The sequence below is a fragment of the Squalius cephalus genome (genome assembly GCF_949319135.1).
Source record: "Squalius cephalus genome assembly, chromosome: 16".
Classification (NCBI taxonomy): domain Eukaryota; kingdom Metazoa; phylum Chordata; class Actinopteri; order Cypriniformes; family Leuciscidae; genus Squalius; species Squalius cephalus.
Window position 1 is genome coordinate 15,233,041 of NC_137137.1, and position 72,089 is coordinate 15,305,129.

The window sequence follows — 72,089 nt, forward strand, 5'->3', positions numbered from 1 at the left end:
AAACAAACCTGACCTTCTGTCCCCCTCCTCTGTCTCTGTGTTGCCGTCTGGGTTTAGAGGAATGATAGCCTCTGCGTGAGGGATTTTTCACTGTCCTCACTGTGTGTGTGTGTTAGTGCTAAAGACTCTTTTCAGTCGTAACCAGAATTCCTCTGTGGAGATGAATCAGTCTGATTGGTTGTGACACAGCAATCGGCTGATATAGCAGTTATTCCCATCACATTTAAAGCCACGACCACATTTCATTCCACAAAAAGATCTTGTATAAGCTGTGTTTGATCCGCTAAGGCACAGAACACTCCATCTGGATAACTGGAGGTCTCCATGGACTCTTTGCCTTTGTTTTTGTGTCTCAAATGCATGAGCTGCCAGTCTTGGTTTGAGATGTTTAATAAAATAGAAGGTAAACCTTTCTGGCAAAGCAGAGGCCCTTGACAGCTTCTTGTTGGTGCAATCTGTGTTGGTGGGACCAGCTTTATGCCACCTCAATGTCTTTAAATTCAGAGAGAGAATGAGACAGAGAGAAGTACAGCGAGACAAAAAGATAGTTGGCTTCACATCAGCACTACTGCATAGGCTAAAAAAAGTCAAATAAATCATACAATGCAAAAATGCATGTGAGAGAGTATGAAATAAAAACACTTCGGGCAATGGAACAGTTTAAAATTGTATGCAGTTTTGTTTCTCAGGAAAATGTAGCCTTTTTAAGGATATTTGTGAATGCAATAAGAATCACAGGTAACATATTATTTTACAGTGTCCTTGTGTTACATGTACTTACTATAGTAATAACAGTAAATTATGCATAATTACATGCAACTAATCCTCAACCAAATCCTAATCCTACCCTAACCCTATAGTAAGTACATAGTTGCTTAATATTACTCAGTACTTAAATATATAATTACACTGTAACAATGACACCTTAAAATAAAGTGTAAACAAAACACATTATATTATATTATATTATATTATATTATATTATATTATATTATATTATATTATATTATATTATATTATATTATATTATATTATATTATATTATATTATGCTAGTTTTATTACATTTTTTATGTATGATTCAGTGTCTATATTTTTGTGTATTATTTCTGCCCAAGCTGTTAGTGCATTCTTTTGGCAATAATGTACTGGGGGGAAAAAGTTGGTCACACTAAGCACTACTTTCTCCCATCCAGATTTCTATGCAAGCCATTTACAGATTTCCCTGAAGAGTTTAAATACATCTTTGGCACTTGCAAGTTGTTTGTTTAAGCAGTCTGACATGGAACACAGTGGCTCAACCAATTGTGTGAGTTTGGGGCGGGGTTTGTCTGTTTTGACGACCAATTGAGTACAAGGGACACTGCCCTTGTACTTAATTGGTCGTCAAAACAGACAAAGGAAACCTGCTTGAAAATAGTCATAATTTTTTACCAATAATAATGGCACAGAAATCCACTGTGTCCTCTGCTGTGAAGTAACAAAAGCTTCTCAGTTACAGCACATGCGTGTGGTTTGGAAGAAGTCTCTGTGTTTGATTGGATCACAAAAGGGATAATACCTCCACATATCCCTCCACATCAAAGCGGGAGGCCTTAACAACTGTCACATCACATCAGTGGCTTTCCAAGTATGTGTGTGTGTGTGAGGCAGAATCTATCAGGGCAAAGCAGGATCAAAGGGAGGTAAGGTTACTACACGCACAGGTCGTGGGAACACACCTCACTTCCTCACCACACACGCACATACAAGGATTTTAACTGCAAAGTTCAGTGCAAGGGAGACGAACACAAGAAATATAAACCAATAGACACTAATGTTGGTTATGATCAAAGAGATGACACATTAGTGATGGATGACTTTCTCTCTCACTTCTCTCATCCCTCACTACCCCTATTTTGCTGTGTTGTGATGATAAGGCTTTAAAGAGTTCACATACACACACACACACACACACACACACACACACACACACACACACACACACACACACACACACACACACACACACACACTTGCATGAGTCTTTGTGAGGACGTTCATTGATATAATGCAATCCCTAGCCCCTTTCCCTAACCTTTGCCATCACAACGAAATGCCTAATCATAACCCTAACCTTAATCTAATTCTAATCTTAACCCCATAACGAAGAATTAACTCTCAAACAGCCATTTAAAGGGGTGTCAGATCATGAGGACCGGCCAAAAGTTGTCCTTACTCTGAAGGTCTAAAACTCAAACTGGTCCTCACAAAGATAACTGTACAAGTAACACACACACACACACACACACACACACACACACACACACACACACACACACACACACACACACACACACACACACACACACACACACACACACACACACACACACACACACACACACACACACACACACTTGTTAGAGTTACAGTTTTGCAGTCTTTAACTGTAATCTTTATGGGAATGCCCTCTCTATAAGAAAATATTCCTCTCTGTATCCTTTCACTCTTTTTTTCCTGTTAAGATGTCATACGTCAATGCCTGAAAGCTGTTTGAAAGGTTGTGGAAAGAATTTGTAAATCTGAACGATATGTTTGCCTTTACTTTGTTTAATTCTGCTCTGTTAAGAAACATATTTAATCTGTAAGGTTGAAATATTGAGGCCCTTCATAGTGCTATATGTAGCTTAGGTATGAGATAAACCTTTTTGCATCCAGCCTCTGGAAAATAAGGAGTTCACCAGAATCTGTGGTTTCAACAACAGGACATGACAGAGGAGATGGGAGAAGAGGAGCAGAGAGAGAAAGGGGAAAATAGGGGCGTAAAGGCTCTCTAGCAGCTCTCTCCAGGCAAGCGCATTAGTTCCAGGACGTTAAAATGAAGTCCGTTGGATCATCCTCTTTCTGAGATCGACTTTCATAATGCCCTGTTTACATGTTCATTGCATTTATGTTTTTGGCATACACTCTAAAACCGCTTACAAAAATGTGCATGTATTGTGCAGTTACTTCAGCAGGTGAAAAAGTTCATAGAAAAGTCCTCTTTCCCTATTTATCAGAACTTGAACTCTTTATCTCCTTTTGAATTAGTGAATTGTGAGGTAGGCCTACACTGTCAAATATCTTCTTGAGAATAAAACAGGCCCCAGATGTGCATGTTGTTGGCCTGCAGTGATTTCACCACTATGGGTTTTAGTTGTGAAGGCGCTTCCCACAGTATTGGCGCCATCTGCTGGTCAATAAAGTTTTTTTCCTTCTTTTTTTTCCATTGAACAGCAGTTCAAATGTTAGATAAACACTGCTGTCTGCAGGACAGCAGAAGAATTGAATCTGAACGTTCAATTTATTTTACTGTAATACTATTTTTTTATTAACATTACTGGATCATTATTATAATGTCTGTGTGTGTACCTGCTTAATCATGTATTTTTGTAACTTGTGTATTTGTATATGCTTTGACCAGTTTGTATGCAAATCGATACTTTAAAAAGGAAAATTGAATGGAAATTAAAATTGGATACCTGGGATATTATAAAGCTCAAGTAATTTACATTTCAGACAGATGCCATGCAATTATGGAGTATGGCATGCAGCTTTTTATTGTTATTATATAATAAAATGTATTTGTTTTTTACACACTTTTTCAATAAAGGATAATACAACATCTTTCAATCAATTTGGTGTTGTTTAAAGTAAGCATGAAATGGAAGTTCCAGCCTTTTCTTTCCTATTTTGATGTAGTGAAACGGCTTCTCAAAAAAGAAAGAATGTAGGGCACAACATGATTTTGTCCACTGGGAATTTATTGGATTGTTGTGATTTGCTATTGTTGCGATCTCATGTGTTGGATCAAACGTGTTGGTTTGTAGCATTGATCAGCGGTTTGCAGAAGCAGCAATGGCATCGAGCGATTTTTGCAGGATGCGCGATTTGTTTGACTAAAGTACTATTTGTTGCTAAACTAAAGAAGCCATTGAGCATTGTCGAGAGGTTAAAAGGATTGGATTGGATTAAACCCGCCAATAGCGTGCCAGGTGGATAATCCAGTTTGTGATTGGTCCCCTGAAAATTTGTAACGGAAGCAGGATAGAAGAATGTACAGGTTTAAAGGCTGAGCTGCAGGGCAAAATCAAATCGCTGGCAGATCGGGCTGGGTTTACCCAGTCTAGCAATATTCCATAAAAAAATAAAAAATAAAAATAAAAAAAAGTCAATTTTTCATGTGACTTTAAAGAATCGGTTGAGTGAATGATTCAGTGACAAAACATGCTCACTTGTCGCCACCTACTGGCTTAACATTGTAACATGCAGAAGGACCACTGGATGAATGAATGAATGTTTTTTTTTTATAAACTGATTCAAAAGATTCGAGTCATCGATATGAATGAATGAATCCCGGACCCCATTAATAAAGTGCAACTTTAAATCTTCCTTATATCCTCTCTTCGAGTCGACTGTCAGACCGGAGGCGGGAGGGGAGAGCAGGAGCTGCGCGAGGCGGTGGCTCGCACTTCGTTTTGCCCTATTATGGTCACGAGCGTGACAGCGCGCGCTACCCAGCATGCGTCGCGGCGTGAGGCTCCGCCACAGCCAAGATGACCGACTTTGAGGAGCCGCTTTCAGACGAGGAGAAGGTAAAAATAAACAATAAGTTACCTTTCACAAAACACTGAAATACATGCGCTCGTATGTCCTTATATTAAAGCCCTCCGCTTGCAGAGGGCTGAATGGCTGCTTCCCGGAAGAAGCGCGAGGTAGTCTAGCCGGTTAGCTATGTGCTAATTTGTGAGGAAGTGAAATCGCAGCTTTGCACTCCCGTAAAACACAGAGACCTGACTTAATAAAAGCGACACACCGAACAAACAAACAGAATTTTAACAACTCTCGGGCTGTACGTTAGAGTCAAAATGGCCGTGTTGTTTTCAGTGGAAGTGTTGTGAGCGTCAGCTGTTAGCCTGTTAGCTGTCAGAGTGAGTTCAGAAATAGATGTCAGCAGATCCACCCACTCCGAACCGAGCCGATGGGCTTTAACGGGCCGTGCTCCGGTAGAGTTACACATGTGTGGGACAGCAGATGCCAGATCCTCCTGACACGACAGCCATCTGAGCCGAAAACATCGGCCGGATGAAGTTACGACCGCAAGAACGGGTGTGTTTGTGGGTGGAAGTCTGCAATCTCTGCGGGTTTGAGTGGATAGTCGATTATTTATATCAATTCTTTCATCATTGATGCACTGTTGCTTCTGCAGTAAAACTCAAAATGAGATGTTAGGTGAATGCTAGTCTCGGTCACAGACAGTTCACTTTTAATCGCGTCTTTTTCCATTTATTAAAAGTGAACCGAGGTTGTTATTCATATGTCCTGTCACTTTGACAGTAGTTTTGAGTTTCATATGGTGCAGGCCAGTGGTGACTGATTTTATTCGTGCTCTTTTTTTCCCCGTTCTGTCTCTGTCATTTAACCGCCACATTTTCTTCCCCTTTAATACATGTGGTCATTTTCTGTATACTGTCAAAGCTTTGAGTTCCAGGCTCAGCTGACTTCCCCAGCCACACCACATGAGATGGTAATTAGAAAGATTACCAGGTGTTTCCCTTTATGTTAACCTCTTTCCCTTCTCTTCATTAAATGCAGTCAGAAAACTGCACTGTTAGTTATGGTTATGTGAATGAATATGGTTTCAAAACAATTTGTGGAAAAGAGACTGTTTACCCAAAAAATGAAAATGGTCATATTTTACTCTCAATATGTCTCTCCAAACCTGTTTGACTTTTCTTCTTTGGATCACAACAACAATTTTGAAAAATGTATTTTTTTTTTTTGTCAATACAATGAAAGTCAACGGTGTCTAATGATGTAAAATAGGGAAATATTACAATAGTAATGTTTATTTTGTTTGTTTTAATATAATAATAATAATAATAATAATAATTATATATATATATATATATATATATATATATATATATATATAGTCATATTGATAATCAAACAATTTTGGGCCAAATTGTGCAGCTTTTTTAAAAATCACATTTTAATTTGCTATTGCAATATTTATCAGAAAAGCACAATTGTTTTTTGTTTGCCTCCAAATCATCAGCCCAGTCATTGACTTTTATTATATGGACAAAAACAGTTTAAAGGGCATTCTTCAAAATATTGTATTTTAGTGAACTATCATTTTAATAGCACACAACAGATCTGATGTATAATTGTCCTGATCTGAAACACATAGACATTTAAGCTAAGTTTGAGATTATGTGAAGTTAGGTTTGAGTGAGATGTTTATGGACATTTATTACTGTGGGTGATGTGATTTTGAAGTATTAACAGTGTTTAAGTGGTAAGTTGTGCTTTTTTGGAATATGTGTGTTGTTGAGATCACAGCAGTGTGTGTTATTGAAGTGTTACAGGGTTTATGTATGTTGTAATTTGAGCTCTGGAGTCACCCGCTAGAAACTGGCTGTGATTCAGTATTGCTGAAGCCATAGTGTTTCAGTAAGGCAAATATGTGCCCGCTCGTAATTTATTATGTTTTATTTCTGCAGGTCCGCATCGCATCTAACTTTGTGACCCACGCTCCCCCTGGAGAATTCAATGAAGTCTTCAATGGTGAGTGTCAGTTTAAGCTGTTCTGTTCTAGGACCTTTTTCAGTTACAGTATTGGTCTAAAGTGGTAGTACATGAACACATGCTCTAGTTTTTCATTATGCTTTTACTACTTGCTGATGTGAACTGAAGTGGCCTGTTGCATACTACGACATGCATACTAAAATCAAACACGCACTAGTACTACATGCTATGCACATTTGCACTTATAAGTTTAGGGTCAGTAAGATTTTGAATGAAATTAATACTTTTGTTCAGCAAGGATGCATTTTATTGATCAAAAGCAACATTAAAATGTTACAAAAGATGTCTATTTCAAATAAATGCTGTTCTTTTGAACTTTCAAATAAATAATAGAATCCTGAACAAGTGTCATGGTTAACACAAAAATATTAAGCAGCATGTCTTTAACATAAGAAATTATTCTTAAGCACCAAATCAGCATATTAAAATGATTTCTGAAGGATCATGTGGCACTGAAGAAAGACTGGAGTAATGGCTGCTAAAAATTTAGCTTTTACATCACAGGAATAAATTACATTATAAAATATATTAAAATAGTACTGTATTTTGTCAAAATATTGTACTGTATTTTTGATCAAATAAATGCAGCCTTGGTAAGTATAAGAGACTACTTTCAAAAACAATTAAAAAAAAATATATTGACCCCAAACTTCTAAACAGTAGTGTACAGTTTCTATACTGTACTACAGCACACACTATACTACAAGCCTGACAGCAGACCATGTGCGTGAATTACAAGATTGTTATCACCAACTGAAGCTACAATCCCAACATATCACCCTCAAACTTGAGCTAGTAAGAAGTCTTAAGATAATTTTTACTGATTTGCACAGAATGTATAAAAAGAGTCAAGTCAAGTTTATTTATATAGCGCTTTTCACAATACAGATTGTATCAAAGCAGCTTCACAGTATTAAATTAAAATAATACATCAATGTTTGTTTCTAGTGGAAAACGTCCACGTTTGGTAATGCTGATCAATAGTATTGTTGATTGATGAATTAAATTAAATATCCCCAAATATCCCCAACTGAGCAAGCCAAAGGCAACAGTGGCAAGGAACCGAAAAACTCCCATCAGGTGACCTAATGGAGAAAAAAAAAACCTTGGGAGAACCCAGGCTCAGTTGGGGGCCAGTTCTCCTCTGGCGTTTAAGAGTCTAGAGTCTTGCAGTTTAGTTGGCTGTTCCTCATCTCGCTCATCGAGACGAAATTTCAAACCAGCTTTATATTACACTAGGTTTTTGCTTGATTTTTATCTTTTTGTTTTTGTAGATGTGCGACTTCTCCTCAACAATGACAACCTCCTTCGGGAAGGGGCAGCACAGTAAGTTATTTTGCAGATCCGTGTGTCTCATGTCATAGTGGCAAGAAGTATGCGGATCCCTTGGAATGAACTGGTTTTCTGCAGTAATTTGCCATAAATTGGTATCTGGTCCTGATCTAAGTCACAACAATAGACAAACACAATGTGCTTAAGATGATAAAACAAAAACATTGAAGCCACCCTGACATTATCCTGTAGGATATTTTGGCAAACGACTGATGGATGCATAAACACTTTGAGATTGCTTTGAGTGTCTTGTCAATCAAAGTAGCTCTACACCACACCTTCAAACTCATTTCATTAATTGGTCTCCAGGTGTGCAGCCTACTGACTCCAATTAGCTTTTGTTGAAGTAATAAGTCTATGGAATCACTTTTTCTTCCAGCACTGTGAATGTTTAATGGGTGTGTTCAATAAAGACGCGAGACATGATGAGGATCAGATCACATTTTATGGCAAATTACTGCAGAAAACCAGTTCATTTCAATGGGTTCACATACTTTCGCCATTGTATGTCCAGATGCATCTGTGTGTAGTTTAAAGTTTGTGATTATAAAGAGGATTCATGCTGCATTGTCTCTTTCTCTGTTTCACAGTGCCTTTGCTCAGTATAATATGGATCAGTTCACACCTGTCAAACTGGACGGTAGTGAGGAGTCGGTAGGTTCATGTTTTGATTGCAGTTCAAACTCTCAGGTTCAGTTTAGGTTTTGTAAATGTGCATGCCCTAAGACTCTGTGCTAGTTTTGAATTGAGAGCACACTGTTGACACATTATTTATTCAAGCTGGGTGTAAACTCTGCTCTCTGGAGATCTGTGTGTACTTTGTATGTGTGATTAGGGCAGGTATGGTCATTGTACTGTGAGTGTTTGCTGCTGCGTGAGAGTGGCTGTAGAGCTCTGTGTGTGATTAGTTCTGTCTGAAGAGCAAGGCACATCCTGTTCCTGCAGGTTCTGATCACCGAGCATGGAGATCTGGGTCAGGGACGGTTCTTCGACCCACGGAAGCGGGTTTCATTCCGTTTCGATCACCTCCGAAAGGAAGCGAGCGATCCTCAGTCTTACGAGGGAGAGACCGGCCTCCGGTCCTGGAGAGACGCCTGTGATGAAATGCTCAGTGCTTACGTGAAGGAGCACTATCCCAGTGGAGTCTGCACGGTACACATGTTTGCCATGGGAATCTCAACAAAATAATATGATTTCTGTAACATATACATTTATGCATTGCAGCCATTATTTGTGAAATCATGCTCCTTTGGATACATATGTTCTAATGTTTCTGCTGCAGGTGTATGGGAAAACTGTTGACGGTCAGCAAACAATCATTGCTTGTATTGAGGGTCATAAGTTTGAGCCCAAAAACTTTTGGTGAGTAATGTTCAGTGATTTATCTTCTTATAGGTGACTCTCTGGAATACTTAATTTATTGTTCTATCAAAGCATTTAAATATTGTCATATAATGTGGCAACTGATTTACTACATAACTACATTCATGTGATGGCAATTTTCAGCAGAAATGCTGAAAAGTGGTACTGCTTAAAATTATGTGGGAATGTGATACTTTCCTCCCAAGATTCTTTAATAAATAAAAAGTTCAAAAGAACAGCATTTATTTGAAATGGAATACTTTTTTAACGTAAGTGTCTTTACTGTACAGCCATCAGTCACTTTTGGTAAATAATAGATTCAAAAGCTAGAATGGTCTGATTGTACCTCGACTCTCTGATGATCTTATCATCTTGTTATTCTCTTGTCAGGAATGGCCGGTGCAGGTCAGAGTGGAAGTTCACCATTAGTAAGTCATCAGCTCAGGTGGTGGGAGTATTGAAGATCCAGGTGAGACCTGACAGACTAGAATAGTGGGGATGCGAAGAAAGTTTGACTGTGAAGAGTTTTTGATGAATAATTTGGTTTCCTACAGGTGCATTATTACGAGGATGGTAATGTTCAACTGGTGAGCCATAAGGAAGTGGAGGAGTCCATTGATGTGACTGTAAGTTAAAAAAAAAAGTTTATGTTTGGTTAATGTGTAAGATTTCAAAGTAGTTTTAAAGTAAATTCCTGCCTTTTTATCTCTAGGATGAAACCCAGACTGCCAAGAACTTTGTAAAAATCATTGAAAATGCTGAAAATGATTACCAGGTGAGAAATTGATCTGATCAACATGTGCACATGTAATTATTTTATATGACTTTACAACCCTAATAAATGCTTCCCTCCAGACGGCTATCAGTGAGAACTACCAGACAATGTCAGACACCACCTTCAAAGCTCTCCGCAGACAGCTGCCCGTCACCCGCACCAAGATCGACTGGAACAAGATCCTCAGCTACAAGATTGGCAAAGAGATGCAAAACGCTTAGAACCTCCCCGGTTCCTTTTCCTTCTGTTAAATTGCGGAGCCGGCTCTCAGAACACCACATGCCGTTCGCTCAGTGTGAAGAAGTCTCCCACAAATGAAAATTAAAAAAAAAAAAAAAAAAACTTTAAAAGAGGATGTAATTTCATTCAACTTTCTGTCATTAATGGACTTCGATGGGTCTCAGCTGTGGAAGAGGTTTAAATGAGAACTTGAGGGAATCGTGGATCTAAATTATCTGCAGTTATTGCTTTTCTCATTTACCCGCTCGCAAGTCACTCAAAGAGTTTGTATTGTTTTGACTTTTGTCCTTTTTTTTGTGAACTGTTACAGCTGCAATATTTGTGCAAACGGTTTTGTGTTTTAAAACAGTGGATAAGTTATGCCTCACTCACTGTATTTCCAAACCACAATCAGGCATCAACCCCTCCTTCCTTCCTCTTCCTCCGCCTACTGACAACCTGGAGAGATGAGATTTCCTGCTGTCCTTTCCTCAACTATCCAGGCTGTAACAGGATGATGTTGGGAGAGGAGGGGAACGGGTTGTGTCTGGGTTTGGAATGGCCATCTGTCTTAACTGCTTTCTTCATATCTTTCTCTAACAGTGACTCAGTCTGCTAAACTAAAGTGGTTTAATAACCTAAAAAGACAAAATAAATAAATCCATGGATAACCCTCTTTTGTGGCAAAGACATCCAAATTAAGTCTTGATTTTTAGATTTACACACCAGTTGAATTGTTTTCAGATATAGTGGTTCAGACTGTCTGTTACAGGTACTTGTGATGCATTTAGGATATCCACAGTCTGTTGTGCAACAAATCCAAAACCCATACTGACTGAGCTCCGTTGCATGTTTCTGCCACACTGCTTTCACATCAACTTTAGTCTTGTTTGTCTTTAATGTTCCATCAAAGATCCTCTGTAACATACACCCATCATGTAAGACTGGCATATTCTCTGTCTCTCGTAACCTTTATTTTTTTCAGATTTTAAATCATGCAAAAGTAATGTCTACTCAGTAAATGGCACCATAATGACTAAATGGTTACTGCTGAACCTTTTATTTTGTAAATCAACTGTTGTATTTGTAGTTTAAGTCTGTGCAGATTCCACTTTTTTTTATTTGTCGTGATGTTCTACTGTTGATACATATTCACAATAATCAATGTCCATTGTATATATAAAAAAAACAAAAGAGTAAACTTCAAAACTCTTTATTAGCTCAGGGAAATAAATTCACTCAACACCTAACTAGCTGTAAAAATCATCTGGAAAAATTCAACTAAATTTAACAAACTGTATTTTCATACAAATAGCTAAAAACTCAGAAACTGGTCTTTGCAAGTCCCAGGTAGAAATATAAAATTCTGGTTCAGTTTCGAAAAACAAAACAAAAAAACATTCCAGTAGTAAAAATCTAAACTGCTACTTGAAAAGGTTTCAATACAGTAGGAGAAATGGTGAGGTATTTAAAAACAGAAAGTAAATGACCATAGAGCAGCTGAAATCAATGCAAGAAAGGACAGAAACATGCATCACATTTACTTATAAAAACACAGCATACTTTCTTTCCTAAGCAAGTTAAGACTATGCTGAATTTATGTGAGCAATACCTTCATGCCAGCAAGATGTTTTTACACAAACATTACAGTTCTATTTTCATACTAGTTAAAATATAAAGGTCAAAAGAGGACACGGGTAAGAAATAAAGTCATTAAATTATGACATTAACTCATTTGTGCTTTTACCATGGTTAATCATGTAAACTGGTGCTAGGGTTTCTACCAAGTATTCAATTAAGATTACATTTTCAAATACAAGGCTGTCCAGTATAAACATAATATTAAGAGCAATGATAGAGCAATATATATATCAAGGCATGGTTATTAGACCCAGAAATGCATTCTTAGAACATTTTGACTTGTTTCTAAATATTGTTTACAATCATTTAAACCATGTCTGAGAATATGTGTGGCATATAAACAAGCATTTTTGACCCACATTTATAGAGAATGTATTCTGGTTTGGCTGATGTTTAACACCACCAGATGGCAGCTTCCTGAGCAGCACTTCAGATTGACACTAGAGGACGATGTAGTCATGGTGCAATACAGTAGGACAGAGGTTTTTTCATGACCACTTCATATTAGTTCCTTAGAAAGTATCTCCAGTAGTAAATTTTGACATTGACTGAAGAACAGTAACTGCACATTTTATCATATGACTGCTCGACAGAAAACCAACACAGTAACTGCACATCTTATCATATGACTGCTCGACAGAAAACCAACAGTTTATACATTTTACCATAAACAATATATAAACATCACACATTCACCAGACAGATCAAGACAGATTGAGAATGTTCTCATTAGTAGCCTAGCCAAAGACTGACAGATTGTTTGAAGACTTGGTCAATCAGTATTGCATGTGCTTGATTTCATAACATATTTTACTTTATATACTTCCATTTTTATATGTGCAGGTCATTAGGAATGGACTAATTACAACACATAACATTATTTATTAGGATAAATAAAAATCTTTTTGTAAAAAATAAAAACAATAAAATATATATATAAAAAAAGATTAAAATAGTATTTAAATAGATTCAATCTTATAGGAGTAGAATTTGACAGGTTGGTTAAGTTGTGTGTGAGCGTTAGTTACCTTTCAAAATTTGACAGGATGGGTTAGGCTCAGAATAAGTTTTGTTCTGGGATACCAACGTTTTTCAATGGGGCATCACCTCTGAGTGCACTTATCCAGGACTGCGTCTGAAAGACCAGTCTAGTGTAGATAAAGCAGGAATGTTAAATCCTGCTCCTGCAGGACCATTTTTGTACAAAGTTTACCTCAAACATGCTCCAACACACCTGCCTGGACCTTTCTCACAATCCTGAAGACTGGTTCAGGTGTTTAATTAGGGTTAGACCCTCCAAAAACAAGACTGGACACCTTTTGGGGGTAGCCAACCCTGCTTCTAGAGAGCTACCTTTCTGTTTCCTTCCTGAAAAGTTCAGTTCCAACTCAGCCTGCCTTTAAATCTTCAAGTAATTCTAAGCTGGTTCAGGTGTGTTTGAGTAAAGTTAGGGCAAAATTCTGCTCTCCAGGATCAGGGTTGGCTACCCCTGCACTAGACCAAAGGTTCTCAATCTTGGAGTATTGTACGTAGCACTGAACAATTTGGATGTCTTTCTTATTTAAGAAAGTTTCCAAGAACTCAACGGTCGGATAAAGGAGACATCCAAAACGGGGTACTGAAGGACAAGAATGGACAACTACAACACTAGGGTGAAAATAATAAAAGAAGGAAACCTTAAGGTTCACAGAGAGTGCTTTAGATGCCACGGGAGTGAATAAGGCAAAGGACTGGCTGTGGACTCTAGGCTGGTTAACTAGATGACGACACGACCAAGTCAAGCTCTTTAGCATCTTCCTGACCACTAGTGAGACCACAGCTCCCAGAGAGCTCAGGGAAGTGGCTGGCCCTGCCAGAAGGAACCGGAGAGTTAGGAGACTGGTTGACCCCCTGCTTTTTGGGAGGAACAGGAGGTGGATGAATCTTCTCCGCCCTAGGAATTATCGGTGAACGGATCCCCGGTGAGAGAATTCCTGGGCTCTTCCCTGTAGGCGAGGAGACCGCAGCAAGGTTGCGATAATCAGTGCCAAAGGGTGAGCTGTTGGACGGAGGGAGTTTACTTGCCACTTGTTGGCTCGTGAACCGTGACAGCACCTGAGTGACAGTGTTGCGGGCAATCTGCTTTGCAGTAGAATTGTCTGGAGGAGGAGGAGGAGTGGCGGCAGTGGGAGAGAGGTCTCGAGGCGAGTGGACAACAGTTCCTCCGTGTTGCTGGTCTACCTCAGCTTGTTGCTGAAACTTGTGGCGTGCTGCTTGGAATCGTTGGTTGATACTGGCCTGGTAAGAAGAGGGATAGGTCGGACTAGAGCAACCTAGAGAGGCCAGACGCTTGGTCAGTACAGGGGAAGAGCAAGGAGATGAGCTAAGGGAGGACGAGGCAGGACTGCCGGGGGAGAGACACTGTAAGGCCCCACTTCCTCCAGGGAGCATTACCCCATTGTCCGCCAATCCCCCTTCCTTACACCTCTCTTCGGCTGGAGATTCCGGTTCTCTGGGAGTGTGTTGACCATTTTGTTTGTGCTGAGGAGATGATTTAGATGCAACAGTTTTGCCATCGACTTCTGTTTGACTAAGAGTAGGCATGATAACTGAAGGTGTGATATCTTTCTGTGGGATTTTGACCTTTTCTTCATTATCCTTTTCCATCCCGGCCTTTTCTCTTTCTTTAATTTCATCCAACTCTTTCTTTAGACTATTGAACTGTTCCAAAAGCTCCTGATATCGTTTTTCTTCCTTCAGTAGTTTCCCTCTCATCTGCTCGTGCTCTGTATCAAATTCAGCCAGCTTTTTCTCAGCTCTCGCCTCTATCTGCTGAGCACGAGCGTGTTCGCTTTCGAGCTCTCGCTTTAGGATTTCGATGGCACTGCTCTCCTGTTCCAGTTGGAGGCTGAGGTCCGCGACACGCTGGCTCTCCTCCTCTGCCCGTGCTGTAGCCTTCTGACATTCTTTAGCCAGTGTCGAGGATAACTGCTGCTGCTGTGCTAAATCTTCCTCAGCTTGATTTGACAGAACTGACTGCTCACGTTCTAAACGCTGGACTTGAGCCCTCTCAAACTCCAGCTGTGAAGAATAAAAGCAAGAGATGTCACTTTAAAAAGCTAGCAGAGTCAGATGGAATAACATTATACTTTATAGACAGCAGACAATATACAGTACTATTGTTTTAGACCAGGGGTCTCCAATCTCGGTACAGGAGGGCCACTGTCCTGCAGAGTTTAGCTCCAACTTTCCTCAACACACCTGCCTTGAATTTTCTAGTATGCCTAGTAAGACCTTGATTAGTTGTTTCAGGTGTGTTTAATCGGGGTTGGAGCTGAAGTTTTCAGGACAGTGGCCCACCAGAAGCAGGATTGGACACCCCTGTTCTAGAGGATATCTTGTTTACTTGATTCTTCCTGCCTCAATCAAAACTGAATATTTTTTAGATATCTGATGTCATAATCCCCACAAATTGTATCAGTTTCATATCCATGCATTATTTATACTGTGCTATCTGTGTGTTTACTTACAGCTGTAACATAACAGAGTTAATTAAATAAAGCAGGTTGTTCACTGCAGGGGAAGCACTTCAGGCCCCTATGAGCTGCAGAATGTGTGAGAGACATGGCCAAGCATCCAGAGAAAGACAGTGTGTGAGTTTGTAAAGGAAACCCAGGGCAGGGCAGGAAGGGCTTTTTACATAATACTGCAGTCTGTACTTTGACCATAACATCACCTTATCCTAACCCTATAAAAACACAAACAAACAATGGATTGTCTTCACATACACACATATAGGCGGACGGACTCCATAAAAACAATGGAGCCTTTCCTCTTTAGAACAGAGACCTGCACTAACACTGTTACACAACAGAGGCACACAAAATCTGCTGGCACATGAAGCCATGGTTGCTTTTATTTGGCAGTTTCAGATGTATTTATAATGGTACAGTGTGTGCATGTGTATATGTGTTTTTGGCGTTGCCTGGTTACCTGTTGCAATAGTCTGTCTCGTTCCCTCTCTAACATGGCAGTGATGTCATCATCCGCAGCAGCGTCTTGGGCACGCCGTCGTTTCTCTTCTTCTAAATCAGCAATTACCTGCAGGCATACACACATTTAAACACCAGGACAAGACAGATGATTAATTACTGTATGACTTCTAATTGCTAATTTGAGTCACATTAATTGGGAAAATGACTTGTGACTGATTATTTATTTACTCACACCGCCAAACCTGTATGACTTACTTTCTTTTGTGGAACATAAAATAACATTTTTGATAAATGTCTTTTTTTCCCTGTCCATACAATGGAAGTTAATGGGCACCAAAACAGTTTGGTTACTAACATACTTCACAATATCTTCTTTTTTTGTTCTGCACAATTTTCAGAATCAGAATCTTTTAAGAATGTACTGAAAATTATACATGTTATACAGTTTAAAAATAAATATGGAAACACTTTATTTTACAGTGTCGTTACATGTAGTTACTATTGTAATAACTATAAATTATGCATAATTACATGCATCTAACCCTAAACCAAACCATAATCCTAACAATATAGCAAGTACATGTAGTTACTTAATATTACTCACTACTTAAATGTATAAGTACACTGTAACAAAGACACCTTAAAATAAACTGTAACCAATATATACACACACACACATATGTGCAAAAGAAAAAAGTTAACGAATAAATCAAAATAAATAATACATTTTCATTATTGGGTGAACCCGATATGCATTTCTTGTTTTTATAATAAGTATATTAGAGAAAAAATAAAGAATGTTTGATCAGGTTGGTTTGTGTTTCAAAGTATCAAACCCTGTTATTCAGAGATCCTTTAAATAAGACTCACCCAACGCACATAACAGGGAGAATAGTTGAGTTTAATTTTGGATTAATCTTCCATACAGTGTTTATGAAATAAATAAAATTACATTCAAAGAACTGAACGAACCAGTCCTATAAGTAGCCAGCCCTTAAACACACACATCTTCAGTATATGCACTCAAGCTCTGTTCCAAGAACTTGTGAGCTAGTCTGTTGTCTATATAGGCATCGACATTCAAACCCAGAATTCTAACAATTGTGTAACCTCCAAAGTGACTGATTGAAGTGACATAAGCGACACTCCTCACAACAGTTTTAACGCCTACAGCTGATTTAGCACTACCATGTTGTTAAGCTGGAACAGCCTTCACATTAGGATCCTAAAAATACAGCCTATGTATGTAGCTCAGGAATCTCTCTGTCTCTCACCCGTTGATGTCTCCTCTCTGCAGCGGCAAGCTGTTTCATCATTTTCTCCTTCATGTTGGTGCAGTGGGCCATCACTAGCTTCAACACGCCCAGCGGGTTCAGACACACGGGACTCTGTCCTCCATCATCCTGAGCCTGCGACAGCTCGCTGTCCCTCAGCAACGCTATGAAGGGGTCACGGAGGTCATACTGTCCATATCGCTCCTGAACAAATGCATCTCTCTGTTGTGCCTGAAATAAATGTCAAAGATAAACAGGAAACGATAAGAATAAGTAGTTTTCACTGAGATGTCTGAAACACACTGCAAGTTCATAATACGACTGATTAATATCTTTCATTATGTTTGCATATAAGCCATGTGTTTTTTATGAGGAACAGAAAGAGAGCAGGATTTCTAAACACCGTGATGCAAATACAGCTGGTCACTATCAGATCCATTTTCATAAAATATAATCATAGCCCTGACCCCTCCTCTACGGGCAGGTGTTAAACCTCCCCTGGGCTGAAGGGATGGAGAGGGGGGCTCACGGCACAAAAGGCCCAGCTGTAGGGGGTGTTGTTCACTAGTCATTGTGCATGTGTGCGCTTGTGTGAGGGCAAGGGGGGCAGTGTGACTAATTTAGGAGGGATGGGGTGGTCTTGCTAAATAGATCAGCAGATGGGAGACATGCACACACAAACACAGAATGAAGGACTGGAATAGACATGTGGTTTATGTTCTGGGCGACACATATGCTGCATACTACTCATTTCTACATGCTTGTTCTTTTGTCCACTACACTCTTGTTTTCAAATCTTACCTGATTCAAACGAGTTGATTGCCCTACTCAGAATATACGGATGAGAAAATAACTGAATACAAAAATATATATAATATTTTGTTTTAACCTTTATGTTACGGCAGATAACTGATACTCGGTTAATATTAAAATTCTATAAGATTTTGTCTAAATATCAATAGACATATAGATAAAATCTTGTATCATTTGTTTTTCATTTCCATTTTGAGATTTGCATCTTTTATTTACATTTGTTATTAATATATTAATGTTAAAATTATACATTTATATTATTATAAATTATAAATAAAATGATTAAATGATAAAGTCACAATGAAATGGAATAAGCAATTAGTATACAGATCATTTCTTCCATATTACGACATACATTCTAGTGAAACAGATTATCAATTATTATCAGCAGGACTTGGTTTTATTCATCTGTTGTTGATTGGATGGAGGCATATCTAAATGCGAGCTCACAGATGACTGTAAGAGACTGAGTTATACATTTTGATGAAAAAAATTACAAAGGTAAAAATTTCATTTCATGCTGACTTTACCCTTTACATGATCATTCGGTTACCTTAATGTAAAAATAGAGAAAATGACCATTGAATGGAAATGTACAAATGATTATGCAATATTAGTCAATTCTGATTAATAAAAAATCTCTAATATGTAATATGTTTCTGTGAAATTCAGGCAAATAATCAACTCATAAGGCTAATGTGTACAGTACATGACACATAATTGGAATTTTCAGAGCACACCTTTGTGTCCTTTTTAAACACACCAATGCAAACAAAAAATGTCGACTTTTATCTGCTAGATCACAATGCATGTGGGAAAGAGTCATTTTAACCAACCAGACTTCAAAAGACCTCAGTTTCCGCCCTTTGCTATATTATCTGCTGATCAGTCTGGGTCTCAATGTCTTTTAATAACAGAGAATCAGAGGGTGTGGTGTGTGTACTGGGTGTGAACATCAATAACCACAATAACCATTAAAATACAGGCTGTTGTTAACACTTTATGTCTCTCACTCTCTCTGTGTTGAGCAGAAATTCATACTCTACTGTATGTCTATGATGAAGCTGTGTGAGTGTGTTAAGTGTGTCTCAGACCACCAGGTCGGAGAGATTATTTGTTTAACTTCAGCCTTAAGCAGCGCTGCTTACTACGCCACATCATTACAGTAAATTACAGTCCATTTCCAGCCCTGGAGGCCTCAATCTGTGGCCCTGCTGGCCTCTGAGTGACCTTATCCAGAGATCAGGGAGACACACACACACACACACACACAACTAAAGGAAAGACATGAGACAGCGGAAAGGCAAACATCGCTATTACTATTACTCATACTATGGGTTATGGATTTGAACAAACCTCTATTACACCAATTATTAAAGTCATCCTGCACCTTTTGTGCTACAGACGTAAATGATACTGGAAATTGTGCAGCTTGTTGAGTTGAATATCTGCTTTTACTTTTTTTTAAGTGATTATGCCTTCAATATTGCATGGTGGATGATAAATTGAGTGAAAAATGACACAGACAAACAAACAATGAAGGAGAGAACATGATAGACTCGGATAGAATCTTTTGACGTGGGCAAAAGTGTAAGGAACCACCCGGAACACCTTAGCAACTAAAGAGCATTGTCTTGGCAACCAACATTTTGATATACATTACCATTGAAAAGTCTGGGTTCTCTAGGATTATTTTTTGAAAGAAAGGACGATGATCAAAAGTGACAGTAAGTAATGATGATGAAAATTTTGCTTTGCCATTAAAGGAATAAATTACAATTAGATTTTAAAAGTATATTAAAAGAAAATTCCTTTCAGTCTCTTTGTCTCTCCTCAGATCCAACACAGCAGACTAGACAAACACCCACATAAACAATAACAGTCTACCGGGACAAACGGAACTACACACACTAGCGACTGCTTTTCCCACCAGAAATCCAGCAGCTATATTTAGCCATTTCAGTCTCTCAAGATGTTTAGTTTGTACATTAGTTCCTCATTTCACTGCTTTCATTGTACATTTAGTTGCCTTGCTTACAGTACTACCCTATACCATAATAGCTCTGGACGCAAATACGGTTTTAGGAACTTCCTGTGATATAGCTATGGTTTTATGTTGCAGAATCACAAAGGTTCCTTGAGTTGGCACAGTTCATTTCTATCGCAAGACAGTAGCCAGATTTTGAAGGGATTATATAAATAGTTGTTATTTAGAGCTAAAAGTCCCAATGCTCATCCAAGTTTAAGAGCAGGGGCTTATGGGTATTCCTTCACTGTGGGATCCCACAATGCATGATTCATTATTTTATATTTTTTACTGTCATTTATTGACTTATTATTGTGTGTGTGTGAGATTAGTATTGAATGTGCTGGACAGAGCAGGATGCTGTTTTTAATCAAGCTCTTGCTGATCTGAGGTGCTTACCGTCGGAGACAGAGAGGAATCAGGAGACTTCCTGGAAGGAAGTTCACACAGAAGGAATCTTGCACCCCTCTAATCAACACACAGACACACACTCCAGGCGGTTCAGAAGAGCGAAGAACCCCATTGCTTCTCTGTGAGTGTGTGTGTGGAAATGACACATTTATAAGGTAAAACACTGGATTTGACATCCTCCCTATTAGGACAAAATAAACTGGTTTGTTTAGTCTGTTTGGACTGTGATTTTAGCATGGAATTCCCTATTCATGAAATTCCCCTTTCAGAGACCTGTGAACAGACCTGATCTTTCTAAGGCTTAGATGATGAAACGGCGAGTGAGTCATATTAACGGCTGGTTTTCCGTTTTAACCACCAGCCCTCGGGACATTGGCTCCTGTATTACATCAGAATGAGCCATGGGAAAATAACCGAAAAGGAGGAGCAAAAAGTGCGCTGCTGTTTCTGGAGCAATGCAGCTGATCTGGAGGCTTCCAGAACATCTGACAGGTTTGAATTCACTGCTTCACCACTGCCTGGACAGAACTTTCTGAGAGCAGTGAAGTGACACACACACACACACACACACACACACACACATATACATACACGTGCACACAACATTGATCAAAGACTCAAGAGCCCCAAGGGCCTCTCATGGTTCCCTCTGTGAATAAAGCCCTTACTGGCCAGAAAGCAAGTCAAATGAAGCTGAAGACACACACACACACACACACACACACACACACACACACACACACACACACACACACACACACACTTAGCATCTTGCCTAGGGCTGAGCAGTAAAAGAGGCCTAAGCCTAAAAGAGAGAGAGAGAGAGTCACAAACATCTTACACACACCAAGGCTTTGTTCAGACAGGAAGCAAAAATCTGATTTCAAAAATCCGCCTCAAATCTGCTTAGTTATTTATAGCAAATAATGTATGAAATGTGATGTTTATGAACCTATTTTAAACCACATCCATGTGTTGTTTGAAATCTGACATTTTCACTATGTAGTGAATAGGAAATGAGTCAAAAGGTTTTGGACATTTGCAAAATGACCTAAAGATTGAATATGAAAATCAAATCAGATTTGTGTGCAGTGTAAAAAACGCCAGTGCTCATGTATAAGATGTTTGTGAAAGACAGTGAAAACCGTTACTTTGCAAAATACAAATACGTGTGTAATGTGAATGCACACACACACATATCACCAAATGCAAGTCACTTTCAGATGAATTTAGCTTTTCTCTGTGCAGTTTTCAAAGTCACAAACTAATCTCAGAGTCCAGTGCAAACAGTCAGCAGTTGATCAGCAGGTCACAGTGAGACACCAGAGCCCCTCGTCTCATGTTTCCATCTTTCCCACACACACCCCTGAGCTACATGAGAAGCTGCTGTTCTCTGTTATTAACACTGTGTTAACTCTTTAACTAAAGCATCAGACAGAATAATTACAGGCCTATTAAAACACACATACTATATATATCTAGAGGGAACACCATATGCTTCTGTTGTGTGTCAGTTTGAGTACACACCAAAATGAACTACATTTGTTCTAGTTTTGAGGAGTAAAGACTCAATTGAGCACAGCTGATTTAATTTGCGTGCTTATCAAAGCATAAAATGAAATGGAAGATGGAGTAATGATAAAGAAATATGGGCTTTGTGCTAACAACTTTCTTCAGGGGCACTTTAAGGTCAGTGTGACATAATCAGGCACTAAAAAACTGAATAAAGATTTACTACGGAATTCAGAAATGTAAGCTATGTTATAATAATAATGTGACAAATGACACAATGATTACATTTTTATTTATTTTAACATTTTTTACAAAATGTTCATTTATAAGTAATATTTTATGTAAAATATATCTGTTTTTACAGTTTTTCTAAAATGCTTACACACAGTTTTTGAAACTAGGGCTCCATTTCTCTAAACTCTACACACAAACCATGCACACAATCAAAAGCAAACACTTAAAGGGCACCTATTATGCAAAATTCACTTTTACATGGTGATTGAACATAAATGTGTGTTGGCAGTGTGTGAGCAAAACCACCCTAGAATGCTAAAAATCCACCCAGTGTTTTTTTTACAATCTCAATAAATCATAAGCACTGTCTCAGAATGAGCTGTTCTCAGATTCAGCGCAATGTGACGTAGAATTGAGCAGGCCCCTCCCACGACTGTTGAGTGACACTTCAGTTTGAGCCTAGACCCGCCCTGTGTGAGCTGGACACAGAGTCCGCCATTGTTCGACGCTTGAGCAGCTGTAGTCAAGAATGTCTCCGAAGCGATTGAGGTGTGTTGTTGATGGACGTAAGAATGAACATAGCAGTCTTCATTTACTCCCGTTGTTACTCAAGGATGGATCTGTACTGTTTGTGATCCAGCTTACACTCTCCGGAGCAACAGGCCTAACGTGACTGGACACGGAAGAAATGAAAGTGCGAGCGCGCTCTTTATGACAGCTCTTCAAGTCATTTTACGGATATAAGGTTTACCAGTTTATTTAGCACCCACTGAAAAGGTGTGTATATTTGTTTACTGTTAGTTGTAAGGAGTGTTTTGTGTACTTCGCTGTGTATGTTGTTGATAATGAAAGGGAGAGAGAGAGAGAGTTTATGGATAAGACTTTAATGCGCACTTCTTATACTATGTTTATTCAGCTCTTACAGTGATTCTCTGGAGTAAAACTAATGCTCATCTTTTGTGTGATGTACAATAAACTTCACTGAACTCGTCAGTATATTTTGGTCATCATTCGGACGGGTTTTGCTACAGCAGGCTTGTATTAGTGGATAAAAGCAGATGACAAATAAGTTATAACCATAATTAAACTAAACTATACCTGTTCTATGTCCATACAGCATATATTCTCTGGCTCTGTGGGCATTATTGTCCGACTCCGAGTCGAAATGAACACCGCAACTGAGTTTCTGTTCTGATATTATCAGATGAGATTGTCCTGACTCTGAGCGCGAGCTCGTGAGGCTCCGCCCCCTGTGCCGTGCAGCAGCAGTTAATTTGCATTTAAAGGGCACACACTAAAACAGAGCGTTTTTCTGAGCCCCAAAAAATTACAATTTAAACATGCTGTAAAAAATTATCTGTTGGGTATTTTGAGCTAAAACTTCACATACATACTCTGGGGACATCAGAGACTTATTTTACATCTTGTGAAAAGAGTCATAATAGGTGCCCTTTCATTCAAAACTATTTTAACTCTTTTAAAAATTGAATTTTTGTGTAGTAACTCTACACACATAAAATGATTAGCTACATACACTGTAAAACACTACTATATTGTGTCTTTTGCTTGTTCAGTGTGCAGTGGAGTGTACAGGAGTTTGTCACATGTACATGTATGTGAACAAATACACTGTATATACAGTATGTACGCACAATTAATTAATTTTACACAGTTATGGAACTGATCTGAATCAATACTGAACTGACTTGAGCTGAATAATGACACTTTTGACTTGTTAGAGCTGCTTTACAGAAGAATTAAAATCTGTCGCTATTGTGAAGCTGCAGTGAAACAATCTATGTGTGTGTGTTTTACAGGAATAGCACTGCCTTCCATTGTTCTCCTCTCTGCCTCTTCCTCTGACACACTTCCTGTGGTTCCTGACCACCAGTCCACACTGATCATACACTGCCTGTTATATAACACAAATTTATACACATACAGAGCTAAGAATAGGCAGCATGTTAAAAATACAACATTCAAAATGCTTTCTCCTTTCCGAGCATATTATGCAAAGTAAGCCAAATAAGCTATTTATGTTGTTTTCCCCAAATTAGTGTAAACACAGCACTTTGGTGCAGTAAAAACACATTCTCGACCAACACAGCTCTGCCTCCATCCCAAATTTATGTTATGGTTTAGCCAATGTTGCTATCTGTTTGTAGGTAGGGTAAATGCTAAGGAGATTTAGCACAGCTAGCAATGTGCTAAAATATGTTAGCAATAGAAATAAAATAAAAACAGTATTAACATGCTAGTTAAAACATGCTTACAACACCAAGCAAAATGTTAAAAACATTTTTACATTTGCATTTAGTAGACGCTTTTGTCCAAAGCGACTTACAAAAGAGGGAAAAAAAAAACATTTCGTCAAAAAGCCAAAAATAATCATTATACAATGCCAGGTTTATTAGACAACCATATTAGGAAGCAAGCTAGAGAAGACGATAGAGAAGAAATGTTCTTTTTTTTTTACTTTTACTATTTTTTACTTTGACTATTATGTGTATCAAGCCTGCCCATTTTAAAGCTTTTAAAAGCTTTTAAAAGTATTTTAAACATTCAGACAATGCTTTGTCAAGCCAACATCATAATTTGTCTTGTCAAACTTTGCTCTAGCTATTTTTCCATTTCCATTTGGTGACGCTAGTGGTGAAACAACAACACGCTTCACAGTGTGTGTGTGTGTGTGTGTGTGTGTGTGTGTGTGTGTATGTGTGCTCTTACCCTGAATGAGTGTATGACTACATCCTGTGCTTCCAGTTCTCCTTCCAGAATGCTGAGCAGCATCAGAAGTTCAGCTTTACTGAGAGTCTCCACATTCATCCTGCTGCCCTGAAACACACAAACAGATGAATTCAGTATCTGAGTCCTGAAGCAAAACCACAGGCCAGGCCATACAACTAAACACACAATGTGTTAGCAGGTCATGTATGACACAACTGTACTTAAACCAATGAAACAGGATCCTACCACACACACACAGATCAATTTTTCTGGCCTAGAAACGCAATAATGTTCCATGCATTTTATCAGGGAATCACTCTTGATCTGAAATGACATTTGTGTGAGTCTGGCATTCATGAACATTAAAACACACACAGCAGTGTTCAGCATCTCTGCATTGTGGCCTGGCTCTCTGTCAGACCACATAAACGCAGGAAGCTATTAGCATATCAGCACAGAGGTCTCCAGTGAACGAGCTCAACTGCTGTACTGTAACAGATTCCCTCAGTCTATTAACACACACACACACATACAAGGACAGAGGGAAGCCCGCCAAACACCCGAACACAATCTGTGCGGTCGCGGATTTATAAAATACCTGTCTAATTATGTTCATTCTGTAATTCTTCCGTTCTTTTTTGTTTATTTATATAGCACTGCTAAATGCAACCGAGGTTGCCCAAAGTTCTTTACATTAAAATAAAAAAGAATAAAAGATAAAATATAAAACATACATACTAACAAATCTCACACCACATATACATTGAGATTACCTGTTATAAGAGGTCAAGGATAAATGCGCCTTGAGCAAGTTCCTGAATACTGATATAGATTTAGCAGATCTAATAGACAGAGGCAGCTCATTCCATAATCTCAGTCCCATAACAGCGAAAGCACGATCACCTTTATGAAGGCGTTTAGTCCTTGGAACGACAAGAAGTATTTGATTTTCTGAACGCAATGATAATGGGATTATAAGAAATCAAAAGTTTTGCAAGGAACATGACATGGGGGCCTGATTATTTCGAGATTTGTATACAAACATTAATATTTGACTCTAAGATGAACGGGGAGCCAGCGCAAATTTGCTAAAATTGGAGTAATACATTCATATTTCTTAACCCTCTTTAACAGCCTCGCCGAAGCATTTTGCACTGATTGTAAAAGGGCCAGGGATGCGGCAGAGATGCCACAATAGAGGGAGTTACAAAAATCGAGATGCGATAGAACAAAAGTATGAATAACTCTTTCAAAATCTACATTAGATAAGATTATAAAAACAAGCACGTACCACCGAATTGATTTGCTTCTCCATTTTTAGTTTATCATCGCCTTAATCTCGTACTGATGTTTTACAGTAAGGCGCCAATGGGCTCGAATCTAAAAGGACCTTGGTAGGGTCATTTGGCTGGCCAAACACAATGACCTCTGTTTTGTCCCCGTTTAACATTAAGAAGTTTTTGCCATCCACTTTTTAACATCATTTAGGCAAGCTAAGAGACAATCCAAAGATCTCGTCGGGTGTCTTAGTGGTAAATACAATTGAGTGTCGTCAGCGAAACAGTGGAATGATACTCCATGCTTTCTAAAAATGCTACCCAATGGGAGCAAGTACAAAGAAAAAAGGGTTGGAGAGAGAATAGACCCTTGTGGTACACCCCATGGAAGGCGTCTTTAAGCGGAGGTCGAATTTCCATAATTTACTGAACAATATCTAGCTATCACTTACAAAGGATTGAAACCATTTCAAAACTGTACCCTTTAAACCTACTGTGTGTTCAAGGCGAGAGAAAAGGATATCATCAATCATGTCAATCTATGCTCAAATCTAGCAACACCAGAATAACAGCATCTCCTTTGTCTAGTGCCAAAAAAATATCATTTAAAACTTTCAGCAGTGCCGACTCTGTGCTGTGGGCTGCTTTAAACCCGGATTGAACTGTTTCTACTATAGAATTTTCATTTAAAAATGAAAGTAATTGTTGGAAAACTACTTTTTCTAAAATTTTCGAGACAAAAGGCAGCTGTGAGATAGGTCTATAATTCTTCACATCATCCGGGGCCAGATTTGGCCGCTTCTGCATGGGTGTCACCACAGCATGTTTAAACTCTTGTGGGAATGAGTCTCGAAGCAGGCTTTTGTTGGTCAAATGCACTAAACTCACTGATACACAGTCGAAAGCCTGCTTTAACAGGCTAGTCATCATATCGTTTATACAGCGGGTGGGTTTCAAATTTTGCACAATGTCTTGTAGTACCTGATGCATAATAGGCTGAAACTCCCTCCAATCTGCAATGCAGGCAGGAGTGTTTGATGGATCAAAAGCCACAAACAAAATCTGGGAATGCTGATCAATGATATTTTGGCTGAAAAAAATATAAAAACTCCTCACACGAAATCAGTGAGGACTTTTGGTGTGAGTTGTTTAACGGATTAATACCAGAATTTATAATCGAAAACAAGAATTTCTGATTACCAGCATTATCCCTAATAATGTTAGAAAAGTAAATATTTTTTGCATCTCTTGCGGCTTTCTGGAATTGGAATAAAGAGTCTCTGAGGGATTCATAGTGGACTTGTAGTTTGCTCTTTTTCCATCTTCTCTCTGCATGCCAACATTGTCTTCTGAGGGAACGAGTCATTTCATTTAGCCAGGGATTTAATTTTGATTTATGTTTGATTTATGTTTCTTAACGGAGCAATACAGTCCAAAGTATCAACACAGGTGGATTTTAACAAAGTCCAATGTTCATCCACGCCAAAAAGCGGCAGAGAAGATTCTAGCCAGTGAAGATTGCACTTGGTTTTAAACAGCGCAGAGAATTCGACATTTGTAGAATCACTTAGTTTCTTTGACCAGCACACAGAGTCATCCAAAAACACAGGTTGAATGCCAGTCGATGTCTTAAAAGTGACAGGCATATGATCTGAATTTATTTAATTTTTTTTCAATTTGCAAATTATGAGTTAAATTCAAGTCAAACATATGACCCAGTTTGTGAGTAGGGCTATTTACCCATTGCACCAAGTCAAACGATTCAATCAGATTTAAGAATTCACTTGAACGTGTGTCCTTACCACAGCAAATATGCACATTAAAATCACCCAAGAGCAAAAATTGATCATACTAAGTAGTTTCGCTCAGCAAATAGAAAATTCCTGGACAAACATTGTATTTGGTTTCGGAGGCCGAAAGACTAAGCCGACCGTCACAGGGTTTGTAGCTGTAATTTGAAACAGTTGAAGTTCAAAGCTTTGTAGAGGTTCAACCGGGACTATCTGACATTGAATGTTTTTTTTTAATGTATAGTCATTAATCCACAGCTGAACACCATCATAATTAAAGTCACTGTTATTGATAATTGCTTAATTCTGATTGGTTAACTCATATTCCAGAGGTGTAGATTCATTTTCATAACTACACAGAAAGGAAGAACTTCCAGGTTTGACAACCACATTACAGCTGCGCATAATTTTGCCACATTCTTTCCGGAAATATGCTTCTAGATATATATCGTTCTTCACACAAGAGCGTTTTAGGGATAAAAAATTAAAGTGTCTTATGATAAAAGTGGTTAATGTCGTAACGGTTGTATAATTGATGATGGACAGCTTCATATTGTGGCTTTATTATTTTTTTCAATAATTTAATGTCCATCATCAATTATTTGTTATAACACATGAATAATTGGTAAGATTTAGTTTTTTATTAAAGATGTCTCTTCCGCTCTTCTGCTTTTGAAGAATGTCGGTAAACATACAGTTGATGGACCCCATTGACTTCTATATGGATAAGAAGAAAAAAACTACGGAAGTCAATGAGTAAATTATGACAGAATTTTTATTTTGGGGTGAACTATCCCTTTAATATTTTTGAGGAAATTGTGATAAAAAAAAAATCAGGACACTTTGATGAAAAGAAAGTTCAAAAGAACAGCATTTATTTGAAATAGATTTTTTGTAACATTATCATAATATAATTATCTTTACTGTCAGTTTTGATCAATTTAATATGTCCTCGCTGAGTAAAAATAACCCCTTTTTCAATAAGTTTTGAATAAGTATCTGAAATAAAAGTATATGATATGTTAGAAGGGATAGCTTACTGATGTATATGCTATGCATGAATCACACATTTCATTTTTATGACAGAACTTCAAAACTTAGCACAAGAACTTTCTCAATCAACCCTAAAATCAAGAACCTAGATCTGAGTCTTAAATAAAGTTGGTTTTCTCAGTAAAGCTGGCTTTCTTAGGGTTTTTTTCCTCCTAAGACAATCTAATGAGATCACTTCCTCATATGATTCAATTTGGCCACACGTTAATGTGTTACTAGGATGGCTGCAACAAGTATGTTATTCTTTTCCCTCTATTGAAAAGAAAGTCACACAGCTTGACCAGACTTAATATAATCTCAGGGCAATGATGTCATCCAGACATTACTAACACACTGCGGATGTGGGCCAGTTTGTAGAACCAGAATGTGTGTGTGTTAAATCTGGAATGCATCTTGATGACTCAGTGATAAAGCTGTCAGTGATCCAGCCGGAGAGTGCTTGTGTGTGTCTGCTCACACACTGATTTGATACACCCATACCTAGTATTTGAGTTAAACATGGATACAGAAACTCAGTTGTTTGCTTAAGAGTTCCACGTTTATTTTCATGACATCACTGACTAAAGCTTTGATAAATCTCTACATAAAATCGCATGCAAATTAATACACAAACACGTCACAATCATCTTTTCAGTTTGTGAATCAATTAATCCATTATTTACATTCATCCAATCTAAATAGGAAACAGACTGCATCAATATTCCCGAAAGAATCTTCATCATGCTGCATCCGGTAAAAACACTATCAATGCAGATCAGATGTGCATCCTGCCTTCATTCATTTCCTCTCAAGAGAACCTGTAAAAACCACACACTTAGGCTATATTGTTTGTGTGAGAGTTTGACAAACATAGGTATGTCAAGAGAGGATTGAAACGCTGAGCTAACAAGCAGAAGCGAACAGATCTTGAAAGTATTGAAAGTATTTTAAAGTCGACATGAAATCAAAATTGACCCTATTTACTTTGTTAGCGCATATTACTAGTCTTGCGGTGAACAATTAACGCGCTGTGTGAAAGGGGCTAGAGAGACAAATATGGTTTTCTGTCTAAAGAAACCTCTGACACTAGGCTGTAAATAACAATTACACAAACCACATTTGACCAAGAATTGCATTCCAGAAAAAGGAAACATAACTTTAAACTACAGCAATCAGGAAGAGGAGAGTCATTTCAGCTACGACAGTCAAGATCTGACATACTGAAAGCAGACTGAAATTTAAGCCATTACTTTATTCATGAGAACCAGATCAGTCTGATTTGTGAACAAATTATTTAGACCAGTTGTGTGAACTAGATCAACTGATTCACTGAAAAGATTCTGCGCACAACAACGATGAGCCACAGACTGACCTTGATTCTGTTACAAATTAAATAAGTACACCAATCCTGACCATGCGAAATCAGCAACGGTCGGCGTGAAAAACAAGACTAGTTAACAGTATAATGTTTCACAGAGAATAATGAAGCTATGAGGGAGCAAGAGAGTGTGTGAGAGAGACATATAGAGAAAGTTACTGGCTCTGTGGCCAAAAACATAATGCACACCAACTTGTTTGAAGCCAACATTCACACACAAATTGTGAAGTGACAAATAGCCTATGATCACCTGACAGACAACTGATATGAAATGTGCATCATTTAAAATATAGTTCCACCCCAAAATTAAAACTCTGTCATTATTTTCTTTATATAATTTTTTCGTTGTTTTCCATGCAATTATAATCAATGAGTGCGGTCAAAGTTACCGTTGTGTGTCGAAATTTCATTTTTTTAAATCCAGTCATTTCAATAGAAATGTGATTGGGAGTTTAGAGTGAAGCCGGAAAATTTCCCCATGTAGATTTCACAACTATAGGCTAGTTCAAGTTGGTTGTGGGAATTGTGCACAATACAACTGGTTCAAGTGATTCGTTTAAAAAAAAAATGTTGGGTTGTGCCAACCCAAATTTGGGTCAAATATGGATAAACCCAACCAAATGTTAAAATGTTTTAAATGTTTTAAAAATGTAAAAAAAAAAAAATCCAATTTAACCCAACGGTTTAACCCAAATTTGGGTTGAAACAACCCAGCGTTTTTTAGAGTGTGTGAACTAGATTCAACTGATTCACTGAAAAGATGCGACTAAAAAAAACATGGACCAAGATACTTTAATTTTTTATGCTTGAAAACATCACTCTCATTGCTATAATTTCACGGAAAAGAGGTGATGAAGACTAGCACATCTTCAAAATGTCTCATTTTATGTTCCACAGAATAAAGAAAGTCATACAGGGTTGGAAAGACATAATGATGAGTAGTTATTGATAGAATTATTATTTTTGGTTGAACTATTCCTTTGTAAGAGGTATAGGAAGACAGACCTTTTCTCTTCCCTCATCTCACTGACAACTCACTAAACCTCCGACTTAACCCACAGCTGCTGAGGGCAAGCCTTAAAAGAAACATCAGACTAATGTCAGCTTGCTTAATGAATCATTATCCGTAATGAGGGAGCGGGACATGTGTCAGATGGGAGTGTGGTTCACGCCGCCGCTCTGATGCCGTAACCCCATATTAAACCTGGAAAAGCCCAGTAAAACCATTATCTGGCAACAAAACACAATCTCTACACAGCCACAAAGAGTGTGAGAGCGGGAAATAGAGAAACCCTATATGGATTACAGAGACCGAAAGGAATTCCAGGAATTCACACCCCACACATAAATTAATCAAATATTAACTGAAAGAGACTCCAGACGAGACTGTGACGCATACTAATACATCCCCACTATATTAACAGCAGATCCAGCATCTTCTTCTTCCTGTCACCGATAGATCTTTTTACCGACCTTCTAATTCAAGACTCTGATTCTGAAGCAGTAACAAAATAACACCATGCCGAATGATTTCAGAAGGGAAACTATTGCATAACACTTGTATAAAAGCAACATGCAGTGATTTGGCAAGTTGGTAAACCTGACCTGTTCACCCTGCTCTAATGAGGTCACTATATCCTAAACCCTAAACTCAACCCTTTCCCCAGGCTAAGGAGTCAAGCTGGGCTGAAACGCTTTGATTTTCTCTGAGAGTAACTTCCTCATTGCTGTAGATTTGTGGTTCTGAACTATTTGTACAGAGTGGGACTCAAACCAACCACCCAGTGGTTACTAAGGTGGCAAACCACGGCTTCAGACTGTCAATGACATCATTGCTTAAGAGATTTTTTTTTTGTCCTTCAATCCAGGATGTTATGGGCCACATTTATTCACAAACTGAAATGGAAGGAAAACTGTCCATTAACTAGATACATTAGAACTAGAGGAGAATCTACAAAACGAGGCACGCTCTTCTTTGGTGTAATTACGTCCTGACCCAATAAGAGCTCTTCAACCCAGCTCTCAAGTGACTGATTCTGACATGCCAGTCAAAGCAGAGCATTTCACCGCATACAGGCTAGACCACATTTTTGCCCTTCACCCACTGACAAACACTTACATCTCTGCTCTTTGACTGCTTTCACTGCTTGTTTGATTCAAAAGAACACAAATAATAAAACTGAGAGATCACATTCAGAGTAGGCTAACATTTCACCAAATGTGTCCAAATCTCTGGCAAATGAATTTGATAGCTACAAATTATTACAAACAGAACATTTAAAGAGTTACACTGGGTTTTTTTTTTTAGTACTGGAACATGGAAGAATAAAGTTAAGGATCAAGGATAAACACTGTCAGATATATTTTAAATATTTCAAATTTGGCTAAATTCAGTTTTTTCTTCTGGTGTTCTGGCATAAATACTTCTACTTAAATGAGTGAAATTATCTAAAAATCACAAACAATTTCTTCACAATTGTGAAATAACAGAATCCTGACAGACATTTTCAAAACAACTGCTTAAAATGATAAAAAAAAATTGATTAAGAGAAAAACCACAAGTCACCATAGTCTGTGCGAGCTTGTTGAAAACATAGCAGGTGAAATATGGAACGAGGATGAATATTGATGTACAGAAACTATGTACACGTTTATAAATGTTTTCATAAATATCTGACGGTGTGAAATGTATAACATCTAGAAAATAGTATTAGCCTAATTGTTTTTTTGTTTTTTTAAATATTCAAATATACTTAACTGTTGTTTTTAATATACACAAGTTATGATCTGGGGACACAGTAACAACATAATTTTGATTAAATAAAGAGAAAACCAATAAAATGATAACTAGAATCTTTTTAATACAAATACACCATTACATGCTATTTTCAAAGTGGAAATATTGCTGATTTGGAAAATAATGGCAGGTGAGGTTTTGTCACATGTCTTAACAATCAGTCTGTGGTTAATCTTTTATAAGCTGCGTGATTAGGAATAAGAGCCATAAATTGAAGCACTGTTCAGCAAAATGCACTGCTGCGGTGGATATCAGATTTCCTGCGGGACACAAAGCTTTCCTTTCAGGGTTTAAAAAAATCACCCTGGACATATGTACAATTTCACATACTGCTAAACAAGCAATCAGTGCACTTCTCAAACATATGAAGCACCAACGATCAGACGTGTGACATCAGACCGGCACAAACAGAAACAGGGACTCAACACTTTTTGTGCTACTTAGCATTTAATGGACATACTATAACGATCATATACAACTAATTCTCTAATGGTATATCCAAATTCATAAAAAGAAACAAATCTGCGTGAGACCGTATTATGTGCATGAGTACGAAAGAACGCTGTGTGCAGCAGAAATAATGTTTATCATATCAAACCGATGTTCAGATGTCATAATAATAGCGATATAATGTATTGGAAATCTGTCCTGGGATCTGAGATTCACTCTTCCACACCAGCATGCTCTAAAGATCACATTCACACTCACATTCACACCCTCTACGCTTTCCCTAATAAGTCATAATTCCAGAAATATTAATTGTATTACCTTCATATGTGTTTTTGTTCGCTCATCAGTTCTCGCGATCACAATTATCCCAGTTTGCGGAGTTATTTCTCACTTTCACTGCAGGCTGGCCGTGTTACTGTCCCGGCCGAAAATATGGACTACTGTCACTGACAGATCTTTCAGCCAATAGGCGGAGATCACGGTCCAGAATGCTCCGTTCGGATTGGATGTTAGGCTACAGGGGGAGGAGCTTAGTATGCGTCGGTTCAGTGTCTTTGTCTACTGTTGTTTGTTTTACATGCAGTTTATTGTAGTGATTTCAGCACATTTGATTTGATTTTTGAATCGATATCTATGATTACATTCCTTCTTTGTGAAGGTAATTTTTTTTCTGAGACAGTATAATGGCAGGATTGTACAGACGTCTACAATGTAAAGAATCTTTATAAAAACAAAATATTGATGATGCTATTATTATATGTCACAAAAAACGCTAAAACTCTGTCACAATATTATTGCTCTAATGTACGTATTACTCTAATGTAATCGGGTGAGTATGTTTCTAATGCTGTCTAGACATCTGTAGTGGCATGGGTGGCAAAGGTGAGCAGATAAATGCGCCTTTATTTGAATTTCAGTGAGTGTTAACTGTTAATGAGCTCCCTTTTAACCTCATCTTTGTCGCCCCCTCTTGGACACAAAGAGAAAACACACATCAAATACAAATTTGACAATTTGATTTGAGAAACAAATAGATTTAAATGGTCTTTTTGAAAAAAAAAACTTTTAGTAAACTTAATTTTAGGATGAAATTCACATGTTATAGCATAGTATATGAAGCAAGCTGGACTCCCAACTCTCCAAAACTAGGCAACAGACCAAAAACAAACAAACAAACAAAAAAACCTAGCAAACTCGGGGTCATGATAAAAATGGATCTACTTAGATGATTGTACATATAATGTAGGCTACCAGAATTTGTTTTGTTTTTTGCAGAGGACTAAATATAAGATTCACTTTGAACTTTGTAATGGGTTTGTACAAAGATTCATGAGGAATCACTGTTTTGGCCAATTGTTTGACTCGACTTTTATAAGTTGGGAACGTATTTTCATATTGTTTAAGTTGGACTGAATGAGTGCTTGTGGTTTATGTGTGAGCTTGTCTGTCTTGTGTGGTCACCATGCTATTCTTCTCATGCATGAAATTGTTTTGAACTGCTTCAATTGAGACTCACTGAAATGAATAAAAAGATTAATTTATGTATGCAAATGAGATGCGTTTATGTACGTAATTCCCCACTGCACCCAGCTCTCTGTATGTTTGCAATGCAAACAAAAAAAAAAAAAGATTTGAAATCATCATTCATTGCTTTTCTAGAAGTTTTTTGGATACTTCTGGATGTCACAATGGTTTTAGTCCATAATGAGAAAAGTAGCCTATTTGCAAACACTTCCCTCAATAACGTGTTGCTCCACACTCATATACATGTCTTTTTACAAATTTTTTCTTTAATTTTTGCCTTCAAAGCCATGATGTTACTATCGTTTGGTTTGTTTTTTTATTTGAGACAGAGATGGTGTGTGAGAGAAAGAGATATTCAACAAAACAAATGAGTGGCCCTTCTGGTCGTGATCTCGGATTAAAAAGAAATAAAAACAGACAGGAGACACTGCTGCTGCCAGTATCGACTAACCAAGCCATTTGTCTGTCATCCTCAGAGCTTTTACACTAATAGATTCCACTCAGGATCTTTAGCCCTGTGTTTTCACTCTCACACTGTGTCCCTATCCGTCTCTCTTTCTCTCTCTGCGTGAAGCTGTTTTTCTTCTCTTTCTCTCATATTACTTGGCTGTCAGGACATCACTGTTCCACACCAGCTGAAGCCACACACACACACACACACACACACACACACACACACACACACACACACACACACACACACACACACACACACACAATGACTAAACATCAGTCTGCACTATAGGATTGATTATAATGTTCATGTGCGTGTGTGTGTGTGTGTGTGTGTGTGTGTGTGTGTGTGTGTGTGTGTGTGTGTGTGTGTGTGTGTGTGTGTGTGTGTGTGTGTGTGTGTGTGGCCTGGTAAACCCTACATTATGGGTTACATTATTGTCCCCACAAAGATGGCAATATCTCAAATCGTTGTCCTTGTGGGGATATTTTTTGGCCCCAATAAGGAAACCAGCTTATAAATCATACTAACTAGCAATGTCAATTAAATAAAAATAAAAATAAATAAATAAAATAAACAATTTAATAAATAAATACTTAACATATAATTAATGTTAAAATATTTAAATTCTGTATTCTATTTCCAGTTGTTTATGTTTATAAAAATAAGATTGTTTTAAATTATTCACAAATAGTCACAAATGACAATTTCTCAGCATTTTCTAACCAATAAAATATTTTACTGGCCCCTTGTGGGTCCCGGACCCCTAGTTAAGCATTGACTTCATTAATTATAACTATACAATGGCAAGAAAATGAGCAGGAAGAAAATAAAGAGTTAAAGTTTATTTTCCTCAGTGAGGAATTGAGAGTTACTAACTGTAGCTTATGGTATTGACAACACAAAATTGTATCATTTTTAATCATCTTTCGGAAAAGACCAACAGGATGGAGTGATACTGAAGACTGGAAATTGATTAAAACAATATTAATATTAATAAAATTCAATAGAAAGTATATAGAGGGGACATGGCAAACAACATTGCCTAAACTATAGTAGTTAAATAAATAAAAATGTAATAATTTTTTTTTTTTGTCAAATAAAAATTAATTGTAATAGTGTGATCAAAGAAAAACAAATATGATTTCCATGTTAAAAGTGTGAGTTTAAAAATATTGTGTATGTGTGTGTGTGTGTGTGTGTGTGTGTGTGTGTGTGTGTGTGTGTGTGTGTGTGTGTGTGTGTGTGTGTGTGTGTGTGTGTGTGTGTGTGTGTGTAATGTGTGCCCTTGTTTATATTACATTGTGGGGACCAAATGTCCCCATAAGAATAGTAAAACCTGAGATCACCTACATTGTGGGGACCAGCCAGCGGTCCCCACTTTTCAAAAGGCTTATAAATCACACAGGATGAGTTGTTTTGAGAAAGTAAAAATGCAGAATGTTTCCTGTGATGGGTAGGTTTAGGGGCAGGGGCAGTGTAAGGGGATAGAATGTACAGTTTGTACGGTATAAAAACCATTACGTCTATGGAGAGTCCCCACAAAGATAGTGAACCAGACATGTGTTTGTGTGTGTGTGTGTGTGTGTGTGTGTGTGTGTGTGTGCGTGCGTGCGTGCGTGCGTGCGTGCGTGTGTGTGTGTGTCTTCAAAGCTCCATCAGTGCCACTTGACCTCCTCTGGATAGACTAATGATGAATGTTACCTTTCCACAGTGTCTCTGTTTCAGGAGGTGAGTGAGTCATGATTGTGAGAGTGCTCGAGCATATGATGTGAGAGATGTCTGTAGGTTTAATTTCCCTTTGATTCACACTTTGCAGCATGAAGTGAAAATAGAAGCTTACAAACATTTCTCACACACATCCAGACAGACACACTCTAAACACATACAGTCACTTGCTACTGCGGCATCCCAATTGAAATACGATCTGTCTCAAATAGTAAGCAATATTACAGTTAGTGCATCCCAAATCATAGTAGATTGAAAACAGGCTTATTGTATAGACTCACTGGCCACTTTATTAGGTACACCTAGACTTTAGATTTTAAAACGGTGTCTCGTTAGGCAATGTTTTCTCAGTCAAATCATAAAATTTCCTATTGATTCAATAGAACGCTTGAGCTCACTAGGGAATACCAATATGGCGGTGCGGTGGCTTCACTGTTTATGACGTCATGAGCTATCCAGTCATTCTATATAGATCAGTGATTGGACACCATTGTGCCTTCAGAAATGCCTTACTTCTTTGTGGCATATATTCAACAAGATGCTAGCAATATTCCTCAGAGATTTTGGTCCATATTAACATGGCACCACACAGTTGCTGCAGATTTGTCAGCTGAACATCCATGATGTGAATCTCCCGTTCCACCACATCACAGAGTTGCTCTATTGGATTGAGATCTGGTGACTGTAAAGGCCATTTGATATAGTGACCTCATTGCCATGGTCAAGAAACCAGTTTGAGGTGATTTGAGCTTTGTGACATGTTATCCTGCTGGAATCAGCCATCAGAAGATTGAACACATGTGGTCATAAAGGAAAGGACATGATCAGCAACAAGGTAGGTACTCAGGTAGGCTGTGGCATTTAAATAATGCTCAATTGGAACTAAGGATATCCCCCACACCATTACAACACCAGCACCAGCCTGAACCGTTGATTCAAGGCAGGATAGATCCATGCTTTCATGTTGTCTATACCAAATTCTGACCCTATCATCTGAATGTCGCAGCAGAAATCGAGACTCATCAAGCCAGGTAACGTTTTTCTAATCTTCTATTGTCTGATTTTGGTGAGCCTGTAACCTAAAAAAGTTTCCTGTTCTTAGTTGAAAGGAGTGGCCCCCAGTGTGGTCTTCTTTTATCACCTCAAACCAGTCTGGCCATTCTCCTCTGATCTGTGGAATCAACGAGGCATTTTCTCTTTTTCTGACTTTGTAAACCCTATAGAGATGGTTGTGTGTGGAAATCAGCAGTTTCGGAAATACTCAGACCAGCCCGTCTAGCACCAACAACCATGCCACGTTCAAAGTCACTTAGGCCACATTTACTTTACATAGTTCAAATGACCCATTTCCGATTTTCGGATATGACCCACGAATGTGTAGGCAGGAAAAAACACATAGATTCCGATATTCTCAGATTTCAGGCCTCATTAATATGTGAATAAATCTGATATGAATCAGATAAGTGCATTTGCGTCTGCCACGCAAGAGGACAGATCGGATATTCCCCTGTCAATGCGAGTCGTACGTCACTGAAAAAGCGACGTTGGCAAATGACATCAACTCAGGTGGACACCAACCGTGACTCTTTTCCATGCCCAGGCTGCAACAAGTGCTCTCCTCTTTTTTTTCCTCCTTAAGAGACCAATGTTTTGCTGAGCTTTAAAGATGATGCAGAAAGCAAAAACTTGTTATTATAATTTTGTCTGCGTCCATTGCAAATTGCACCGTTTTTGCTTCCTTTTCAGCTCAAGCTTTTGAAAGTCTCAGCAGAAAGTCTCAGAGAGCACGTTTGCTATTTATTCCGTAACGTATTTTACGATGGTAGTGAGCTACAACAATTCATGTTTAGTTGTATAGAAAAGTTCTTTGGCGTTTTTGCAGCTGATATTGTTCACACTGCTCACTCACATGCAATAGAAGTGGATGGAGTCATGGAGATCATAGGCTCTCAAGTAAAAAAGGACAAAAAAGGTTGTCCAAAAGTGGTATATGCAATTCATTTTTCTGAAGCCATATGATGTTTTGTGTAAAGATCATACTGAAATGTATGTTGTTCTTGAAACTGAATATTAATTAATTTCTTGTCAGCCATGTTCACCGTTCATTTTTATTGATTCTGAAGCTTGTATACAAACACAAACAAAGATGCAATATTATGAGGGGGTATATTAATGCTGGTGTACTTTCTTCTCAGTCACAAAGAATATACTTTTAGTGCGTAGCATGAGTTTAGGAATTGGGATACAGCCTAAATAAGCAGGCACACATCACATTCAGTAATGACCAGCAGAGGGCGGCACATAACTGCCAGCTATGAGAATCTGCACCTCTCTGAGGGTTCAGGAGAATCCAACTTAGCAAGCATGATAAAATAGCTAATAGCTAGTCTTGTAGGACCTTAACTAGAGTTGAACTAGAATAAACCAGAACTGTATTCTCTATTCTCTTTGAAAAATATAAGCTGTTTCCAAATTCATGGCTTCTGTGGTGTCTGTGTGAAAAATCTCCAACCAGTGATTGTTTACAAAACAAAAAACCGAATTCAGCCAGCAAATCTTTTCAGTAAAGCTCAAAGATCTCCAGCCAGTGAGTATCACAATATAATGACATTGATACAGTGGAGCTCATTCTCTCTCAGTTTTGTCCTGCTTTTCTGCCTTTTACATTCAGTTCTGTCCTGCTTTATCTGCTTTTACATTCCAAAGTGCGCAGAGTAATTCCAGTGGGAGTGAGGGCATGAGAACAAGGCTCAGAAATTGTGTGTGTGCGTGTGTGTGCTATAACATATAATTTGTATGTCCTTTAAATTGGACAAGGTGCTCTACTTGTTCATTGAGGCACTAAATGTCTTGTATTGGGCACAAGTCAGTGGTGAGGAGTGCGTGCAGCCTCCTCAGCTCAGTGTTGGCTCTATTCCCTGTACCCAGGCAGTGTGTGCTTGTGTGAGTAATTTAGTTGTATTTAATTTAATCCCTGGTGTCTTGGCATAGAGATCAGTGCTGTAATGGAGAAATGTGGGTCAGAATTAAACCTTCTCTGAAGCCCTGAAATAAATACGAACTCAGGAACCAACTGAAGAGAGGACAGACTACCAATAATCTTTGATGGAGTGTCAGCCAGCCTGCTGGGCTGAGAGTTCAACAAAACTCAGAAAAGTGAGCAAACCATCCATGCTTTGCTGTTGCTCAGCTGTCTCTGGGTGAGACGCCCCTGGCTCTGCATGGGAGCACTAGTGGGTTGCAGTCAGAGATCACCAGAGCTCTAGACAGAATGCCTATGGACAATCAATTTCTGATAAATAATAAAAAATAAAATAATAATAATAATAATTTATTTGATGTTGTGATCCCCTTTCAAGCTACCTTATTTATTGGATGAAAAATACAGTGAAATATTACTTTGCCTATTACATATCATTACAATTACATTACACATTATTTAAAATAACAGTTTTCTATTTTAATATATTTTAAAATGTAATTTATTCTTGTGATGGCAAAGCTTAAATCCTTCAGATGATCCTTCAGAAATCATTCTAATATTCCGTTTTGGTGCTCAAGAAAAATGTCTTATTTTTAACAATGTTGAAGTCAGTTTTACTGCTTGATATTTTTTAAAAACACCCTCTTGGAGTTGAAAAGTTTGAAAAAACGAGTATTAAACTACATTTAACGTTACAGGTCTCTTTGGCTGGTTCTTGGGCCAGAATGAGCTACAATACTAATCTACACCTTACAGTATGTATACCAAATATGGTTATATTTCACAGTGTAGGTTACTAGTAAAGAACAACAGTAGAAGAGTCAATGTAGGGTCACTTTAAGTTTCAAGAGAAAGAAAACAGCATAAACAAACAAACATCCCTTTCCATTTTCAATTTCCTTCAAACAATTAGACCCCTATGGAGGCACTAAAGGGACATGGTGATGGGGGGGGAAAATATGAAATGGGAAAAAAGGTATATTTTAATGCACTCATACATGTTTTGCATTCTCCCAAGAAACTTTGTGTTCATCCGCAAAGAACAACAAGTTTTAGAGTGATTGCAAAGTTTCGTGGGAGAATGCAGAACATTTGCGAGAGAACGCAAAAAAAAATCCTCCTATCCCTTTAGAGTTTCCGTAGCTCCTCATGTGACCCATAGCAAAGACAACCAAATATAAACAATAAGAGATGCAATTGTTAGAACCCACTTTGTTTAATCTCTGACGATTTCCTTTTTTTAATGTTTTTTTTTCCAACCCATTTTCTAGATTTGATACAATCCGATAGCCGAAATCCGATTATGTAGGTTATGTAGGACTAGAAATGGGAGAGACTAATGTGATATGGAAAAAACAGTGGGTTCCTACTGACCAAGTAACAGCTGTTGAAATGTATGATTATATTCACAAAAGAACTCACCTTCAATCATAATGTCACAGCTAAACTGGAACAATGGCCCATGAAGACCCATTCCACTCTTGAATGGGGACAAGTGGTACCAGCGCAATTTCTCTGTAACACACACACACGCTGTAAAAATGCCAAAAACATTGAGAAAATGGCCCGCAGTGATTGAATTTACAACAGAAGGACGTGGCACTCACAACATCTCAACAACAATCAGTCAAGGACCATAAATCGTCTCAAGTTCATATATTTTTAATGCATTAATGACACATTTCAGCTCTGAATGCTTCTGTAACAATGCAAAAAGGAGATTTATCGTCAGTTCCTACACTATGAGCATGACTCTGCACTGTGAAAAAGAACACAATCTCATTTCCATAATTAGTATTCTTGAATTCTTGAATAGTGTTACATATACATTTATGGATAGCCAGAGGTGCTTTTCCCTTGGATGCCAGTTCTGTTGAGGAGAATAAAGCAGTAATCTCACCACTAATAAACTCGATTTCTCTTTAATGCTTTGCTTCAAAAATGAACACATACACAAATCTAAATGCTCGAAAGGTGTGCATTCAACCTGGCATTCGTCAACATCTTGAGTTCATTAATTATTATCAGAGGGGTTTTGTTGGGCTTAGATGTATTAACTATAATCTAATTGATGCAGGAACAGAGAGATTTATCCTAAACAAAGCATGTGTATAGAACTTTGACATAAACATATGCGCCCATGAAATCAAAAGCTCTGAAATATTCATAATTCTCTGAAAGTAAACTACATCAAAGTGCATAGCCTGACAATGTCTTCAGGGCATTATAAAAGCTTTTATTTCTCAACAGTAATTTAAGCTTTCTTTAACTGTGCATGCCACTGTGAAAAATGGTTATATAATGTTGCAGGGTGAAGGAGATGCATTACAACAACACAAGTAGTCAAGAATATTATTAACATTCAAGTCAACTGGAATTAACATTCAAGTCAACTGGAATCAAAATTGGCCCTATTTACTTCTTAATGCATGTTCCAGGTCTCATTGTGCACGATTAATTGGTGCGTGTTATTCCAAATACAAACAAATGTAATCTGTCAATGTTTTATCAAAATGAAATGCCATGCTTTGCTTCTGAAATGACCTTTTGGCTGATGTCATGAATGCTTTTTTTCTTTTTCAGTCCCTTCCCTTTTATCACCTGCATGTGGTAAGTACCACAATCCAACCAGTTCTCAATCCAAAACAAATCTTGTTCAACATTTTGTTTTTAAAATATAATTTTCCAATACGTCAGACTGTCAAAGATTCATGTCCAATTGAGCGTTAGGAACAATGCACATGAATTCATCACAGGAGTCTATAGAAGATAACCCCATCCATCCATCCATTCATCCTCTGCTTAGGTCACAGGACTCTATAATAGATTATTGTTTAGATATTATTAGATATCCAATATTAGGTTAAATGGTAACACTTTACACTTTTAAATCTAAGTTAAATATTAACATAACAGTAATATTAGTTAATGCAAAAGTTAACATCAACTAACAATAAACAATACTTCTGCTGCATTAAATCATCTTAATTTAAAAATAAATTGATTAAATATAAACAAATATAAAAAATATGCAAATATATATACTATATAATATGAAAATCATATTGTATCCAAATCAATAAAAATATAAATAATGTATAATTAAAAACATTAAATAATAATAATAAATATTTTTCACTTTTTTAAAAATTATTGCTCACTGTTAGTACATGATTCCTAATGCATTAGATAATGTTAACAGTACTGTTCAAAAGTTTAGGGTCAGTAATTTTTTTATAAAATTTTTTTTTTTAATGAACAAAATGAATAACATTCATATAAAAGATTTCTATTTCAAATGAATTCATGAACTTATGAACTTTCCATCCATCCAAGAATCCTGAAAAAAATAATAGTCACAATTTCCCCTTAAAGGGATAGTTCACCCAAAAATGAAAATTCTGTCATCATTTACTCACCCTCAAGTTGTTTCAAATCTGTAAGAATTTCTTTTTTCTGCTGCACACAAAAGAAGATATTCATTTTTAGGTGAACTATCCCTTTAAAACTTCAACACTGATAATAATAAGAAATGTTTATTGATCACCAAATCAACAAATTTTAAAGATTTCTGAAGGATCGTGTGACACTGAAGACTGGAGTAATGATGCTGAAAATACAGCTTTGACATTACAGGAATTAATTGCATTTTAAAATAAACAGTATTACAGTTTTACTGTATTTACATTTGATTATTTTAATCAAATAAATGCTGCCTTGGAGAGCATAAGAGACTTCTTTCAAAAATATAAAAAAAAATGTATAAACAAACAACAACAACAACAACACACACACACACACAAAACATAATGATCGATAGTGTACAACCTAAGAGTTATCAACTCTACACATGTTGACCTGTTAAAATGGATTCTGGCCTTTGTGTTACTGATGAACTTGAATATGCCTGGGCAGAGCTGTTCTCTCATTGCTGAAGCTCTTCTGTTCACTTATTCACAAACCAAGAGAGAAAAATCATAAAATATTAATCAGTCCAAGCACTTCCAGAACCATTGTGCTCATCTCCACCATATTTCATACAGGATAGAAAGACCAATGAGTTTTTAGAGCAATTACCGTGCACTATATGTTAAGTGCCATATTCAAAGCATTTAAGCAGAGAAAACAGAGGAAGAAGAGGCGAGAGCAACTCTTTCTCTCTGACTTTTTGGTGCTCTCCTTGGGGAAAAAAAAGTCTCCATTTTGACATGGTGCCCACTATGGACAGTGGTGCAAGGTTGAGAAAGCTTGCATGAGAACACAGTTTCTCCATTAGGGACGTCCATTCATCCGTTAGTGAGAGGAAGAATGTGACAGTCTAATCTGTCAGGTGTGAATGAAGGGCAGATCTTCACTGCTGGCCCTGGGTCGGACCTGCTAGATTGCTAAAAAGCTTCATAAACAGGTTTTGGGTCAGGAGGAGTGTGCCTACACCCCTGTGAGTTAAAGACATAATGACTGCTGAGGCCCTGAGCAGCTCCAGTGCTGTCAGAGAGAATGAAGACCTGCATGTGACGTGCATGCTCTCATGGACCGAGCTGGCATCTGATTGGTCAAGGCCAAATAAGTGAAGGACATGCAGTGGTAATCAAATTACTGAAGAAAGTTTTTTTGGGGGATTTTGTCAATGATATTTAAGGCAAGATGTAAAATGTGCTTCAATAGAAGTTTAATTAATTAGCCAAATGCATCTGATTTATCAGTTATATAAGCAGCACAAACATAATATTGTATCTGCAAAAAAATGACACAAAAGTGAAGTTCACTTGAAGGCATTTTTGTTGAATATTGATAGATGTTTACATGAATAAAGAGTTAGTCAAGTAAAGTGAGTAAAATATGACTAAAATTACGACATGACAAAATATGAACTATTTTTGTCAAAAGACAAAAACTATGACAAAAAAAACCTGGAACATTTAACACTGAATAAATGTGAAGGGTTTCTGGATTGATAAAATCACCACCAAAATGTTCTTTCCATCTGGCTTCTGTTTGAAGAAGACTACAACAAAAGCCCCAAAAAACAGCTCAAATAAAGAATGCTGTTGGATCTCGTGGGTTCAGCTGGTGTGAATCTCACTGCTCCTTAGTCTTTACATGTTCACAACTGATCTATGAGAATGGTGAAATGTTCTGACATGATCTTGTTTTCAGGCGATAGTTGTTTTTTAATTGAGAATCAATAGAGCAGAGGGTGGAAAATTAGAGGCAGAGCCTCAGGGAAACATGATAACTCATAAAACCTCCAACATAAAATATCAGCTCATATTGAGCCCAGTAAGTGATAAACATGACATTAAAACCCCATGTGCTTATACATTTTGTCATATAACGTGATCATGCCCCAACAGCATCTGCCATGTCAGTAAATTTAGACTAATGATTTTTTACATTTACATGTTATTTATGGACAATTGCAAGAAGAAAAGTGGCAAGAAAGAATATATGTTGTGTTTTTAAGGAAACAATTACATTTGCATATCTGTATGAGTGGAGCTGATGTTTGATTTTGTTTAGTTCACTGATCATTTGAAGCCAAGTGACATGGTTCTCGTATGACTTGTGACCGAATGTCATTTATGCCAATCATGATGCAATATATTTACAACGTAAAAAACAAAAAAACAAAAAAAACTGACATTAAACGGATGTTACCCTGAAACATCACACTTTATAATGCGTAATTCAAAATACACCTGTGAAAAATCAATATGGAAATCAATATTAACCCATTACAAGACGGACGTGCTCAGCGCTGTTATATATCACAGCTATTCAGTGTTTTCAACCACATGAGGTTTATTTTAGGTTTCAGACATTTAAATACACATAAGTACTAGAAAAACAATACACACTGATGTCTATGGAAGTGACAATAATAGTCCTTTGTATTATAATTTGACAAAGTATTTTATTCATGTCAGATACACATTGTAAAGTTAACTAGTTTACTCTGTTCTTCTCCCAGTTTACTGGTCACTTACTTTCATGTATTTCGGGAGAAGTGGATGAATTTACGTGATGTAAATCTGACAGATCCGATTCTCTGAATTGCGGTGCGAACTACATGGCCGTGCCCTTCGCGCATTATAAATCAGCTAACATGATCATTATAAACGACAAAACACACTCATGTACACATATTTGAGAATCGGAATATCAGATAGTTCATGATATAGTTAACAAGTTTGTAAATATTTTAAATAAAAAAGGAAAAAGGAAATAAAAACAATACATCTATCATGCAGCACTATTGTGGCTGCCGTGTGTCATGTGACAAGAATGCTGCGTCGCCATGGAAATATTAAGGTGATACGTTCTAAAATAACGGTCGCCTTAAAAAACTCATGCTGGGGGCTCAGCTAGAATATTTTAAACTAACATGCTGAAGGGTTAACAGTACATAAACACTATTTCCCTTTCAAGGGAACTCGCTCTGCTTCGATTGATGCTGTGGGAATGCTCTGCGTGATTGCGTCGTGAAGCACGTGTGAAATAAGTCCAATGGTGTGACGAGACGTCAGAGGCGGGTGACGTCACTAAGCAGGAAACTATAAAGCCACAAATGTGACTAGATCTATTGTTCTACAGGCCTTCTGTCCTCCTCCATTCCAGGATTCTGACCAGTAAAGAAACAATCTGCTTTGTCCACTTAGGGCATTGGATGCCTATGTCCACAGAGCTGCCCTGTGGCGTAGATCTGAACAACTGTTTGTGTGTTTTGGACCCCCTAACAAAGGGTCCCCAGCATCTAAGCAGAGGATGAGCAAATGGATAGTCGAGGCTATCTCTCTTGCTTATGGCAATCCGGGCCCATTCTACTACTTCAAGATGTTTGTGATGCGGCAAGCTGGTCCTCACCGCACACATTTGTTAGGTTTTACGACCTACACTTGGGCTCTATACACATGGGGCTCAGGTGCTTTCGTCTTAGTGCTTTCTTCATGATTCACACTAGACAGACACTGGTCATTATGGTGGCGTGGCTATAAACGCTCCCAGAGCATCAATCAACGCAGCGCGAGTTCCCTTGAAAGGGAATGCCTCGGGTACGACTGTAACCTTGGTTCTGTAAGGCCCGATATATTGGTCCAAAGCCGGTTCGCCAATACACGGGGAAGGTTATCACGTGTTCTGTCCTCACTCATGCAAAGTATTGGTTGGTTAAATTTGCAATACATTAATCATGTAGACTCCATAAATGAAAGGTTTTAATAATATCTGCCTCACTAAAAGTGAGCGAATGTTTGACTATTCCTTTTAACCATTAAATGAACAATGTCAAAATCAGTTAGAATAATCACATGTAACAATTTAATATTTCAGATATCAGAGATCAATTCCACAATCAATTCAAATATCTAGAATATGGTTATACATTGGTTACACCAAATAATCTTATCCAGCTTGTAACTGAGATAGAGAGAGAGAGAGAAAGGGAAAGAGAGAGAGAGAGAGAGAGAGAGAGAGAGAGAGAGAGAGAGAGAGAGAGAGAGAGAGAGACCACCTATTCAATTCCTGTCCAGCCAAAAAAGAGACCAGAGAGAGCGCGCGAACACCTTCCTTTATCCTGTTTTACCAGGTGACATGGGGGATGGGGGAGACCACCCTCAAATGCCTTCTATCCAACAAAAGGGGGGTGACATTATCTGGCCTTATCTCTGAACCAGTTTTCTCTAAACTTCTATAAACCTTATTTTCCTTTTATTTTATCTATCTGGATATGAGATATCTGTACCACTCACTTTGAGACATTTAAAATGACACCAAAAACATAACAGTCAATGATAAACATTCACATTCAACCATGTTCTTGTGTGAGTTCTTAATTGTTTCTGAGAGGAAGTGAGGTTGTATGGGGAGGTCGAATGTTAATTAACCAGCAAGGCCCTTTTGTCTCAGACCAGGCCTCAATCAGTATTTTCAGTCTTACAGTTCCCTGAAGGGGGAACGAGACGCTGCATCACCCTGCCATACCTCCTGCATGCCTGTTAGCGACTTGCTTCAGCCTATTAGAAGCTAGCGTTACATCTGTCTGGGCAGGCTTTATAGTTTCCTGGTTAGTGACGTCACCCGCCTCTCACGTCTCGTCACACCATTGGACTGATTTCACACGTGCTTCACGACGCAATCACGCAGAGCATTCCCACAGCGTCAATCGACGCAGCGCGAGTTCCCTCTTCAGCAATCCAAGGTTACAGTCGTAACTGAGGCGTTTTACAGTGGGTTTTTTTAGATTGTAGAGTGAGAGTGCCATTTTTGATTTGAGACTATACAGCGGAAGGCAAGATTTTCAGTGAGTAACAACATGAAGTGGTAGTTCACCCAAAAATGATCAGTATTTAATCACCATCATGTCGTTTCAAACCTGAATTACTTTTTTTCTTCTGCAGAACATAAAAGAAAAATTCTCAAAATATATTCCACAGAAGAAAAAAGTTATACGCATTACTTACTTACGTTCTTCTGCGGAACACAAAAGAAGATATTCAGAAAATATTTTAAGAACTTTTTTGTGGACCATACAATGAATCTCAATGGGGTCCAAAACAATTTTTTTCATAATATCATAATATGGCTTCAGAAGACTTGGAATACAGCACACCACTTTTCATATGAACTATTTTTACGATATTTTAACGGTTTATTTTTTTTCAATATGCAGTTTGACAGCTCCCCCATTCAATTTCATAAGATGCAAAAGAGAGGAACAAACTCAAAAGAAAAACAAACAAGAATTGTCTTTTATCAACAAATGTTATTTGTGATTCTGCTTTTCTGATGAGACTGGAAAAGTTTCTAGACCCACATAAGTGAACTTCCTTGGCAAGAGAGAGGAGAAAGGACTACCTGCAACTGAACGACTGCACTAAAGGCCAGAAAGAATGCCTGAAGGCACATAAGATCTGAAGGCACAAACCTTAAAGGAAGGCTGTAATTCAAGTTTTACTTAGAAAAGGTTAAGTTCTATCCGAGGATCTATATGGCTTTCTAAAGATGCCACCCTGAATCTCCAAGGCTCTCCCTTTGAGAACTGTGAAGGAGAAACACATACTGCCTGATAATCAGATCCTCCAGCACTGCATCTATTAGTGTGACCATTCAAACAACCAGTGTCCTTTCAGAGAGGAGACATGGGTTAATTATATGCAGAGAGAATGAGAGTTTAATTGCATTTGTCTTCCATGCTGCTAGATAAACAGAATGAGGAGTATGTTGTAAATGCCAAATTCAACCACAACAGCTCCAGAAACACATCGACTGCATGTCACTGGAGCCAGAGGAGACAGGTCCTCATTTGGTTTTTAACACAGTTGCACTGGCTTATTTTAATTAAACGTTTTTGTGCACCAACACACACACAAAAAACACAATCTTCAAGTGTGTCTGTGTGTGTGTGCATTTCAATCACAGAAGAAAACAGGCTCTAGTGTGCACCACTTCAAGTTTTTACCCCCCGGAATGACACTTCATCTCAGACTGGCCAAGTGTGACACACAGCAGGTGTTTGTCTACAATACAGGAAATGGAAAAAATAAAAAAAAGGGTCATTACCTTCTGAACAGCCATCATGACCTAGATAATTACCTTCTTGACACCTAGAATGACCGGCAGATAGAGTGGACGGGAGCAACTCACGTATCCACGTATCCACCAGTAAAATGTCCTCACTAGTTGGCTGTCATAATATTTCGCAATATAAGTGAGGACATTTGGCCCTCACAAGTATAGCCAAACATGTTCACACACACATCAATCTATAGGAGCGTATATAAGTAGACAGTGATGGAACCATCCATCTTAGAGACACACTGGCACACATGCGTAATCCCGGTGTGAATTGTCGCATAGTTGAGGGCAGGAATATTGGAGTTGACAGGGGATTAATAATTAATGAGGGAGGAATCCCTGAGGAATGTAAGCAGGGGGGAGGGGAAAGGGGAGGGGCAGCTCATTATTAATTCATTAGCTACTATAACCTCTAATTCTCACCTCAGCATGTTTAACTGAAAAACTTAAAGAAGCAACAGGAGGGGCACAATTACTTTGTGGAGTATAATTAACTCAGTTCAGAAGTGAAACCTTGAAAGCAGTATATGACAATTGTTTCTGTTTGTACCTTTTCTGTGAGACCACAGAAAGAAACACACGGTATATGAAGATTAAATACAAGCTATAGAGCACAGATACTTGCCCAGTAATTCAAACTGTAATTCATTTATCAATGTGAAAGAGGGAAAAAGACAGATACAGGGAAATGAAGACCGAGAGAGACAGAGATTCTTGTCCGTTCAGAATGCTGGAACATGTGTGAGGTTCATTAATATTCATGAACGTGTTGGTCCCCATGGTCCTATCAGAGTTCTATTTTTAAACAGCTCCACTCTCTCTCTTTCCATCTATCTAGGTTTTGTTTTTGATGTCAGATTAAAATGTGTGATATTTTTATTTTCTGTAGAACAATTACTTTCAATAAAGTTGTTGACTGCATCGAAAAACTGGGATTCAAAATCTAATTTGCACCCTTTTTTTATCTTGAAAGCATGAAGTGTCTTGTTGGATATCACGATCATCAGGTTTTGCACAAACTTGTTCATGCAGCTTGAGTGCTGCTATCAAACCAAATAGTAGGAAATTATGAAAATTCCACCTTTTAGTCTAACATTTACATTCATGCATTTGGAAGATGCTTTTATCAGACGCTTTATCAAATCGATAAGTTTATGCATTCCCTGGGAATCAAACTATATCAGTCCACTTATGTGTTTTCAGGTCACTGTGATTTTGCCTAGTAAGACATGTTCCTGGATCAACATATTTTGTTGATCCTGGAACAACATTCCTGTCCAAAAACGTAGTCCTATTCCTACCAGAGATAACTTATCTCTAAAACCAGAGGGAAATGATAGGGGAATAACACTGATGTAGAAGCAACTAACCCTGGCTGGAAGCCTAAACTTGTAAACAAACTGTAAACTTGTCCCTCAAATCTGATTGGTTGATTGGAATGTTGTTCCAGGATCAACAAAGATGTTGATCCAGGAAAATGTTGTACGTGGTGAAATTACGTTCATCGTGTTTTCATGGCCATGAACTGCCATGATTTTGCCAAGTAAGACCTGTTCCTGGATCGACATCTTTTGTTGATCCTGGAACAACATTCCTGTCCGAAAACATAGTCCTAACCCTATCCCTACCCCTACCAATAACATATCCCTAAAATCAGAGGGAATAGATAAGTGAATAAGAATGGTAGAACCCCCTAACCCTTGTTAAAAGCTTAAACTTGACATTAACTATAAACCTATCCCTCAAATCTGATTGGTTGATTGGACTCTTGTTCCGGGAACATGTTCTACTTGGTGAAATCACATTCAAGTGTTTGTGCTGTTTATTTGTGATGTTTTTAAAGCCACATGATATCCATCTGCTCTCAAAGCAATGACTTCACACGCACACACACACACACACACACACACACACACACACACACACACACACACACACACACACACTGAGCAACTTACGAATTAAGTATGTTGCTATTCTCGCTAAAACAGCATGTGGGTATATCTGTGCATGTGTGTATAGCTGTGGGAATAGTGTGAAACATTCCGGATCTGTAAACTCTGTTTGGTGAGAATCTCTGACATCTTTTTAAATGTTAAGTTGATACTGCTTTCTTAGTTTGGTTCTGCGATTACTGACTGTTTTCTTATTGTGCTGAATTTATCAGTCAAAATTCACCAGATTAGTGTTAAGTAAAAATCAGTGGCTTCTCTGTCTGAATACAGCAATCAAATCAGCTTATCATCACAACGTTGCAGTGACTGGACACTGGATTTTAAAACCATCTACTAACCAAAACCATATATTTAATGTGGTTTATGAAAATATCCAAGGTGATTTTTCACTGTACTCTGTTCCACATTAAAATGTACTCTAAAGTATGGTATGACACATGATGTATATGAAAACTTGCTTTCCCACAGTGAAATAAGCTCAGTTCTTTGTGGAAAGTATTTTGAGGATCTTGGCAGAGCACAGTGGTGTTAAGGGGGTGTCATTAGACACCTATTAATGTAACTGTGGCAACATCACAGCCAAGTTTACATTACTGAGCTATTCAGCTATTAATGAAAAAATGTTCAGGGAACTGGAACTAACAGTTGTGTTATATTTTGCCATTAAATGAATACCTCTATGCCCCAAAAACAGATTATCAAGGCCCTGCTCAGAACGGAACAGTTCCTTATAGAATGTCCTATAAGGAACATTTTGTGTTCAATTTTGCATTTCTGAATGAACAAACCCTTTCAGAAACCACTAAATTGAGATGATAATGGCACCAGAGTGAAATGTTCTAAATGAGATATAAGAGTGACATATGAAACTCAACAAAGTGTTCCTTGTGAGAGTGTGCTGGTCTGCCTGTATGCTTCTGTCCGTAATGGCTATGAGGCTTTTAATGGTCATTAAGAGGCACAGGAAAGTTGTCACATTTTAAACGTGTTCCGGATCTCACATTTGTTCACTTGTTCTGTACCACCACCAATCAATCAATAAATAAGGAGAGAAAGAGAGAGAGAGTGCATATGAGAGAGGTAATTATTTCGAAAGGGCTTTCAAAAGCTCTAGTTCATTGTCGTAATCCCCCTTAAAGCCTTAAAGCACCAAAGAGACACTTCCTCTGATATAAAACCAAGAAAGGGAGAGACAAAGTAAGGGAGAGAGAAAAATCTTTAATAAATGTATTTATTGACTCAACACTGATGCTAATGAGAGTATAAAACTTAATTTAGCTCCATCTTTTTCAACTTTTCTCTATCTGGATGTCTCTTTTAATATCTCTGAGCTGATTCAATTACCACATATATAATATATAGAATATATATATATATATATATATATATATATATATATATATATATATATAATCAAAACAGTATTGTATATGCACAAACATGTTGGAGAAATCGGTTGCAACCTGACCTGTGAATGATTATGTGTCATTGTTGCCCCAGACAGTTTGGGTTAGTGACTGTCTCCTCAGATTGACAGAGGCTGTGTTTAACTGGAACACTCTGATGTGTGTGAGGTGGTGTATAATTATCTCAAGCACAATATGAAATAATATATTTATTTTTACATGTGGAGAGTTATATATTAGCATTTGCACAAAACCGCTTTTTATTAACAACTATATTTTATGCAATGGCTCCATTTAGTTTACTATTTTTAGCTGTACTATAAGCAGCAAAATTAGACCAAATATGACAGAGAAATGTATCAAAAGACAAATGTTACAATAAATTGGGTGTCATGGGAAAATCCAAGGCCTGATTTCCACCACAAGAATAAGCAGTGCATATTTAAGTGCCCATATTAACAGGTAACAGTGTTCATATTACAGTACAGTACAGCATTGCAGGAGGGTAGCAGAAGCATCTTTACAGGAAATGGATTATAAATTTCAATACAATTCAGTACAATTATTTGTGCTAAATGAGTTTATATTTGCAATATAGGCTTTTATGAAGCAACCAGAGGCACACATACTTTCTATTAGTGAGGCACCAACATTTCATTTCAGCAACCGAAAATATTTGATGCCTATTTTGTGCACACAAAGTGGATAAGCTACAACAGATAAACATGTCAGTAGTGTGAACGCACTTCACAATGACCAAAAATGATGCTTGTGTAGTAATGTGTAAAATTTGTGAATTTAATTATGAATAATTCTGAATGTAATTTGATACTTACGACTGATCATGCCCAAACACACAGAGTCAGAGACAGTTGCATTCAGTCGGTGTTCACAGTTGGTGTTTAAAATCTGCTGCTGTCGTTGGAAACTCTGTAAGTGTGTTCATTTCAGTCTTAAAATGTTTCAGCTAGTCGTTAAGTGTGTCCCCGGCATTACTATGAACGGTTTAATTTATCACCGGAGAACACAATACCCTGAACAGCATGAACAGTTCAGTTACCTAATTACCCAAAATTAATTACCAAAACTCTATTTTCAGTTTTGGTTTTCAGCCAAATGAAAAGTTTACTTTTGTTGTTTTGGTATAAGAAAAAAAAAAAAAAAAAAAAAAAAAAAAAATATATATATATATATATATATATATAATGTAGTGTGCACCTCAGCACACTACATTTCCCATCATCCTCTCTGGCTACCACCTGTTCACACTCAACAATCACCACACCCTTCTGCCATCAGATTCATCAGTTCCTCCAAAAAAGCCAGCACCAAACACACATCTTGGTCTGCTCTCGTCATTCTACACTGAACCTGTCCCGGACTACCTACCTGTGCATCAAACTGTCTCGTCTTCTTCAGTCTTCTGTGTGTCATCGTCTGCCAGTCTTTAGTCCACCAGCCCACTTTTCTTCTCTACCTGCAACAGATATGACTTATCACCAGTGGTGGAATGTAACGAAGTAAAAATACTTCGTTACTTTACTTAAGTACATTTTTCACGTATCTGTACTTTACTTGAGTAGAATCAATAGTGCATACTTTTGACTTTTACTTCGTTACTTTTTGCAGCAATTATTATACTTTCTACTCCACTAGATTTCTACAACATTTCGTTACATTTTCGTTACATTTTCTGATCAGTTTTTCCCCTTGCCAAAACAGGGATTGAAAAAAAATCTCCATGTTTTCGGTGCTGACCCGTTCATGTAACATGTAACTGTGGCGCTGCCAATAAAGCACCTAAAAGCTGTCACAAAGAACCAGCAAAAGTAATGATTATGAATATGTCAAATATAACAAGGAGACATTTTAATTGATGCTGACACGTGATCTTTGCAGTGAACGCGCCAGAGAGAAATGCACATTTCATACGGATTACATGCAGAGAACAGTCTGTTTTCTTTCGTTTTGAATTGTTCTGTTTAAAAGTACACATTTCAAGCTTTCGATATATATATATACGTCTCAGGTCTGTGAGGCAAGTACAGACCTGAGTTTCGGTTCATGAGTTTCACCAGTTCACGCGCCCGCGCCTCCGTGTCCTGATCTATTTTCTGCTATATTTACTTATTTATTAAATCCAGGCAACTGGTTGATGAAACATTGATTAAAATTAAGATACAATTAATAAGAAACGAAATTCACTTTAAAGAAGGGCTTTTGAGGTCTCTGTGAACGTTTTAAAGCAGTATTTTAGTGCCGCTTTCAGAGCGCTCACGTCCGTAACATTGTTTTTTCCTCATAAATGTGAACACAAAAAATAAAATGAATATTTTATGTTCTGTGGAGAGCCAACCCTTCTTCATCCGGTGGGTATATTTCATCCGGTGGGTATACTTTTGGTTTGCGCAGTGAAATTCATGGAATTACTAAAAAATATTTTGCCTCCTAAAAGTTAAAGATTTTTTTGTGTCACGTCCGTTACGGATTTCCCTCATATTAAATATAAAACGCATGTGTCTGTAGACTAGTATTTTTCTAATGTCTGGACTTCTTTATTAAGGGAGTATGGGGAGTATGGATATATAAACAGTTTCAATTGGTATTTGAGAATTTACATTTCAAGTTTTTACTGCAATTTGTCACGTCCATAACGTTGGGATTGCCCAATTTTAAAGAATTTATCCAGGTCTACGTATTGTATAATGTTAACTTCAAATAAGGGGTGTGTCGCGATTCTGCCTTCTCACACTCACACCGCGACACAGGTTTGTGGATCCGAGTGTCGCGATTTCGGTTTCATATTGCATATTGTTACAGCCCTAATTATTAGAATATAGACATTAAGAGAATAAATTGTTATGAAAGTACTTTTACTTTTAATACTTAAAGTACATTTTAAATCAGGTACTTTTTACTTTTTACTTAAGTAGGGTTTTCATTGTGGTACTTTTACTTTTGCTAAAGTAAATATATCTCTGGTTATTTGTACTTTTACTTAAGTACTGAGATTCAGTACTTCCTCCACCACTGCTTATCACTCACATGCCAGTATCACATCACGATCTGCATTCCAGAGACTCACCTGCTAACTTCCTGTGTGTTATTCAATAAACTCTATTCAATATGTAAACTCTGTCATTATTCTGACTGAATCTACACACTTTACACCGGTTTTAGCTACAGTTTGGGTTTTATTACCATGTGGTTTATTTGCTTTTTGGATGTATATGTGATGGGCAAATTCCAAATACTGTAAAATTGAAGTGTATTTGCTTATTTAGACCTTATGCCAAGCATTGGTGAATTTTTTTTTTTTTTTTTACGAGGTGGCTAATTCGTACCAATTCATATGACCTCACTCATATACGATTTTTGCTAAATCGTACATATATTACGAGTTGCCAAATTCATATGAATTTGTGCGAATGACCTACCCCTGACCCCGCCCCTAAACCTTAGTAACCATCACGTGGGTTTAGACGAATTCTTACGAATTGGTCGTGAGATAGCTTTGGTCATATAGTTACCAACTGTCACAGTCACTGCAGTCTGGACAGTTTCCATTTGCACCTTTTCTCCTTGTCTTGTTTGTTGTCATGGTCACAGATTTCATTTTGTCATTCAGTTCAGGTGTGTCTAATCATTATTGTTTGCACGTGTATTTAAATTCCCTTTTTTCTGTTCATTGTTGTTGGGTCTCATCTATGTTGGATGTGTTTCTACTCTTACTCTGTGGATTACCCAGTGGATTTATGAAAGACTGCCTAATTATCTTCATCTTCATTTTCATCATCTTCGTCTTCTTTTTTGTGTGTATTATACCAGCACAATCCGTGACACCAACAGATAAAGTATGCTGTTATTTCTGATCAGACATTTACACTTTCACTTATAAGTGAAGTATACTTTACCAAGCAGCACCTTCAGATCCTATGCGTTTATACGTATTTTACACAAACCAGATCACATGCCCTGGTATGCAGTTACAACAACTTAAACATAGTAATTTAGTGAGACCTGTGGACTTTGAGTCTCTGGACTCTTTCACAGGTCCACAGATGGATCACCTTGCTGTCAAAATAGAAATAAACAACACTGCTGTAAGAACTTTAACAGCCCAGTTACAATTACAACCTCACTGTTGAAGACACCGCTAGAGACAAAAAACATTTCTGAACCAAACACACTGTGTCAGATCATCGAACTGGGCTGTCAACCTGCTATAAATGACACCAAAAAAGATGTTTCTCTCACTCGCTGACTTGCTTCAGTATGCTTGAGGCTGTCATAATGACTAACAAAATTTGGAAAAAAGAGATAAAAAGGTGTAAGAGAAAAAACTTGGGGAGATATAGAAAGAGATTAAAGACGGTTATTGTAACCTTGAGCTAGCAGATTACATTATGGTTTACTAAACTCACTTTCCTTCAAATAAGGGAAAGACTCAATTCACACAATTCATGATTGACTGAATGTAAAGAGATTGTGGATGGAAGCGAGACAGTAGCGTTTGTGTGAAGAAATCTCTGTAGCATTGGAGTGATTCAGATCTCAATATTCCATCACACACTAAGCAGCACTCTAAATGAATGTATTAGCGTAGATCTAATAATATACTCCTGCGTTTGCATATTTTATGTTTTACTCAGAGATTTCTCCAACCTGATTTACTAGCTCATTTCACTAATACATTTTCATGTCACAATATACCTTTGGAAACTGGCCCCATTTCCTTTCAGGATTAAGACTCATGTTTTATTCAGGCATGATATGTACGTTATGATTTGATCTTGATTTATTATTGATGATGAGAAGAGAAGCAATGTCCAGAAGAAATATTCTTTCAAAGTGTTCAGCACGATATAGATCATTTGTGGAGAACTGTAAATACACTTCAGAGGTCTCTTAAAGCACCAGAAGAATGAAAGGAGGAAACGTTGAATTCAAGAGATATCTGTCTTTTAACTGGTGTTTTTAATAGTATGATAGCGAACTTGTTTTACTCACTTTTACTCACCTTTGTGCTGAACTGTTACTTTCCAAACTCTTTGAGTACATTTGCCCTAACATATAAAAAATAATCAACAGGAAATTAACATGATAGTCTTTAGTAGTTTACAGTTTAGACAATATTGACAGTTACTTTTTTGATACGCTGTTGCATCACTTCACTGCAATTCACAAATCTTCTCTCATGGCCTCATGGAATAGTAAAACGTTCATCAGTTGCACACTTCAGAATCTTGCAGGAAGCTTTATGAATGTGAATTAGGACATACTTTTTCACATACTGTCCCCCCCCCCCCCCCCCCCCCCGCCTACTATATGCAAATTCAGATGCAACCAGGGATTTATAAACATTAGTAACTTGTCACCAGTTACTGCCATATCGATATAAATTCTAGAAAGAATCACACAAAACATGTTTAAACATGTTTTTGCATGTTTTTTGTAAACATGTTGGATTGAAAAAGCCCTTACAAAAAGAAGCTAATTCAAGCTTTCTTTTGCGTTGTTTTAAATACTGTCTTATGAACTTACATTGTTTGAAAATATTGATTTATAAAGAAAGCAGATATTCTTAATTCTCAGTATGTGAATCTTTGTGAAGTCCACTGGTAATGTGCATGGGAATTTACTTAAAATCTACTTAAAGTGCCATTAAAGGTATTTCAAGTATAAAAATGAATGCCTAATGAGAAGATGGGAATGGGAACATTTAAGTGCAAAAATAATATATAAATAGTAAACTATAAGTATTTTGTTAAGTTCACGCGAAGAAAACTTGCAGTATAAAACTACTTAACTAGTAGTTTACTGAGAGTGTATTTTTATTACCTACAAAATGTGCTATTTAAGTAGTAAACTCAGTATATCTATAAGTTAATTGTAGTATTGAGGCAGTACCAGCAAAAAACGTAGTTGTGTACTCAAAGTTTACTACTGTTACATTTGAAGTATACTAACAAGTTTTACACTTTCACACTAAAAAGTGGTCCAATTTAGTCCCAAGTAGTATTGAAATAGTACACTTACAAGTATACTAGTACATATTTATTAGTATACTTACTACATAAAGTATACTTAAAATATACTTGAACTTAAGTATACTTAATAAAATTAACTTGAATTATAATTATTTTTGTTTGGGTGTCTTTGACCGTCGCCTTTCGCAACATTTTCAGTGTCTCGAGCATGCATGTTTTGTAAGACTCTGTATACATTTAAAAAGATTACTTTAATAACGTGCCTCAAGACCCTGTTTTTTTTTTTTATATTGTTGTGCTGCAGCTCATATTTTAAGGACAGGTTCTCGTCAGCACCCCTGAAAGTCTGCCTGGAACATGCAAACACAGAAAAGCAGAGTCATGCAAAAACTGTTGGACTACATATTAGCTGGTTTCAGCTCCTCTTCCAACCAAATGCTGGCTTGATGTATCCTGATCTTCAAGCAGAAGGAGCAAGATTAAATATTCTGAATGATATCAATCCACAATCTGACTTGAGATGCAGCCTGGAATCATAATCACACCATATTCGCTCATCTGGCCAGAAAAGAGCTGGCCCACTGACTGAGCCTTGTTTCTCCCAAGGTATTTTTCTTTCTTCTTCATTTCTGTCACCTGATGAAGTTTGGGTCCCCTGCCACTGTTGCCTTTGTCTTGCTTAGTTGGGGACACTTAATATTTAGCAAAATTATTGATTTGACTCCACTGACAGTATTGGATAAGAACTGAACTGAGCTGAGCTGGAAGACGACCACTGTTTTCTGCACAGCATGCTTTACCTGGATTCATCCTACACCAGGAGTTTGACTGACAGGCAATCTGACCAATAATAACGCAGAATCCACCATTTTGTCCAACAAACAAAACAGAAAGGAGAGTAAGTAGATTAATGACGTGGACTTTCACTTGAAAAATTGATGTGTATTGACGTCTTTCCACGGTTGTAACAACATACCTTTTGATGTTCATTCATGTTTATTTCGTGTTGTAACTGAAGAGATGATCGGTTCATGTGCTGCTTGAACTAAGGCACTTCAGTGACCTGTCAAGACACTTGAAAGAGCCACAAAATGGTATTTATTTTTTAAATTTCTTACAAAATGACACAAAAGCTGAGACTTTGTTTCATTTAAAAGTAACCTGCTCTATCTTGTCTGTCGGCGCATTGTCATTATCCTCTCTGCTCTGTGTTGTATTTTTCACTGCGTAAGAACATTTGTGGCGTGCGAGCACCATGGCTTGTTGGACATAGCAACAGTAACTAAGGGGTTATCTTTGCGAAGGTTCAATTGAATTCACAACTTGAATCAATACTGAACTGACTCAGCTGAATAATGACACTACAAACTATTTTCCTGTTTATTAGCGTAAAGCTGCTTTGAAACCATATGCATTGTATAAAGCTGTATTAAATAATGGTGATTTAGTGCTCTTGGAACGCCGCTCAGCCAACAGAATCTATGGGCATACCTGTTGTATAAAACGACTGATCATATTTACTGTGTGCATACTTAAAGGAAATTACAAAAACTCTAAACATCATTTTCATAGGTAGGAAAGAAAATCTGTGTCACATGAGGGTCATCATGGTGATGCACAGATACTTCAGGACTAAAGATCATAAAAAGCAGCATTCAAGCATTGCGGGCAGTTGGAGGACTGAATGAGATGTAATTTAAAATGAATGAAGATGTTTAGAGAGGGAGGTTACAGCTCGGGCCAGAAGAGTTACAGCTCCAACAGATCCAGCATTCGGTTGTTTATTGGCCTCTCTCCCCTTCAAACCAGCATTAAATATTCACACTAGTAACTCGCAATTCCACGCATCACACTAAGAAAAATGGACTGTAGAAAGGGGCAGAGTGAAATAAAGTCGGAGAAAGACACAAAGTACATCTTAGGAGTGTAAATGTGGAGGAGAGAGAAGTATGTGTCAGGTTCATTCCTTTACAGTAAATAAATACCCATAAACTTACAGTGAATTATTATCAACAAGCAGCCAGTGATGCATTCACCGCACCACAAACTATAATGTATGACAGTCAGTTATTACACATTTGCATGCAGAATAGCAGCTCTATCATCCAACCCTCCTCGGAGCCACAACACTACTTCAGGAAAGCTGAATCTGCAAAATGTCTCCAAACTCACGATGTGACAGGTTCAAAGACGTGTAGTGCAATGCTTCTAAAATATTTTTGTCATGCCTCTCTTTGAACCTAGACAAACTTTTGCGCTCTCCCCTCCAACCACCACCACCATAAACTGATTGATCAGTATCTGCCAAATATTTGCACATAATAATGAAAAAAAAAAAAAAGAAACACTGAATCTTTTCTTTCAGTTTTTTTTTCTTTTGGATAATAATAAATTGAGATAGATTTCAATGAAAGCGGCATAAGTTCTTTCCGTTTTGTTATTCTCTGTAAAATTTCAGCCTATATATTTTAGGAAATACCTTTTAAAATCCAAAAACGAATGAATAAAATGAATAAATAAAAAAGCAATACTGCTTTGCAAGAGCATTTTTAAAAGATTAGTTCAATGAAAAAGATTATTTAATCAGTCTCAGGTTATTTCAAACCCAAAGCCATATAAAATATATTATCTGTGGAACACAAAGGGAAATGGATTAAGGATGAGAGAAGATTATTGTAACTGTCAAGCTTCAAAAAGCACAAAAAACTTAAAATCTGGATGACAGAACTCATGTGTTACATTCCAAGCCATATGACAGCTATGTGAGAGGAAAAGGATCAAATATGTCACTATTCACTTAATATTTCCCCTCCACAATTCAAATTTGGTACATTAATGATACATGCAAGAGGTTTTTGTTTATATAAGCAGTTTTGTACACAGAGAGCAAAATAATTGATTGTCCTTACTCTGCAAAAAAATGCTGTAAATGTATTATTGCAGTACGTTTTGCAAAGAAAATATTTTAAAATTTCATATATAATTCAATGTACTTGCCCTTTCTTTGTAATTGTTTTATTAGCCATTTCTGAGAGAAAATTGTTTCTGCACCAAATTTTCTTCAGTGTATTGTCAACATGCCATATTTAAAGAATAGGGTTAGGGTTAGATGTAAGGCAGTGGTTCTCAACCTTGTATGGGCCAGCGCCCCCTATCCATTATCCAGGTCCCTTACCGACCTTACCATTCCCTTAATATCAGCAAAGGATTAACGGACCACTTGCACCGAGCTTCGTGACGCACTTCCGTTTGGAAATAGTACGTCTCACTTATTTCCGGTTATGTTTACTTTCAATATACTGTGGTCAATGAGTTGAACAAACTATGAGTGTCCGCAAGATTTAAAAATTTGCCAATTTTTATTGACAGGAGGAAGGTAGGCCTATATTCTGATGTTTACTGTGTGCAGAATTTTCCAAACTTATCGGAACATGGCGTTTTATTCCAACCCAAGCCAATCTGAGAAAGCAGCGGGTGTTAAAAATACGCCATTATTTAACCACAGGGTATCAGTGTTCGTCTAAAATAGTGACCGCGACGCTGAAGTGTATGAGAACAGATGAATAACATCAGTACGAACCACGAACATTTATTTATTTGGATTAAATATTTGAATCATTCTGTGTCATTTTTCAATGTCTGTCTTTTCACTATTTACATGTTTATGCCCAAAATGTTATAATATTCAAAGTAGTTGACTGTCATTCTCCTCTACTCCGTGTACGTTATTGATTGAATAGGCTAGCCTATTTAACATCGTTGCAGGCACCTCACGAGCATTCATTCATTCAACTATTTTAAAAGACTGGGATAAACACCAGCGCACACAAGCAAACCTTTTAATAGTCAATTTCATTTAAAAATGTAAACCCCAACAGGTATGAAATGTCAGAAAGAGAAAAAAACTGTTAATGACAAGACGAGCATATAGGACTGCTGCAGTGGATAAATATATTTAGCCTATTTATTATTCAGAATGCACAGTTGGAAAGAAAATATATTTACAGGAACATTTCAGCAGGCTCCAGATAATTAATACAGAGATCATTATTCATTGTTTTAATCAATTGGCAGCCATAAAACATAGTGATAATCTGCATTCTCATGTACATAGGTGCGCTGAACGCTCTAAACGGAAACTCCCGATATGTACTAACTAGAACGCGGAAGTAGTTGTGCAAGTGGTCCATTGATTTCTAGCCCTTGCATTAGCTTTACTACTTTATATATTTATGGAGAAGAGAAATAAAACCCCGCCCTATACAGCTATGATCAGCTGTTCGGCCGAGCTTTCGATGATGTTACGGAAAGGCCGAAGCTGATTGGTTGGTTTTTTGTCACATGACCTGCTGTGCGCTTGCGTCATTCTGAAAAGTTGAGATGTTTTCTACCGACTGCATCGCTTCTATTATGATTATATATATATATATATATATATATATATATATATATATATATATATATATATATTCTAACAAGAATAAACACATATGAACAATTAAATTATTATTGTATTATTAATTATTTTTAACTATCTTGAAACTATCCAAGCAGCGTTTCGTGCTCAGATGTGACGGCGGAATTAATACATTACCAAAATGTGATTACAGAATATATTTTAATAATTATCCATCAAATTGTCATTTTCTCCTTACAGTCTTGCGAGTTAACACTAATGCCTGACCAGTAAATTACTTGGTGAACAAAGAAAACATTTTAGCATTAGGCATTGGCATTAGTTAATGCCTTAACATGTAAAAGTTTTACCTTATAAATAGAATTTAGTTTAATTAATTTTAAAATCCGTCGCCGGAGTGAATGGTAACATGATTTATTGAAAACATTTAAAAATGGTGGTTCTTAAGTCAATACTTTTTTAATGGTTTTTCAACTTTCCATTCCTCCACTGTGTGATTCTAGTCAGCGCTAGATTCTAGCCACCACCGGATTGTTGTCAGCGCGAAACACATTTTTGAGCACGTGAATGCTGATTCTTGTCAGCGCTGGATTCTAGTCAGTGCTTGAGCGCTGGTCTAAGACTGGAAAAATAATAGAGTCATTGCAAAAGATACGATACATAGTTTACATGTCGCATTAAACTGGCAGATTTTAGAATGTTGTAGGCAATTATTTTGCACGAAATTACATGTTTAATCTTGTCTTGCCTGGATCTTTGGTGTAAACTCGTGAATACCCCCCATGAACACCTGAACGCCCCCCATTCAAAATCTTGCTTCCAACGCCCCCCGTTGTTCTCTGAACGGCCCCGTTGAGAACCACTAGGAATTGAAAAAGGTTGAGAACTAGCCATCCTAGGTTAGGTTATGTAATAGGCAGTCGCCCAGGGGCCCTTGTGAAGTGGTCCGTGATAAATGGAAAGATCATAACTTGAGATGTGAGGATCCTTCTTATCCACAATGCACTGAAAGCAAGTAGCATGATGCCTTGTCAATAAAATTAGATCAGCCTTGCTTCATTCAACAAATGTGTCAAATCTAATTTTAATCACATCACAATGTCCATATGCTTTCAATGTAGGTGAACGCATCCACAATCCTTCCCAAACAAATGTGCCTAAACATTTAACACATTAATATGCACAAACCACAAAAATAACGGTGACAAACTAAAAAAAACAACAACATAATAAGTAAAAGATAAGCTCTAAATAATCACCAAATGATAAATAACAGAGCAACAACATATACAACCACCATAGCATAAATAAAAGCATACAGTACAACAATAAACAGTAATCTGCATAATTTATTCATACAGTGCATTGCAGTGAACTTGAGTAAAGCATCCATCACTACAGACATCAGTGTATTATTATCCACAGTTTCTTCAAAAACGCTCACATTCAGCAGAAAATAAGTCATGAAAGAACTCACTATGAGTATTTACGGTGGATGCTAGGTTTAAAATACTTTTGCATGATATTGTCAGAAGTAAAGGGGAAGAAATAAAGGCACTGTCTACGAGATACAAAGAAGTCAAATGCCAAGCAGTGTGGCCAACTTTATCTCAAACTGATTAAAAAAAAAACAACAACATATTTTCAGTAAAAGGTTCCATTTATTAACGTTAGTGAGCTTGAACTAAAAATGAGAAATTAAATAAAATAGAATAAAAAGCATGACACTCTTAGAAAAAATAAGTTCAGTGGGGTTCTATATCCCTCTTTATGCCAAAAGGTGTAACATGGAAGTTCACTGGAGGCAAGTTGTAGAACCAAGTATTAATTAAGAGCAGTTAATTAATACTCAAAACAAGATCAAATGTAAACCAAATGCATGGCGTGGCATGCAACTCAAAACAAAAGCATGAACATGGTGGTCACCAACAGTGGTTAGAGAGAAACAATACTTGACAAAGTAACAAGGCAAACATGAGGGCTTAAATATACAAGGACTAATGACAAGACAAGGGACACCTGTGCACAATGATACAATGAACCACTAAGAACATGACACATATGCTGTGTCCCAATTCACCTACTTATACTACATCCTTGCACTCTTTTTGTGAAGAAAACGTACATAGTTTTGAGTGTGTAGCAAAAGAGTGGGCAAGCTTTGGGACATACAACTTCGTCATCTTAACGGACAGATCTGTCGCATACATCCTGTCACCATAAACTGCCCTGTCAATCATCTTGTCACAGTTATAATCCTCCATTCAATCTGCACGTTCATCTGCCAGTCGTGGGTCTTTCATGCGGAGACTCTCCTCATGTGTTTGCAATTTGAATATAATGATGCATTTAAAAGTTAATGGCTAAACGTATCTTTACAAAAGTTCACAATGCTGCTACAGATGCAATATAATGTAGACAACATTGAATAAATACATTTTCGTCAGATTAGATACTGATAATTAATCACTCAAACCCCTTTATCTAAACCTCTCTAACCGCCAGACTCGCGCGTCCTCCATGTCTGTAGTTTTTTAACACATTTCACTCGTGTTTGTAGTTCTAACCGAATCCTCGTCCTACGTGCGATGGGTTGTGGGCAATATTAGCCATTAGAGTGCGCATCGATCAGCACTTCGGATTCTGACCGGAAATAGTAGACCATCCAGGTATCTTTGGAACACTCATTTCAACATACTACGATTTGGGATGTACTAATTCTATTTTCGAATATTATTTAGGACGGATAGTATGCGAATTGGGAAGCACCCATACTATAAGACAAGGGAACACATGGCAGGATCACATGACTAAAACATGGAATCACATGACTGAGACATGAAACAAGACATGACATAAGGTTCTATATCAGGACAAATGTTTTAAATGATTGCAAAATACGGTCATTACAATTTTTTTTTTGTGATAAAGTATGTTTACGAGCTGTTTAATTCAATAATTTAATCAAAAAATTAATTAAAACAAAAGTAATTAAAACTAAATCCATAAAATGATCCCATGATGTGAACCACTAAAAGCTTCTCTATATAAAGTGCCTGACAGAACACACTTAACACTGTAAAAAAAAGTACACTACTGTAATAACTACACTGTAAAAGTATAATCAAAATGTAACAAATGTATTTTTACACTGTAACAAATGTATTATTACACTGTAACAAATTTATTATTACACTGTAATAAACATATAATTGCATTGTAACAAACGTATAATTACATTGTTACAAATATATTATTAAACTGTAACAAATGTACTATTATACTGAAACAAATGTATTACACTAATACATTAAATTACACTGTAATGTATTGTTATATTGTAAAAATGTATAATAAAGTAAAACATAACAAATGTGTTTTTGCATTGTAATAACAGATAATTACACTGTAACAAATGTATTACACTGTAGAAATGTATAATTATACTTTAAAAAATGTATAAAACACTGTACCATATGTGTAATTACACTATAAAAAATTATAATTACAGTGGAACAAATATATTACACTGTACCAAAACTCATAACACTGTACCAAATGTATAATTACAATGGTACAACATATAATTACACTGTAACAAATGTATAAAAACACTGAAATAAACATAATTACACTGTAACAAATGTAGTATTACACTGTAGTAACAAATATATAATTACACTGTAACAAATGTATTATTACACTGTAGTAACAAACGTATAATTACACTGTAACAAGTGCATTATTACACTGTAGTAACAAAAGTATAACTACACTGTAACAAATGTATAATTACACTGTAAAAATATATTTACACTGAAAACAATGCATTAATACACTGTAACAAAATAACTACTATGTAACAAATGTATAATTACATTGTAATAAACATATATTTACACTAACAAATGTACAATTACACATAAAACCTTTTCTTCTAAGAGTTATTATAGTTGTATCTATTCATATTATTTATTAGACCTAAGCTAACATAAACTAACAATGAACAGCTGTATTTTTATCGACTGTTAGTTACTGTTAGTAAATTAATTAATTAATATTAACTAATGGTACCCTGCTTTAGAGTGTTACCTATTTTCTCTTTCTTGTATAATTATACATGCAGTTTATGACCTCATATTAACATATCAAGTACTTGTACATGATTTATTTACTTTTGGTAGTTCATTTGTCACACTGCAGAAATATGTAAGTTTGATAAAAGGTGATAAAAAGCGAAAGTGTAAAAATATATACTGTAAATATAACCTAAAATCTTGTGTCTGTAATGTTTATTGTCATGATCTCACCTAAGGCCCCACTTACCTACGTATGCCCTGTATCCCACACAGTCTTCTTTTCAGTAGCAGGTTGTGCTGTGATTTTGTTTGTGACAGCTGTGTGATAGTCAGCTTTTGTCAGCTTGTAAGAATAAGAATTAACTAATCAATATGTTTGTTTAACAACAGACAGCATCCAGACTCAGAATCAAATTACACATGTGAATATCAAGCCCCTTTGAGCCAGATGTCAATGCACCCAAGATGCATTGTTATTGGATTGTGATCAGATCACTCTTCCACATTGGGAGTGGTCTGGACGGATTCTGACCACACTCCACAAAGATGTGAATGATACTGCTTTTTGTTATCCGCATACAATTATGTATGTAATATCTTCTCTGGTATTTTTCTCTACTCTTCTTTACTTCTAATCCCTATTGCAGGGGTCTTCAATGTTTTTCAGGGCAAGGACCCCTTAGGCGATAGAGACATGGAGCAGTACCCCCGATACAAATTGATATAAACAGACATAGGCTACATATTAAGCATATAGCCTTCGTTATTAAACTAACCATATTATGGTCAAGAATACGTTATATTATGTTATATTATATTAATAGATCAGAACTATGCACATTGTTGTTGTTGTTGTTGTTGTTGTTGCACACGCATCACTGTCTGTATATTACTTTTCATTGTTAAAATTTAGATTTATGCATCACAATAAACAACATGGTGTGATAAAAATCACAGTTAATTAGTTGTTTGCAGTTGTAAACTATTTTAATAGATTTGCAGTCATACATTTTTTAATTATTATTATTAATCAGATAGACAATTAAATATTTACCTGAACTTTAACTAGGGCCTACAAGTTTATTAAAAATTAACATTTTAATTTTACTGTCGATGAACAAATAAACAATTACCTGAACTTTAGCTACGAGTTTATTAAAAATTCACATTTTAATTTTACTGTCAGATGGACAATTAAGAATCTAATCAGTGTGAAATGAGTGTTTGTTCTAGTAAAGTGCAGATGTGATGTGTAAACAACTGCTCCAGCATAACAAGAATGGCAATGTACAGTGAGACATTTAAGATTATTTACAAGTCATTATTTTTTTAAATAATTGGAATGGAATTTAAAAAATATATATTGATACAAATATTTTTCTAGTTATCTATTAGTCTGCATTTAGCCTACATTGCACTTATCTATTTTGACATGCCATATTTTTGTCCCATGCTATAGTTATCACTATGCAAATTGCAATTTCGAGAGTCAATCCTGCATTTATGTGTAGATGTCACTTCCAAAACTTTCAGCGTGTAATTGGCCATCAGTCCTCTTAGCAGCATAAAAAAACAATACTTTTATTTAATGATAGCTATTTGTCTCAAAAGCGGGAAAGAGCGCTTACTTTGCAATCACTACAAATGATCTCAGTTCACAATCTCACAATGTTCCATCAAAATCAATAAAGTTGTCTACACACACTGCATCATGAATCTCCTACTTACATTGTGTATTTCTTTGTTAATGAGAGGTTTCGCAAGAGTGAGCAGAACTCAGAACTCACACAGAACAAAAACTCTAAAAATTCTATTTTGAACACCTCTGATTGGTCATTGCGTTCAAGAGATCAACAAACATGTCTGTGATTGGCTGCATTTCTCACCGCTGCAAAACAGACTGTAATAGGAACATTTCACATTCTCCAGAACGCAAACTCAAAAACTAAATGGACTGTTTCGCCAATAAAATTATATTATTACAGTATTAACTGAGGGTGCTCTTGCTTTCATTTCAGGGTGCTTATATTTAAATTTGACTTTATGTTTTTTTTACCCAGTTTTAATTTTTTTTAACAAAACATTATTTTTGATCAAACATGAATTGGTGAAGCCCCTGCAGTACCGCCACGTACCACAGGTTGAAGACCCATGCCCTATTGTAACCTTAACTGTGGGAATGTTTCTAAGGAAACACAACAGATCCTGAGCCACCCCATAACCACAATTCAATCAATGCCAACTAGCTAACCCTTCTTTGCTTATGTCAGGATCACCATTCACCAGTCACCATGCCTGTTTCCTTTACACACTACATTTCTCTTAATCCTCCCTGGTAATCACCTGCACACCCTTCTTAATCACCACACCTGTCTGCCATCATGCTCATCAATTCTCCATAAAAGCCAGCACCACGCACACTGTAGCTGTGTCCCAATTCAGGGACTGCGTCCTTCGAAGTGCGCGGCTGACGCACCAAGACTCGTTTAAAGGGCAAAGTATAGCTGATTGCGTCACTGCGGCGCGACGAAGGCTGTCCCAATGCGGAGGTCCTTCGAAGGCTCCTTCAAAATGCGACCTGCAAATGCATCCTTCTTTTCCCGTGAATGCAGGATACATCAGCAGGATACATCAGAAGGATACATCAGAAGGATCCTTCGCAGCCTTGCCTACCCCATAATTCATTGCGTGCCAGAGACGAAATTGCCAGATTACACTTTTAAATGTAAGTGTTTCAATTTAATCAACTTATCTAATGATAAAAATGAAATAAATAAGTAAATACAAGGTTCAAATGTAGTGACTTATTTTACCAGTATGTGATTTTTACATAGGCTATAGTTTATACTCTTTAGACTTTATTATGTACATAAATAGGCTCAGATATGACTCAGGCAGTTATATATATTTTATATGTATATATATAGCTGTGTCCCGGGAGTTGTTCAATGGGACGGTCTGGTTTTGTCGCCAACTGTGACAGCCGTTGTGACGAGCAGCAGTAACGTTTGTACCGTTTGTACTATTACATATTATATAAAACAGGTATCGAAATATCGAATTATATGATGGGAAATTGGGAAATATATGATGCATAACATGGGGTCGCGAAGCGCCAATTTTATTTTTCAAACAACCTGTTTCGACCTTCCGATACTGCATGACATTCGCAGCTTCAAACGTCATCAATCACGTGGTATTTTCATTTTGATACGAGCATTGGTGTGTGATAAAATAGTGCTTTGAAAACTGGTATCAACCATCCCATCACTAATTATCATCTGTTCAGCTCCTACAAAGATAAGAGACATTATTATCATCATCATCTTCAGCAATCATCAAGGTGTGTGTGGTGCAGTCATCAAGATGGGTGTGTTACCTTACCTTACCTGAATTATTTTTGTTGTCAATCAAAAAACAGGAGAAATTATAATTATTATTATTATTATTTATCTATGCTAATCCATCAGGGATTAGTTTGTATGAGAATGACTAATAGATCAAGCTCATAATACTAATATAGATTAAAAACAGAACAGATCCAGCAGAGGTGAGTTTATACTCGTCTGCCAGGCAGGGTGATATTACACTCATATCTGAGTCATATCTGAGCCTTGTGTTCAGTTGCTAATCTGTAATTAGCATCTGAAAGAGCAGAGTGTTGGAAATGAGGGTTATTAATATTCCATAACTCATATCTCCTGTTTTTGTATTTTAATTTGGTGTGGTGAAGAGTGACAGGGGCTACAATCACAGCGATTCCCAGGGCTACAGCTGAGGGATGAGTGTGTGTGTGTGTGTGTGTGTGTGTGTGTGTGTGTGTGTGTGTGTGTGTGTGTGTGTGTGTGGCCTGGTAAACCCCACAAAGATGGCAATATCCAAAATCCTTGTCCTTGTGAAGCCATGAAAACAGCTTGTAAATCATACTAAGTGATGTTTTTTTGACAATGTAAAAATGCAGAAAGTTTTTTTGTGATGGGTAGGTTTAGGGGTAGGGTTAGTGTAAGGGTATAAAATATACAGTTTGTATAAAAACCATTATGTCTATGGAAAGTCCCCATAAAACATGTAAAACACAACTGTGTGTGTGTGTGTGTGTGTGTGTGTGTGTGTGTGTGTGTGTGTGTGTGTGTGTGTGTGTGTGTGTGTGTGTGTGTGTGTGTGTGTGTGTGTGTGTGTGTGTGTGTGTGTGTGTGTGTGTGTGTGTGTGTTGAAGGATGAGTTTGTTCTATGTCCCTTTGTGAAGTCAATATAGGCCTAAATGTTATAATTTCAACTACTGTATCTCTGTGAGTTAAGACATCTCATAACTAGCCATCTGCTTCAGAAGTTCAGCTTTTAC

General features: G+C 37.2%; 2 protein-coding genes across 3 annotated transcripts; one reads left to right on the forward strand and one right to left on the reverse strand.

Moving 5' to 3' along the window:
• Positions 1–4,422: 4,422 nt before the first annotated feature.
• Positions 4,423–11,343, forward strand: capza1b (capping actin protein of muscle Z-line subunit alpha 1b). 2 transcript variants are annotated; one of them, XM_079896404.1, is made up of 10 exons: positions 4,423–4,615; positions 6,530–6,593; positions 7,889–7,940; positions 8,537–8,600; positions 8,892–9,098; positions 9,229–9,308; positions 9,699–9,777; positions 9,863–9,934; positions 10,021–10,083; positions 10,164–11,343. In XM_079896404.1, exons 1-10 carry the CDS (start codon positions 4,577–4,579, stop codon positions 10,302–10,304), a joined length of 861 nt encoding a protein of 286 aa, XP_079752530.1. In that variant the 5' UTR covers positions 4,423–4,576; the 3' UTR covers positions 10,305–11,343. The 2 variants fall into 2 exon arrangements, with proteins under 2 accessions (XP_079752530.1, XP_079752531.1); XM_079896405.1 differs by lacking the exons at positions 4,423–4,615; positions 6,530–6,593; positions 7,889–7,940 and adding an exon at positions 8,326–8,450.
• Positions 11,344–13,143: 1,800 nt separating this feature from the next.
• cttnbp2nlb (CTTNBP2 N-terminal like b) lies at positions 13,144–34,086 on the reverse strand. Its single transcript, XM_079896403.1, has 5 exons — positions 33,957–34,086; positions 24,915–25,022; positions 17,192–17,422; positions 15,916–16,023; positions 13,144–15,003 (listed from the first exon to the last, which is right to left on the reverse strand). The coding sequence occupies exons 1-5, from the start codon at positions 33,960–33,962 to the stop codon at positions 13,696–13,698; spliced, it is 1,761 nt and encodes a 586-aa protein (XP_079752529.1). The 5' UTR covers positions 33,963–34,086; the 3' UTR covers positions 13,144–13,695.
• Between the last annotated feature and the right edge of the window lie 38,003 nt (positions 34,087–72,089).

Coding starts and splice junctions, on each gene's coding strand:
- capza1b (XM_079896404.1), top strand. CDS start 4,577: ATGACCGACTTTGAGGAGCCGCTTTCAGACGAGGAGAAG. Junction 7,941..8,536: donor CTTCGGGAAGGGGCAGCACA/GTAAGTTATTTT, acceptor TCTGTTTCACAG/TGCCTTTGCTCAGTATAATA. Junction 9,935..10,020: donor AGGAGTCCATTGATGTGACT/GTAAGTTAAAAA, acceptor TTTTATCTCTAG/GATGAAACCCAGACTGCCAA.
- cttnbp2nlb (XM_079896403.1), bottom strand. Junction 17,423..24,914: donor TAGTCATACACTCATTCAGG/GTAAGAGCACAC, acceptor CATTTATTTCAG/GCACAACAGAGAGATGCATT. Junction 16,024..17,191: donor CAGAGAGGAGACATCAACGG/GTGAGAGACAGA, acceptor GTATGCCTGCAG/GTAATTGCTGATTTAGAAGA.